Raw genomic sequence first — 72,089 nt, 5'->3', positions numbered from 1 at the left:
ACTCAAGTTAGAGCAAGAAAATTGGACATTATTATAAGGATTCAGCAGGCTTCCTGGAATCCACGAATATGACACAGAGCATTGCTTGATCTCATGGGAACCAGGAAGCTGGCGGAAACTAGGTCCGCCTTTGCCACCGTTTCTCAACATTGTTTGCCTCTGCTTCATTTGCTTCATTTTCTTGCCTTCGCTATGGGTTGTTTTCCTCTGGCATTCCTCAAATTATCAGCAATCCAACTACTGGACTAAGGGCAGGAGTTGACATGACTTCCCCTTAACTTCACACATTTACTGGCCCAGAGGCCCAAAGCCAAATTTCTAGAAGAATCTGATTGGCTCATCCTGAGTTATGCGTCCATTCTTCATCCTATCAGCTCTGGCTACCTGGGCCAACTCCTTCTCCCATGTTGTGGATGGGCAAGTGTCGCACACCAGGTCTGGTAGACTTTCATTTTAAAGATAAGAGAACCGAACACCTGCGGGGGGAAGTGATTTGTCCTTGGTTATGTAGCCAGTTATTGACTGATGGATAGTAATAGAACCCAGGGTTCCTTATTCCTCTACAGTCCACACCACATTGCTCGCTCCACATTTTTTTAATCATCAAAGGTGTATTATGTCTGTCACACCTTTCTAGCCTTTCTTCCTAGTTAGAGGGAAGAAGACCACTCTTGGGTTGGGCAACTGGAGCAAAAGGGTGACTGGCAAGTTGGAGATGCATCCAGGTTTTCTGCGTAACTATTCCATAATTAGTAGGTTGTCTTTTAATTGCTTTGTAAATTCATTTGCTTTATTGAGGTATAATTTACATATTATAAAATTCATTCATTTTAAGTGTACAAGTTAATAAACTGTAGTATAGTCATAGTTATACAACCATCACCACAATCTAGTTTCAGAAGATTTCCATCACCTAATGCCCATGTACAATCATACATTACATTAATGAATTTGTTGCATACACAACAACAATCTAATTCAATATGTTATATATATATATATTTCAGCTCTACTATAAACCAGGCATTGTGCTAAAAAAGTTACAAAATATTATCTTTGTTCTGTGTGTCTCGTACTTGAGCTGTGATGTATATCTAAATAATACATGAAAATTGCTGTAATAGATGTATGGACAAAGTGTGATGGTGATGCAGAGGAAAAACCAATTAATTCATCAGTACATAATATAAAATAATCATTTATAATAATAATTTATAACTATAATGACATTAAAACGGTTGTCAGTTATGAAACTTACTGTGAGACTGACACTGTGGTACATATTTTATAATTTAATACTAGTTTTACAGAAAATCTATCTCTCCCTTTTTTACATTCAAAGATTATGATATTTGAAATTACATTTAACTTTAAACCAATTTGAGAATATATATTAGCTATCTACGTACCAATCACCATTGATAACACTAAAAAAGGAATGTTGTCCTGGCCTTTACAAGTCTAGCAGTGGAAGGATATATTCACAAATTACTATTTTATGAAGGTAGAATATTATCATATCCCTTCAAATAGCTACGAAGTCATAGAAAAGGGAGAGATTATAACTTATGAAATTAGGGAGTTCTCCTTGTAAGAGGTAGTAATTATGCTCTACCTTGAAGAAAGGGGAAAATCTTAAAGCTAAAAATGGACTTGGTAAGTTGACAATTTATTGTTCATAGTTGGACAATAAGAGAGATAATTGCACTGATTATACTGATGCAATAGGAATAAACTGGGATTTTCCTGGGAAAACTGGGATGTGTGATCACCCCAGTCATTGGAGGGAAGCTATGACAGGTGGAGAAGACATGAGCAAGAGCTCACAGTTGGGAAAGGGGAATGCCATTTATGGAGACAGCATATGAAATGATGTTGCCGTGCTTACCAGTATTCTCCTGTATAGGGGCCATATCTAATGGATTCTGTCCTCTCCAGTTGTGGTGGGTCATGAGTTCAATTTCCCACTAATTCCCCACCCTCTGTTTGGGAACAACAAGGGATGAGGATCCTGGGATTCATGGGAAGATGGAGACTTTGGATATTCAGTGGCCAGCAGGTTGGACTGTGGAGTTCATCACTCAGCTCCCAATCCATTTTCTTTCTCCAGGTAGAACGTTTTTTTCCTCACTCTCGCTTCAAGTACACTGGTTTCTCTATGCCTACAGTCTGAGTTATATTTCTAATCTCACCTCCCCGTTTCTAGCCCCGTTTTATCTATTTTTATAGAAAAGCAAATTCTTCAAACTTTTCTGTCTCTAATTCTGTCAGCTAATTATTTAAGTTTTTGTTTCTGGTTGAGTGTAGGCTAAGGGAAAATGGTGAGTTATAACACTGCCATACAATTAATCTATTATGGTTGTTACCCAGTTGTAACTAGGGCAGTGGTGGTGGGAATGGAAAAATTCGTGAATGAGGGACACATTTGTCTTGAGTGCAATTCCTCTGGTCCAGTTTCAAAATGCAGAACCTCACGGAAGTAGAGAGACTAATTTTCAACATGGAACATAGATGATGTCATGTATAGCAAAGGAATTGGATATTTATTAGGGAGATTGAATTAAGACTCTGGAATGAGAGGACAACCAGAAGGATTGGTGATGGATAAAAAATGATACTGAAAAAATTTTAATACAGTTTTGTTTAGAAAAGGTCCTATGAACAAATGATCAGTACTAAAAACTTGGGCCTAATTTAAAGAGTATTTAATTTGGGAGATCTTGAACTGTATCTTTCATAGAAGCTGCCCATGTACCTACCTAGATATCTACTACTTGACCTTAAACTTGAGAAGAGTCGTATTTCATTAGCTCTTTTGCTGTAAGGATTACATAGGCCCTTCCCATGAAGCATCAAGAGAAAAACTGTATGTGAGACACTAGCATGGGATATGTATGTGTGGGATTTGTTTCAAGATATTGCCTGGAACTTAAAAGTCTCCCAAAATGAAGACCTAAAGGACCTTCAGCTAGTTTACTATCTGTAAACATTTCACTGTGCATAATAAAATATAATATTCTAAGAGTTCCAGAGCCTATATAACTCTCTAATTTCCATATAAAATATTAACATTAAGTAGCTTTAAAGTAAAATAGGACCCTGGTTTCTTGTGCTTCTAGAGCAATTCAATAAAGACGCCATTGTAATAAACTGGTAACATTTCAACCACTGAAGAGCTGCAAGATGAAAGGAACTGGTCTTTATGTACACTAGGCTAATTAGAAAAGAACTTAGTAGTTTAGGATTTTCATTTTCATTGTAAGTCAGAAAGTAATCAAGATAGTTAAAACAATATAATGAGATACTGATATTTTTATTCCAATGATGCTCCTGTGAAGTGGGGATCAACCCATTGGAACCATTATTCTGTTAAAAATGAGTCGGCATTGAGTGTCTCTGAAAATTTGTCATGGCCCAATTATGAAACCACATTAGCTATAGTTTATTTAAGCTGCCAGCACACAAATAAGCTCTAGAGAGATTATTATTAAGAGCATAAATCCAGGAAGAAATGAATAAATCCATAGCATTACCTCAATAAACAGAGAAAGCTTTTTCTTTGTATCTGAAAGACTGTAGAATTTTACCCAAATGAAGAGTACTGGATTTCATCTTGTCCAACCTAATACTTTATAAATGAAGAAATTGAGAATCAGTAAGCTAAGTGATTTATCCAAAATCACACAGCTAATCAGCAATTGATCTAGAACTAGAATCCACGTGATTCTAGAATAAAAGTGAGCTATATTAACAGGCAGTAGTGTTTTTCACAGAGTACTGCTATGCTTACTTGCTGGTAAAACCTCTTTCGATAAAGATGTTTGTTTTAATTAGGGATGAATGGACAAATCTCTCTCTCTGCCACCTTGAAGCTATGGCCAAGTCACTTAATCTCAGTGTCATGATTTAGTTGTTGGCTAGTGGAAATAATCTCTGCCATGCTTCCTTCTTAGGTTTGTTGTGAAAAACAAAGAACAAATTCCTTTATTTATTCTATATTTTAGTGGACACTTGCATGTTTTTACTGTCATGTTGGGTATTAGCTCAAAAGTGAATCAGATTGAAAACTGCATTTGAAGGCTTGCAGGATAATCAAGGAGCTAAGGCTTGTCTGTCTCCTCCACCAGATTGCAAAATTGTGTCCAGTGCTATTTCCCTAGGATCTAGTATAATGTATGGCATGCAGTCAATGTTCAATAACTACTAATTGAATAAATGAATAAAGGACCAATTGAGTATATAGAAATAACTCTAACATAAGGTAAGAAGTAGTAAGAGCCATAGGGAACAGCAGATTGAATGTTCCGGATATTTATAGATCTTTGTTAGATTCCAAAGAACCGGTGAAACTGATGTCAACACTCTCAGCTCAAACTCCAGAAGTCTAGGGTCCTAGAGCCAGTCCTAACATGGTAACTATTTCTGTGATCTTGATCCAACCACACAGACTTTCTAGGTTTGATTTGTAAAATGAAAAGATGTCGGAGACCACGGAGACCAGACCGACAGTATAAATGAATGAAGTAGAATGAGGGCAAGATAATGGGAGCCGGTAGGGATGGTATAATCTAGAAAGCTTCCCAATCTGGAAGAGGTTACCTCTTCTCAATCCAGCAGATTATTTCCATTCAGGAATAAAAACCTAATGTTGCAGATCTTTCACATTTTCAAGAGAAATCCAGATTTTTCAACTTTAATAAGAGTTTTCTGGTTTTTAAATGTTAGCTACTAATTCAAAAAAAAAAAAAAAAAAAACAAGTCAAGCAAATCTGTCTCTGGACCAAATCGGGCCCACAGGTCACTAGCATTTTACTTCTAGACTAGATGATCTTCAATATTTTAATAATCTCCAATTCTTTGTTTTGCTGAATGCCTTAAACTTATATTGCTAAGATTAGGAAACTGCGGTTAATTTTGGAGTGATCTGATCTTTCCCAAAATATCTCTCAGTCAACTTTTACTTATGAAGTTTGTGCTGCCAATTTTCCATGCAGGTATGGTCTATGACATCAAACATAAAGATTGCTTCCTGGGATTTTTGAAGGATAATTAATATTTGAAAATCATGCAAACATCTGTAATTGCTGCTAACCACGTATAGAAGGACAAAAGCAAAGAGTTTATCATTATTAGGATTTCTCTATTCAGTTTATCATGCAATCTTTTTGCAAACTCTTTTTCCAGAGATATGCTCTTAATTGAATGTTGACAGCTTAGAACTAACTGGAAGAGGTTCTTGGCTTTCCCATCATACATTTCTCTCTCTGGTCTGGGTATCCATTTACAATGAGCTGACTGTTATAGAACAGTAGATGCCTTTTATTATTGCTGACACAGATCTTGGGTTTTTTTCCCCCACATTTGCACCATGTAGCTTGATTTCTTTTATGTTTATTCAGCTAAAACTTGCATGCCTGAGAGAAAATGAAATGGTAAGCTGTTTGTCATTTTACCTGGCCATGTCTTTAAATATCACCTGTTTTTTTAATTAAATCTTTGCAAAATAATTTATTTCTAGAATTTATGTGAAAGCAGCCTGGTAACATATTACAATATCTTCTATCTGTAGACCTTATACTGTACTTCTCCCTGTTTCCTTTTGTAAGATGCAGTTTTTAGTAGGGGGAGTTCATAGGCCTCCTTTTACCTTCCTGTGACACAGTTGTGCTTTCAGTCATTTATCTCCATGGCAGGTTTCCCCTAATACTTTTTGAACTAAAAATTAAAATAAAAATTAGCATGGAATAGCATGGCTCTGAGTTAGATTATCTGGGGGTGACTTTCATCTATTTCTGCCACTTACTGTGTGATTTTGGTCAAGTTACTTAACCATGCTGAACCTCAGTTTCATCATCTGTAAAAGGGAGATAATAATAGTACCACCTCATACAACTGTTTTAAAATTTAACTATGAAAATTAATAGTACCTGGTACATAATAGTTATTATGCGATCGATAATTATTAGCTATTATTTTCATTATTATTATTTTAAACTTTCTCTTGGGAAGTATAGCATTAGGCTACAGGTAGCCTTAGACTACAGTTCAGGGAGTAGCATTTACACTGCCCTGTCCCCTTTTCTAAAAATCTCACCTTTCTGCCTTCCTTTCTTTCTGTATTCCATTGTCCTCTCTCCCTGTTTCCTTACCTCTCTCAACTCATTCTTAAATATTTGAGTACCCAGTAAGTGCATGACATGGGCAAAAACTCATGAAGACAAAAGAGATTCAAAAGTGATCAAAAGAGACTCTGTCCCAGCTCTCAGGGAATTTACAGGATGTCAGAGGTAGGAGGCAGGAGGCAGTCATTAATCCAACAATGGCATGAATATACAATTGCAACTGTGACAGCTAACCAAAATTAGTGCACACACTCCATTTACCCTTGCTCAAGGAACTGTGAAGCATAACAACATTAGCAAGTAATATTTTTACCTCTTGCAAAGCCCTTGTACTTATTTGTTTTATTGGAACCTTATAATGGTGATGTGATACAGATATTACTAATTCCCACTTCAGAGATCAAGAAACTGAAAAGTTAAATGACTTGCTTAGGGTCACACAGTAATGTTGTTAAAAGACTTAAGGCAGGATCTTCTGTCTCCAGACTCTGCATGCTTTCTAATAACCTGCAGAATAAGAATTTTTAAATTACCAACCTCGCCTAGTAGCTTCCAGAAATAGATGTGTCTCTCAAAGGACTTGTATACAAATGGTATTTTGGAGCCCAAGCTCTAGGCTTTAATTCCTGGATAGATCAGGTGACCAGCGTACCTCTAGGCTGTGGTTCTAATCGCAGCCAGTTCCTCCCAAAGCAGATTGTAAATACCAAGGAAAGCTGTTGAGATTTTAGCCCTGCTTTATTAGGACCCAACACTGCTTTTGGGAAAGCCCATTTAAGGTCCAGGTAAATATGGAGGTTCTTTCCCACCCACCTTGGTTGCCAGGCTCCGTACCACAGTTCCTGTTGTTGCCACCCTCCCCAGTCTGATTTTTCTCTCAGTTTATAAAGACAAAGAGACAATAGTAGAAAATATCAACATCTTTCCAGCAGAGTTAGAACTCTTAGAATATGTAAGAACTGAGTTGTAAAGCCACCAACCATGGCTTGACCAAATGGGAATTCCACTCTTCCAGGTATGTGTGCTTTCCCGGGCACAGTGAAGCCTGTGATGGCCTCACATTTCAGGAAATGACATGATACCAGGTCACCACACCTGGGATACACGCTCAGAGGAATCTCTGGGGAAGCTTTGCCCATATTTTCTTTGTAGCTGCACCTTTAAACAGTCCATCACATTGACTTGCACGCTTGCTAGTAAAATCTGGCTCCAACAGGTGATTCTATTTTAGTAGGTTCAGAAGGGTCACAAGCAGTCATGGAACACAGGGCGGCCTCAAAAACTAGTTTAAGGAATCAACCCTGAGCATGCTCCCCACTCCATCTTTGAGGCTGCCCAGTGGTTATAGCCACAACACCAAAACTTACTCTCTATCAATGCTCCTAGATGAGCACCCTCTTCAAACTTTTTCATGAGTTGTTATGGAAAGGAAACATGAATTCTAGTTTGGCCAAAATATGTTTCTCATCAGTGCCTTCATTTACCGAAAAGGGAACTGGGGCATTATGGTTGGCAAAATAACGGCTCCTCAGAGATGCACATGTCCTAATCCTCAGAATCAGTGAAAATGTTACCCTGCATGGCAAAGGGACTTTGCGGATGTGATTAAGGTTGAGGCCCTTGAGAGATTATCCTGGATTATCCTGGTGGGCCAATCTAATCATGAGTCCCTACAAATACAAGAGGAAAGCAAAAGAGTAGATCAGAGAGATGCAGTGTGAGAAGGACTCTACCAGTGGTTGCTGGCTTTGAAGATGTAGGAGAGGGACCTCCAGCCAAAGAATATAAGTCCCGTAGGAGCTGGAAGTGACCCTCCCCTTACAGATAGCAGGGCAGCAGGAGCCTTGGTCCCACAACTGCAAGGAACTAAATTTTGCCACCAACCTGAAAGAGCACAAAATGAATTCTCTCCTAGAGCCTCCAGAAGGAAACACAGCCCTGCCTACATTTTGATTTTAACCCAACGAGAGCCGTATTGGATTCCTGACCTAAATGTAAATACTAGGTTTATACTGTATTAAGCTGCTAAATTCATGGCAGTGTGTTCTGGCAGCAATAGGAAATGGACACAGAGGGAAAGAGATTTGGCTGATGTCACATACCTAGTTTATAGCCCAGCTGGGAGCTGTGCCCAGGACCTTTGACCGCCTGTTGCTCTAGTCTTCGCAATCTTCTCAGCTTCATTTACTCTCTAACACGTAACCTGGGTTCTGTCGCTTATCCTGGTGATACTCCCTCAAACAAGTCTGATATTATCTTGCTTCCATATTTGGTTTTGTATCATCTGTCTCACTGTCCCGAATGGAAGCTCCATGAGGACAGGGACTTTGTTTTCATTGCTCACTTCTTTACACTTAGTTATCAGCACAATGCTTAGTTACACATGAAGTAGATAGAGCTCAATAAAATCTGTTAAATGAATAAAAAAAATATAAATGAATGCATGAATGAATAGCCACTATGTCAAAATCAGTGAAAACGGAACTATCAAGCTAAAAGAAATTTCATAAATTTATGCTCAGATCTTTCATTTTACATATGAGGAAACATGAGGCTGAGGAGGTCACAGGTTCAGTTCTTAGCAGACCCAGAGCAGAGCCTAGGCCTCCTGACCACCTGGACAGCACATTCCTGTTTTTCATTTGTCTTGTACCAAAATGTCACATTTAAAAGCAGTGTGGTTGTTGACGGGTGCTGTGCAACCAAAGTGTAGTATTTGGAACTGATACTATCTGGGTGTATATATTTCTGAAAATACCCAGGGGCGATACTTGTCCTGAAATTGTTTGCCTTTTAAATTTTTCTCTATTAGTTCGGATAGACCACAGACAACTCCAGCAAGCACTTCCATTCATTCCTGAAAAAAGACTGTAAAGGTCTTTAGAAGGAACAGGCATGGCAGTTCCGTCCCGATTGTACTCTGGCCTAAAAGGAATTGACTGCCTGTCTGGGTGACAATATAAGTTTGGCTCTTAAAATCCATTTCTGAGTGGCTCATATGTTCCTACTTCTTTTTTGATGTTTACACACCCAGTGTCCAATGTTTTAATTACCATCTCCATGTGTTTTAGTCAAATCTTTTTGGTTTGTGTTTTTTTGTGCAAGGAAAAAATTTGGAATCAAGCGATTTCTTATTTCATCTATCAGTTTCATCTATTCAGAATACACCAGGATCAAGAGCAGAGATGCCAGCTTTGAGAGGACTTTTAGATCTAAACCAAGGGCATCCCTGCTGTGACTGTCAAGGACAGATGCTTGGAGGGGTCTCCCTGAGAGGGTCACAGGAAGGCCACTCACTCATTGTAGAGCCAGGCCACAGGCCAAATTGTAGTTTGCACTCCTGTATATACTTGGCACTATAGACTAAATGTTTGTGTCTCCCCACCATTCATATGTTGAGACCTAATCCCCAACATGAGGGTGTTTGGAGGTGAGGCCTTTGGGAGGTAATTAGGTCATGAAGGTGGATCCCTCAAGATCTCTTATGAAAGAGACCCAGAGAGCTCCCTCTCCCCTTCCTCTATGTGAGGACATAGTGATAAAATGGCCTGCAACCCAGAAGAGGTTCCTCACCGGAATCGGATCACACTGACACCCTGAACTTGGACTTCCGGCCTCCAGAACTGTGAGAAACACATTTATATTGTTATGTAAGCCATGCAGTCCATAGCTCTTTGTTATAACAGACTGGACAGATTAAGATACTTGATTTTTCTGTTGTAACATTTTCCTTTGATTTACAAATCCTTCCTCACTCTTCTCACACTGGCTTCATCTTCTTCTCTTCCCTGAAAAAAAAACAACGCTTTATCCGTCTGGGCCAAGAATGCAAAAACCAGGACACTTTAAAAATGGAAAATAAAGGGAAAGACAGGTAAAACATCAATATGTAGCTGTGAGTGACCTGAATCGTATTGGATTTCTCTCCTTTCTTGTCTTGTACTGCCATTTCCACTTCTGCCAGGCAGTATCTTCTGCTGGGCCGGGTGGCCAAGTCAGATATGTCTTCTGGGCTGTATGGAAGCACAGCCTGTGCCCAGGCTGGTTGCGTCCATCAACGCGGCTGCCTCTGTGCTTTACCTCTGTGTCCCTGGGCCTCCTGCCTGCAAAGAGGAAACAGCAGACACAGCTGGGCTCCCACGGGTGAGTGCCACAAATCAAACTGTCATTCCTTTTATAAACTGACCCAGGCAGTCACTCCCGTGAGACACCCATTTTCTAGGAGAGCTTTTTCTATTCTGACAAAACCCAGGAGGCAGCTGTTTTGTGAAGAGATTGAATCTAGCTTTCCCATCAGGAAGAAAACTTTAAAAATTATACTCTAGGCAGTGCTGATGCCAGAGCCAATTCACAGGAGACTCGCAGGGAGTCTAGTCACATTTCTTTGGCTGACCAGCTGGGCCCCCTTGGAAAAACATTTTGACCTCTCTGGGCCTTGGCTTTCTCATCTGTAAAGTGAGAGTTGATCTCGTATCAGATATGACGACATGGAGGCCTGGGGTCTGAATTCTGTCTACACGTGTATTTTATTTATTCTGAACAGTTTTTCTTTCTTTTTGTTAAAGCGAGGTTTTTAATGCCTTCATTTGAGACAGTTGCCTATGAGTCTCTCACAGTCTCCCAACCCATCTTGGCTTAAATTCAGTTTTACTCATTAACCTTACCTATCTGGTCCCTGGAGGCATTAAAGTGTGCAACCCCTGGACTAGATGACCTTAAGTTTATTCCTGGTTTTAATAGTTTATGACTCCCCAATGCTAAGTCATCTGCAAATGAATGAAACAAAGAGAGGTGAATTAGACATGTTATGCATTTGATTCTAGAGAACTAATGACTATTCCCATTTCACATGCCCTCACATTTCCATGCATGGTGAATATTTTCAGCAATAACCCTGTCTTTGGTAAATGTGTGTGACTCGATGCCCTGTGAAAGAGGAGAACATGAGGGCTGGTGGCTGAGTTAGGCAAGTGAGTGTTTTCAATAGTTTTGGACTTGCAGAAAGGAGAGACTGCGGTAGATGGCAGAGCGGCCAGAACTCCACATCCACCCCTTTGTGCAGAGCTTTGGTAACGTGTCTTTGCAGCTTGTCCCACTGAGGTAGGGTTCATTTTCCCACCCCTTGAATCTAGGCTGCCTTGTGACTTTCTTTGGGCGATAGAATGTGGCAGAAGTGACCTTATGTCAATTCCAAGTCTAGACCTCAAGGGCCCTGGTGTACTTCCATTCATTGTCTCAGAAGCCTAGCCTGACAGCTGTTGTATGAACAAGGCCCGGTTAGCTTCATGGAAAATGAGAGATGTGTTGCCCACATTACCCCAGCCAACAGCCTGCCAACCCTACAGGCAGAGTTGCCTACCTGACCAGCAGGTGACTGCACTTGCACGAGGGGGCTGGCAGATGCTAGAAGAACCTCTCCAGCTGAGGAGAAATGGGGGCTGTGTTAACCACTAAGTTTTGGGGTGGTTTGTCATGCAGCAGAAGCTGGCACAGACTCATGTGCTCAATTCAATGCATCAAACTCTGGACGAGTAGCACGTGAGAATACATATGAGTAAGATATATTGCTACCCCCAAGGAATGTACAGTTTAGCTGAAAACAAGAAAACTGGACAGGTATTGAGAGGTGAAATGAGGTATGACAGATGTCATAGTGAAGGTGCAATCGAAACTTTGGAGTCTAAATTGGAAGAACGGAGAAGACCTAGTAAAGAAGGACCATTTGAAGTGGATATTAGATAATCTACACAGGTGAAGATACGAGATGGACTTGTCATTTATGGGGAGAGGTAGCTGAATAATGGCAATAATAAAGATTCACAGAAATGAGAAGCAAGAGCAGTTTCAACAAGTATTTACTGCATTCTTGTTTTCCTATGTGTGAAACCACAAAGACATACATGACATAAATCTGGACCTTAAATGGCTCACGATCCAATTGGAAAGACAAGACACAACTACATGAAACAAATTATGAAGTAAGACATGAGACTTCTCCCAGAGCTATCACACGGGAGGGTGGCTGTGATGGTAAATGAGTTCTCAAGGCTCAGGTTGCCCAGTCTGATGACAGTATGATCTTTGGGAAGATTACCTGCAAGGAAATTCCAGGCGAAATCATTTTTGAGGGTGACTGCTATCTTGCTTTGCATGATATTTCCTCTCAGGCACCAACACATTTTCTGGTGATACCTAAGAAACATATTTCTTAAATTTCTGTAGCAGAAGGTGATGACAGAAATTTTCTTGGCTATTTAATGATTGTTGGCAAGAAATGTGCTGCTGATCTGGGTCTGAAGAAGGATTACAGAACGGTGGTGAAGGAAGGCTCAGATGTGGGACAGTCTGTCTATCATTTTCATGCCCACATTCCTGGAGGTCAGCAGATGAATTGGCCTCCTGGCTTAACATGGCTTAAGGATAATTTCTCCTTCTCTAGGCAATAATCAGGTTTGCAAGTTCCAATATGTTAAACAGTATACTTATTTTTTGCTTGTATTTGTAGAGGTTGAAGAAATAATTTTAAAAACCCATTCATGATAAAATATATTGCTGCATGGTTTATAGTAACCCCCCCCCAAAACATGAATTAAATGACAACACAAAAGTAGCTGATCCCTCTATCAAGGTTATGAGACACCCTAGAAATAGGGTTCAGTATTTTCCAGAGAGTTTTCTGTAGGACCTCAATCATGTAAGATGCTTCATTGTCCAAGAAGTTTAGGAAATGTTACATACTCTAAACTGCTCTAGATTAATCTTTCATTTTAACATATGAAAGTTCTGAGAAAGTTCTGAGAAGTTCCTGCTTTAAAAAGACCAGTGTTTCTTGAGGGACAACTAAAACAACTCAGCAAAACTTTGATCTAATCTGGTCTTTTCCTTTCTCAGGAGAAGGAACCAGTTAGTGGCTAAGTGATTTACTCCAAGTCTCAACCCAGTTATTTCTAAAGGTGAATAGGACCCAGTTCTCCCCATGAGATTCTCAGTCAGGGGTGTTCTTTCTTGGACTTCTTTTTTGCCTCACACAAGGTAATCAGAGTACAGTGAATCCACAAGCAGGAGCAAAACAGAGCCTTGCAAGCAAGAATCATGGGGAAGCTCCCTGAGTGTGGTGGAACTTGGGATGGGTATTGAGCGACAGGGAGCATTCAGACAGGCTGAAAGAAGCAGAGGGCATTCCAGGGAGTGCAGAGAACATTCCTGATAGGACTCACTCTCACCACTGCATCTCCCTCCCCCTGCCTTTTTTTCCCTTTTTGCTTCAATAGACTTTATTTTTTAAAGGTTTAGGTTCCAGGCAAAATTGAGTGGAAGGTACAGAGATTTCCTGTAAGTCTCCTGACCCCACACACACACCTCTTCCCCGACTGTCAACATCCAGCCCCACAGTGGTACCTTGGTTACAACTGATGAACCTACACTGACACATCGTAATCACCCAGAGTCCATAGTTTACTTTTGGTGTCATACATTCTGTGGGTTTACACAAATTTATGATGACATATATCCACCATTATAGTATCATACAGAATGCATCCCTCTTTGTATTTGCCCTAAAGGATAAAATCAAAATAAAAAAGCAGAATACCTCCATTCTATATATAAAGCAAAATCCAGTTGGGGAAAGCCAAATTGTATTAGAAATGCAGTTTTATAAATCATTTGAGTTCATGGTCTTTTGTAGCAGTGCATTTGTGCTGTGATATTATGAATCATATCCAATAATATGATAGGTTAGGGTTCCCTCCCTTCTGTTCTCATTTTTTTAAAGTTAGTATTTTTAAAAATTAATTAATTAATTAAGTTTTGGCTGCGTTGGGTTTTTGTGGCTGGGCGCAGGCTTGCTCTAGTTGCAGAGAGTGGGGGCTACTCTTCGTTGCGGTGCATGGGCTTCTCATTGTGGTGGCTTCTCTTGTTGTGGAGCACAGGCTCTAGGCATGCAGGCTCAGTAGTTGTGGCACACGGACTTAGTTGCTCGGTGGTATGTGGGATCTTCCCGGACCAGGGCTCGAACCCGTATCCCCTGCATTGGCAGGCGGATTTTAACCACTGCGCCACCAGGGAAGTCCCTGTTCTCTCTCGTTCTTGAGTATGCTATGAGTAATTATTCTTGTCCTCTGCATATGACTTTGCTTTCACAGTGTATTAATTCAGCCAAGATTGAGGAATAAGGCAGAAGCTTTTTAGGAAATTACTAGGGCATAGTAGTGAAGAAAGATTTGTTTAAAAGTTTTAATTACACAATGTTGTGAAGATGCAGTGTAGGGGTCATATAGATTAGAAGTAGAAGAATTGCACAGAACATCAGGATAAAGTGATTAGATGTCAGAACAAATGATGGAGTTGCCCAGGCTGGAATCCCATTAGACCTGATGTGTTCTCAGTCTCCAGCATGACAAATGGGCCTTTTGTTCCTCCCTGAGTACTCACACAAACCCAGGAGAACTCATTTAGGAATGAAGGAGGAAAGAGGAGTAATGAAAGAAGAAAAGTTAGCTTAGGTTTGAGGGCAAAAGGCCCTTCTACAAAACATTTTATTGTTTTTTAACACATTTATTAGAATATAATTGCTTTACAATGGTGTGTTAGTTTCTGCTTTATAACATAGTGAATCAGCTATACATATACATATATCCCCATATCCCCTCCCTCTTGCGTCTCCCTCCCAACTTCCCTATCCCACCTGTCTAGGTGGTCACAAAGCACCGAGCTGATCTCCCTGTGCTATGCAGCTGCTTCCCACTAGCTATCTATTTTACATTTGGTAGTGTATATATGTCAGTGCCACTCTCTCAATTTGTCCCAGCTTACCCTTCCCCCTCCCCATGTCCCCAAGTCCATTCTCAACGTCTGAGTCTTTATTCCTGTCCTGCCCCTAGGTTCCTCAGAACCATTTTTGTTTTCTTTAGATTCCATATATATGTGTTAGCATACAGTATTTGTTTTTCTCTTTCTGACTTACTTCACTCTGTAGGACAGACTCTAGGTCCATCCACCTCACTACAAATAACTCAATTTCATTTCCTTTTATTGTATATATGTGCCACATCTTCTTTATCCATTCATCTGTGCATGGACACTTAGGTTACTTCCATATCTTGGCTATTGTAAATAGAGCTGCAATGAACATTGTGGTACATGACACTGTTTTGAATGATGGTTTTCTCAGGGTATATGCCCAGTAGTGGGATTACTGGGTCGCATGGTAATTCTATTTTTAGTTTTTTAAGTAACCTCTATACTGTTCTCCATAGTGGCTGTATCAATTTACATTCCCACCAACAGTGCAAGAGGTTTCGATTTTCTCCACACCCTCTCCAGCATTTATTGTTTCTAGATTTTTTGATGATGGCCATTCTGACTGGTGTGAGGTGATACCTCATTGTAGTTTTGATATGCATTTCTCTAATGATTAGTGATGTTGAGCATCCTTTCATGTGTTTGTTGGCAATCTGTATATCTTCTTTGGAGAAATGTCTATTTAGGTCTTCTGCCCATTTTTGGATTGGGCTGTTTGTTTTTTTGATATTAAGCTGCATGAGCTGCTTGTAAATTTTGGAGATTAATCCTTTGTCAGTTGCTTCGTTTTCAAATATTTTCTCCCAATTTGAGGGTTGTCTTTTCATCTTGTTTATGGTTTCCTTTGCTGTGCAAAAGCTTTGAAGTTTCATTAGGTCCCATTTGTTTATTTTTGTTTTTATTTCCATTTCTCTAGGAGGTGGGTCAAAAAGGATCTTGCTGTGATTTATGTCATAGAGTGTTCTGCCTATGTTTTCCTCTAAGAGTTTGATAGTGTCTGGCCTTACATTTAGGCCTTTAATCCATTTTGAGCTTATTTTTGTGTATGGTGTTAGGGAGTATTCTAATTTCATTCTTTTACATGTAGCTGTCCAGTTTTCCCAGCACCACTGATTGAAGAGGCTGTCTTTTCTCCATTGTATATTCTTGCCTCCTTTATCAAAGATAAGGTGACAATATGTGTGTGGGTTTATCTCTGGGCTTTCTATCCTGTTCCATTGATCTATATATCTCTTTTTGTGCCAGTACCATACTGTCTTAATTATTGTCGCTTTGTAGTATAGTCTGAAGTCCAGAAGTCTGATTCCTCTAGCTCCATTTTTCTTTCTCAGGATTGCTTTGGCTATTTGGGGTCTTTTGTGTTTCCATACAAATTGTGAAACTTTTTGTTCTAGTTCTGTGAAAAATGCCACTGGTAGTTTGATAGGGATTTCATTGAATCTGGAGATTGCTTTGGGTAGTAGAGTCATTATCACAATGTTGATTCTTCCAATCCAAGAACATGGTATATCCCTCCATCTGTTTGTATCATCTTTCATTTCTTTCATCAGTGTCTTACAGTTTTCTGCATACAGGTCTTTTGTCTCCTTAGGTAGGTTTATTCCTAGGTATTTTATTCTTTTTGTTGCAACGGTAAATGGGATTGTTTCCTTGATTTCTCTTTCAGATTTTTCATCATTAGTGGATAGGAATGCAAGAGATTTCTGTGCATTAATTTTGTATCCTGCTACTTTACCAAATTCATTGATTAGCTCTAGTAGATTTCTGGTAGAGTCTTTAGGATTCTCTATGTATAGTATCATGTCATCTGCAAACAGTGACAGCTTTACTTCTTTTCCGATTTGGATTCCTTTTAGTTCTTCTTCTTCTCTGATTGCTGTGGCTAAAACTTCCAAAACTATGTTGAATATAGTGGTGAGAGTGGGCAACCTTGTCTTGTTCCTGATCTTAGAGGAAATGGTTTCATTTTCTCACCATTGAGAATGATGTTGACTGTGGGTTTGTCATATATGGCCTTTATTATGTTGAGGTAAGTTCCCTCTTTGCATACTCTCTGCAGAGTTTTTATCATAAATGGGTATTGAATTTTGTCAAAAGCTTTTTCTGCATCTACTGAGATGATCATATGGTTTTTCTCCTTCAATTTGTTAATATGGTGTATCACATTGATTGATTTGCATATATTGAAGAATACTTGCATTCCTGGAATAAACCCCACTTGATCATGGTGTATGATCCTTTTAATGTGCTGTTGGATTCTGTTTGCTAGTATTTTGTTGAGGATTTTTGCATCTATGTTCATCAGTGATATTGGCCTGTAGTTTTCTTTCTTTGTGACATCTTTCTCTGGTTTTGGTATCAGGATGATGGTGACCTCGTAGAATGAGTTTAGAAGTATTCCTCCCTCTGCTGTATTTTGGAAGAGTTTGAGAAGGATAGGTGTTAGCTCTTTTCTAAATGTTCGAAGGAATTCGTCTGTGAAGCCCTCTGGTCCTGGGCTTTTGTTTGTTGGAAGATTTTTAATCACAGTCTCAATTTCAGTGCTTGTGATTGGTCAGTTTATATTTTCTATTTCTTCCTGATTCAGTCTCGGAAGGTTGTGCTTCTCTAAGAATTTGTCCATTTCTTCCAGGTTGTCCATTTTATTGGCATGTAGTTGCTTGTAGTAATCTCTCATGATCCTTTGTATTTCTGCAGTGTCAGTTGTTACTTTTCCTTTTTCATTTCTAATTCTATTGATTTGAGTCTTCTCCCTTTTTTTCTTGATGAGTCTGGCTAATGGTTTATCAATTTTGTTTATCTTCCCAAAGAACCAACTTTTAGTTTTATTTATCTCTGCTATTGTTTCCTCCATTTCTTTTGCTTTTATTTCTGATCTGATTTTTATGTTTTCTTTCCTTCTGCTAACTCTGGGGTTTTTTTGTTCTTCTTTCTCTAATTGCTTTAGGTATAAGGTTAGGTTGTTTATTTGAGATGTTTCTTGTTTCTTGAGGTAGGATTGTATTGCTATAAACTTCCCTCTTAGAACTCCTTTGCTGCACCCATTAGGTTTTGAGTCGTCATGTTTTCATTGTCATGTGTTTCTAGGTATTTTTGATTTCCTCTTTGATTTCTTCAGTGATCACTTGGATATTAAGTAGTGCATTGTTTAGCCTCCATGTGTTTGTATTTTTTACAGATTTTTTCCTGTAATTGATATCTAGTCTCGTAGCGTTGTGCTCAGAAATGATACTTGATACAATTTCAGTTTTCTTAAATTTACCAAGGCTTGATTTGTGACCCAAGATATGATCTATCCTGGAGAATGTTCCATGAGCACTTGACAAGGAAGTGTATTCTGTTGTTTTTGCATGGAATGTCCTATAAATATCAGTAAAGTCCATCTTGTTTAATGTATCATTTAAAGCTTGTGTTTCCTTATCTATTTCCATTTTGGATGATCTGTCCATTGGTGAAAGTGGAGTGTTAAAGTCCCCTACTATGATTGTGTTACTGTCGATTTCCCCACTTATGGCTGTTAGCATTTGCCTTATGTATTGAGGTGCTCCTATGTTGGGTGCATAAATATTTATAATTGTTATATCTTCTTCTCGGATTGATCCCTTGATCATTATGTAGTGCCCTTCTTCGTCTCTTGTCATAGTCTTTATTTTAAAGTCTATTTTGTCTGATATGAGAGTTGCTACTCCAGATTTCTTTTGATTTCCATTTGCATGAAATATCTTTTTCCATCCCCTCAGTTTCAGTTTGTATGTGTCCCTAGGTCTGAAGTGGGTCTCTTGTAGACAGCATATATATGGGTCTTGTTTTTGTATCCATTCAGCCAGTCTATGTCTTTTGGTTGGAGCATTTAATCCATTTACATTTAAGGTAGTTTTCGATACGTATTTTTCTATTACCATTTCCTTAATTGTTTTGGGTTTGTTATTGTAGGTCTTTTCCTTCTCTTGTGTTTCCTCCCTAGAGAAGTTCCTTTAGCATTTGTTGTAAAGGTGCTTTTGTGGTGCTGAATTCTCTTAGTTTTTGCTTGTCTGTAAAGGTTTTAATTTCTCCTTCAAATCTGAATGAGATGCTTGCTGGGTACAGTAATCTTGGTTGTAGGTTTTTCCCTTTCATCACTTTAAATATGTCCTGCCATTGCCTTCTGGCTTGCAGAGTTTCTGCTGAGAAATCAACTGTTAACCTTATGGGGGTTCCCTTGGATGTTATTTGTTGTTTTTCCCTAGCTGCTTTTAATATTTTTTCTTTGTATTTAATGTTTGATAGTTTGATTAATATGTGTCTTGGCATGTTTCTCCTTGTATTTATCCTGTATGGGACTCTCTGCGCTTCCTGAACTTGGTTAACTATCTCCTTTCCCATATTGGGGAAGTTTTCAACTATAAGCTCTTCAAATATTTTCTCAGTCCCTTTCTTTCTCTCTCCTTCTTGTGCGACCCCTATAATTCAAATGTTGGTGCATTTAGTGTTGTCCTAGAGGTCTCTAAGACTGTCCTCAATTCTTTTCATTCTTTGTTTCTTTAGTCTGCTCTGCAGTAGTTATTTCCACTATTTTATCTTCCAGGTCACTTATCCATTCTTCTGCCTCAGTTATTCTACTATCGATTCCTTCTAGAGAATTTTAAATTTCATTTATCATGTTGTTCATCATTGTTTGTTTGCTCTTTAGTTCTCCTAGGTTCTTTTTAAATGTTTCTTGTGTTGTCTCCATTCTATTTCCAAGATTTTGGATCATCTTTACTATCATTACTCTGAATTCTTTTTCAGGTAGACTGCCTATTTCCTCTTCATTTGTCTGGTCTGGTGGGTTTTTACCTTGCTTCTTCATCTGCTGTGTGTTTCTCTGTCTTCTCATTTTGCTTAACTTACTGTGTTTGGTGTCTCCTTTTTGCAGGCTGCAGGTTTGTAGTTCCCATTGTTTTTGGTGTCTGTCCTCAGTGGCTAAGGTTTGTTCAGTGGGTTGTGTAGGCTTCCTGGTGGAGGGGACTGGTGCCTGTGTTCTGGTGGATGAGGCTGCATCTTGTCTTTCTGGTGGGCAGGACTATGTCTGAGGGTGTGTTTTGGGGTGTCTCTGACCTTATTATGATTTTTTGCAGGCTTTCCGCTAATGGGTGGGGTTGTGTTCCTGTCTTGCTAGTTTGGCATAGGGTGTCCAGCACTGTAGCTTGCTGGTCGTTGAGTGGAGCTGGGTCTTAGTGTTGAGATGGAGATCTTTGGGAGAGCTTTCACCATTTGATATTACGTAGAGCTGGGAGGTCTCTGGTGGACCAATATCCTGAACTCAGCTCTCCCACCTCAGAGGCTCAGGCCTGACACCCGGCCAGAGCACCAAGACCCTCTTATGGCTTCTTTTCTTCATAAACCAGGAATCCGAGCTCCTTCTCCACTTGGAAAAATCCTACTTATTCTTCAAAAGTTTTACAGCCTCTGAGCAACCTCCCATGACTTTCCCTCCATGAAAAGGCACCACACCTGCTCTGTCTTGGTTCCAGTACAATGGTTACAAAGCATTTTGAATATTATTTCCTGGCTGCTTCATTTATTCCCAATAAATAGATGTGAATTCAGTGCTGGCTCGACTACTCTGGAAGAGAGATTTTTCCCCTTGGCTTCTGAACAGGCATAATGCAGAGTTTCTCAGAGATCTTCTCTCTCCATAGCACTCTTCCATTCTCTTCTAACTTCAGATTCAAGAGCTGTAGTTTCTCTGCCTTGGCCTTCCTTCCCTGTGATTTGACAGATGCACATTTTTAGAGGCAAGATTATCTTCCTCTCTGATTTAAATGTGTCAGCCCTGCTTCTAGATCTCTGCCTACCCGTGGGAGAGATGCTTTGGTGTAGCAGGTATAAGCAATGTCCTTTTATGGCCAATATTTCTTCTCTCTAAATTTTGTATGTGATCATAAAAAACAGATGTTTTCAAAGGTCTCTGAGACTTCAGTTCCATCTTCTGAAGCCTCACGTTTAACTTGCAGAACTTTGTTAGTCTAAGTCTTACAATTGGCATCCACCTAAACGTGGTAGTGTATTTCTCCAACCAGATTTCATCTCGCCTGTAAAAACACCTGCTGCTCTGTCTCTGGGCTACATCCTGTTCCTTCCCCTCCCCACTTAAAAAAGCAAACTGCTTCTTGCTTCTGGGCACCACAGAAACATAAGTGAACTGCAGCGGGGTTGGTGTTCAACCTCCACGCCACACAGCTCGGGCTGACTGATTTACAGAGACTCTGCTCACAATGGCCGTCCTGGGGCCAATAAAGACTTTTAAAGGAGGGGATTATGGAGAAGGAATGGCCCAGCCATTTCCATGAGAATTTCTCTGTACTCCAGAGAGGGTCTGAGTTTCACAGGATGGCAGGATCAGCTGCAAACTGCAGCTTGCTGGATTATGGAGTGTAAGGTTCCCCAGGCAGGGCTGGAAGGGGCTGGGTGGGGGCAGTTTGACAGAGAGGTTATAAGGCATTGGGGGAGACCCTCAAACATATGCCTCTCTTCCAGGAACAGAGTCTATTCGAGATAAGCAGTTAGGACACAAGAGAGGGGGTAGAAAGAACTTCAAGTCACTAAAATGGTATATGATAAATGAGTGTCGTGAGCAACAATTGTGAATGAATTTAGAGAGGAAAAATTATTTCTTTCCAGCAGGTTCTGGAAAGGTTTCCAAAGGAAAGTGGAATATGATTTGGAGTCCAAAAAAATCGGCATCACATCAACTTAAAAATTATAATAAACATAATTTTTAATGTAAAAATCCCCCAATAAAACAAAACTATCACCCTATCATGGAACCAGAATAACTACTCTTATGTTCCCTTTCAATCTGGGATTATGTATTTTAGAGTTATAATATAGTGTGCAAACAATTATCTGTTGTGCTTTTTCTCACATTTTTTCCTGTACATATTTTGAACAAAGTTTGTAGACATTGAAGTAGGTGTCCCAAAAACAGCAGTGTATAACAGAATGATTATGTTGTCCTGTTTTAGTTTCTGTGACTTTCCCAGTTTTAGCACTGAAATTCCCGCATCCAGCAACCCCCTACTCCATCCATCCAGCCTCATCAAACCAGGACTGTTGGTCATCCTATAAAAAGACCCTGACTTCGTGGAAATTACAGCGTCATGGAGACAGGACTGTAAGCCTGTAATTTTATGTGCACTGAATGTTACAAGGGAAGGGCAGCGACTAATATAATGACTGGGGCCTGGTTAGGCACCCTGAGGAAGTTATATTTCATGAAGTCCAAAGAAGAGTTAGTTAGGGGAAGAACCCCCTTAAATAATGCTGCACCTGGAGTCACACCCACTGTGGGAAGTGAAATTACGTTATCAAAGTTGCTTTTGACCCTTAAAGCAAAATCCTAGGAGAGCACGGGGTTGATCATAATGTTTAGATATGCTAGGGGAGGTCTGTCCACACATGCCTCTGCATATTAGTAGAACTGCATACAGTATTAGTTTTATTCTTCTGTGATGATAAGGTTTGTTCATTTGTTTGTCTTCCATGTGGGTAACAAATTTTGCAATTTTTCAATTATTGAACTTCAGATAGAATCATGACTTATGATCACAGTTTATTCAGATAGTTTTATACATTTCTGATCTTTTTCTCATGTTCTTTATAGTGACACATACTATTTATTTCCTCTCTGAAAAATTTGAAGCACATGACCTCTATCTTCCCTTTGCTTTGCCATGCTTAAGAAATGATGGCAGTCTTAAAGAATGCCCCTCCTGACCTTAAAATGACTCTCTAAGGGCTGACTGGTGGAGGTCACTGCATCTCCACAGGCCTGAATGAATACTTTTTTTAATATTCCAAGCAGACCACCCCTATTTATATAGATGTGCTCTTTCTTCAGATATGCTAATACTGTTGATTAAGCTACTGCTTTCTTTTTTACTCAAACTTTGATTAGATTTTCCCAGTTTTTTGTTTTGTTTTTGCTTTTGTCCTGGGAAATATTCTACAAGGAAGGTTGCTTTCTGAAACAGTCAAAAGTCAGCCAGTACAATATTACTGGTGAAGCCGTCAGAGATTGTGGGGCCTCTTACTGGTTCCCCTGTGTTTTAAACATATTTCTCTGTTGATATTCCCGTCGCCTACCTTGCTCCTCAAAGAGAATTTTATGTGGTCAGTGCCTCCCTAGGCTTCCAGTAAGGTGCAAACCCCTGCACAGGAATAATGCAATCAGCCCCAATGGGAAGCTTAGAAGTAGAGGTCACCCCTGACCCCAGGAACGGTCATAATGCACTGTTTATTTCCAGATGAAGAATAAAAAGAAAATAGACTTTTTAGTTCAGGGGAGAGAAAAATTTTTGTGTAGTCCAAGAATGCTCAATGGAGGAAGAGACTTGCTCTGGGTTTTGAAAACTAGGGAGAGTGGAGCTCCCACTAGAAACTGCTGTTTCCCTCATCAGCATATCCTCATGAATAATGATAAAGTGCGGTGGTATTTTATTTTGCTAATGTGTTTCATATACTGCTTGGGGCTTCACATCAAGCCCACTGACGCTTTAAAAGAAGCCTTCAGAATTTCTTCAAACAAGGAACTCCTAACCTGGATAATAGTAACCTGGGGTGAAAGGTTTGCTTCTTCATTTCTGTACAAGCTCAGAAGTCTGTGGTCAGCCTGGCCACTGTGCCATTCACACATCTGCCTCTTCTAAGGAGGGGAGGATATACAATGTCCTCTCAGGCAGGCAAATGTTGGGGCATGGGACTGTAGCAGGGAGCTGAGGAACAAGAAGAAGTCTCCTCATGATGGAGAATACCTGACCAGGTTACAGATCTCCTTGCAGAATACCCAGTCAAGAACAAATACAGCTTTACTACTGCATAAAATATTACATCATAAAGAAGAATGTGCTAATTTTCCCCCAAATTAAATTTTCATCAATGCCCATAGCTTCTGAAGAATAAAGTACAGCTAAGACAGGCATTTGGTTTGTAAAGGCTTAAAATAAAATTTCAACTGAGGAAAAATAGTAATAATAAAAAAAATGCAAGTTTAATGTCTAACAAGACATACAGGATGTAATTAAACTCAGCTTTATCAGCTCCGGCATTCATTAATGGATCCTAGGCCTGAGGAGCTATGAAGTTCTTTAAGAAGCAATCAGTAATCCATTACAATTGTGACACAAACTCTGAACCTAATTACCAGCAACAGGATGGTTGTGGCCCATTTGGAAAGACTGTCGTATTAGTAGAGGTGAGCAAAGTTATGTGGAGGTTAATTGACATTGGCTTATATTTCACCAAACCTATACCTCAATTTTTCCTTTAGAATACTATTGAGGAAAAATTATAATTAGAGCTGTTCATTAGTTTTTCCTATTCTTTCTAACTTTGAACTCCACATTTGTTCTTTCTGAAAACTTTACTTTTCAAGTGCTCTGAAGAATGGATCATTTAATTTTATGGTATCTTACAAGATTTCCACGGAATGTTTCTCGTTCTCAGCAGCCTTGTGAATTGCCTTCACCATTCTTTCTTTTAATGCTCTTTAATTTACTCTGATGGAAACCCATTCTTCCACAGCCATTTTCACTTGGATCTTTGGAGTGTCGTTGTCATTGAACACTATGCTGACTCTTCTATGTGCCTGCTCCGCTAGAACAGATTTGAAAGAACCGAATGATGTACACACTACCAATGTATGTCACTAATGTTACCTACTTTCTTACTATGAGTTCCACTGAAACAAACCCTGAGATAGGATTTGTTGTAAGTAATTTATTTGGATGATACAGAGAACACCAGTAAGGACTGGGGAGGACAGTGAAAGAAAGGCAGCCCATAAAGAATGGCATTCATCAAGCCAGATTTACTATGGGCGATGGAGTTTAATCCTGAGGAAGTTCTGGAGGCCAGGAAAGAATACACATCCCAGAGTTCTCTACCCAACAGGCTGAGGAGCTGGGTATTTACACACCAACTCTTGTCAGTCTTTGTTTGAGGACTGCTCCAAGGGTGCATTAATTCCCTGGTCTGCCACTGGGACGGCAAAGGGTGCTCAAGAGGTAGGAGAATGCCCTCGGTGTTGGCAGGTGGAAGTCAGGCAGTGTGCACTGACACGGAGAGGGCAGAGGATGTGGAGAAGGTACCCAAAGCTTCTGCTTCCTCCACCACTGGTGGGGCTTCTGCCCATACCTCCTTAAGTACTTGAGGTCTGGAGGGCTTTGATTAGACTCTTATATTCCTAGCAATCCTTCTTGTCCCAGCAGACATTTTAGATTTACACTGAGAGTTAGGGGCTGGAGAAATGGGCTTGGGGGTCTAGCTATAGAAATACAACAGCAAAGATCTTGCCATGAGAGGAAGCTAAATGTCTCAAGATGAGAAAGAGAGGGAAGAAGAAACACAGTGGCTGTTACTGAAGATTTTCCAGACAGTTATCACCAGATACAGAAAGAATCACATGAACAGATCATTTGCCAACTTCTTGTAGCCCCCAAAGGGTCAAAATTAGGTAATAGCCTAGGATCAGACTGGGTGAGACATGCAAAATTCTGTGTGTGTGAGTGTGTGTGTGTGCGCATGTATGAGCCAGGGAGTGTGTGATACATGTACATATGCTGGGAGATGCACCCACAAGACTGCAAATCAGGGATACTTTGTCTTGTTTAGGTTTTGCATTAGGCTCAACACCCTAATGCAACCCATGGATCCCCACTTGTCCCTTGTCTTAAAACACTTTTCTTCAGACTTATTTTCAAAACCACGACTTGTCTCTAAAGACCAAAAGACTGAGTAAATAGTATTAATTTAATGAAGAAGCAGGACATCTTACAGAATTCAGCTGTTTATCTTGAACATAACCCACGAGGCTTTTCTGCGATCTCAGTTTTCTCTTGAAGAATGTTATTTTGGGGAGCAAAATCAGCATGTGTGACGTTATACTTCCAGACTGAGTAAGAGTGAGGCAAATCAGACTTAGCTCTTCAGCAAGGGTTGTTCAGGTGTCTGTCAGTGCTTATGGTGGCAAAGGCTGCAATTATGTATGTTCACTGGTGTGACCCAGATATGGCCATCTGCGGATTACATTCTGCATATGCATACAAATGGAATCCCATGAACAGTTTAGAATCTGAAAGTTTCTTTTGCTTTGATTGAACTCTTCATCCAAAGCAGTTTTCTATTTATTCTGTACTTCTCAAGGACCATTAGTATACCTTAAAACGATTTTTTGTACAGTAGTCCTGTGGATGCTAATTAGAAAATCATCGGCCCTTGTAGTCTTTTGGAATCTCCCAGAAAATTAACATAATTGGCTATTTCTTGCATCCTGAAGTTTCACATACTTGATGAAGGACACATTCATCTTGCATTGATCCTTCCTCAATTCCCCATCCCCCTGTTCTTTGCACCTAATGGGTATTCAGTAAATCTTGGTTGAAATAAATGTGTCTTCTAAATCTTTCAAAGTCAGTCCTTAAGTCCTCTGTCCAGTTAACACTCTAGAATATTTCAAAACAGTTGAGCTGTGTGTTCACCAGTCCCTTTCAACTGCAATGCCCTATGAGTCCCACTGTAAACTCAGATTACTGAGTCCCTGTGGGAGTAGGTAGAATATTGACCCAAGCCAAGAGTGGGCTTTGCGATTAGATTTGTTGCTTTGACTTTGGAATCTGTTGTACCTGAGGGTACATGTCTACTAAGCCTTAGCATGCTCCTTTTGTGGGCGCCTAGGATGTATGGTTGTGACTCTGCCTTGATTTTCTTCCCTAATTAGCACTTATTTCTTCACTAGAACTGCAACTTGTTTAGGATTCAACTTAGCTGGGGTCTTGGTACCTTGCTTAAGTCATGCTACTTCCTTCTCCAAGGCACTGAATCATATGCAAAAAATTTAAGCCACTGTCTGTATTTCTCCTGTGAATGTATTTAGGACCAAGACCATTCTTCCACCACACACTTGACCTAAGGAATTTGATGTCACTTACATCTATGACATTGAATCACGCTGACTGAATTTGCTCACCTCAGTTTTCTATTTTCCTTAGCCATTCAAACATCTAACTATCCAGTTATTTATTCATTGATCCTCTTACCCTTCTATGAGGACTACTCTGCCCCAGGCACAATTTCAAAAGAGATTCTGTCTTTTGGACCTGCATTTTGGATTGTCAACTACTATACCAAGATCTGGTTCTACACCTGGTCACTTTCCCTCATCCCTTGATTTTCACCCATACCCAGCTTCTCCTCCTTATCAGTCCAGGCACAGAAGTGCTTACTTGTCCCGTATCCAAGCCTACCCTTTTCACAAGGGCTCAACTAACTTTAGTCTTTATATAGTCCATCTACTCTTGCCAAGTACATCCTATTGTTTATTTACAGTTTATATGGCAGTTAGGGTTAAGAATTGATTTTATAACCTTAAAGGAAGAATCAAATCATATAAGTTAATTAATTGGACACATATTTATTGATTACCTAGCATGTCTCAGGCACAGTGAGATACAGCGAACAAGACAGACAAGATCCCTACCAGGAAGGTTATGATCTAGCAAGGGAAGCATTCATTTTTCTAGGACAGTCAATCCCTCATTATTCCCAGATTCCATATTTGCAAATTCACTGACTCACTATAATTTATTGTGACCCCCAAATCAGCACTTTCATGGTCATTTGCAGACAGGCACTGAACAGCAAAGAATTTGAGTTGCCCAACCCCCGTGATCCCAGTAGAGATTAAACAAAAAACACACTGCCTTCTTATTTCAGTTTACATGCTGTAAACAAGTATCCTTTTCGTGGCAGATTGAGTGCAAGGTGTTTTGTATTTTTGTTGGTGAGTTTGCTGTTTAAAATGCCCCGCCTCCAATTTACTGCTGTCTAGTGTTTCTAAGCACAGGAAGGCTGTGCTGTGCCTTACAGAGAAAATCCCTGTGTTAGATCAGCGTCATTCAGCCATAATTATAGTGCTGCTGGCTCTGATTTCAATGCTAATGAATCAACTGTATATATTTTAAAAGGTGCTTTAAACAGATATACACATAAACAATGTTTTGGATTGAGTAGTTGACAAAAATGTAATGGCCAAAGATTCACAGGAACATAACCCTGTTACAACATTTCCCCAGGAGCAGTGCTTCAGTATTCACTAATTTAGTTTTCATGATGACTTTATAGAACATAAGTGCTTGAATAATCCCCTATAAATTAATGAAAACCTCTTTAATTGCTTTTATGATAAGTATTACAAATTAATGGTACTCCATACCATGAGAGTATATAATAGAGGAACTTCATCAGAGAGGGTAGGAAAGGCTTTCCTGAAGAAGTTATATTTCAGCTGTGACATGAAAGAGATGTGGGGATTAGCTGAGTCCAGAGTGTGAGGAAGAGCCCTTCAGATAGAAGAGACAGCCTGGGCAAGCCCATGAGGCAGGAAGGAGTGTGCTTTGTTTGAGGAATAAAAGAAGGCCACTGTGAGAGGATGATTTTGTATATGCGGGAGAGAGTGATGAAAAGTAAAGTTGTGAACATGGACAGGGCCTTGTGGGCTAGGTTAAGGATTTGAAATTTACTGAACAGCAAGAAAAAGATGCTGATTTACTTTCATTGGAGGACTGATTAGTCTTTCTGCTCTAGGAAGAATGGATTAAAGACAAAGTGGCAATGGGGTGACCATTAAGAGTCTGTTTCAGGAGCCCAGACAGAGGATGATGATGGTTTGAACTAAGTTGTGAGACTGGGTATAGGGAGAAGATATATAGAAGGACACATAGAGATAGATTTATAAGAAATATCAGAGGTAAAAATGACAACATTCAGTGACTGAGGGGACATGGAGGATGAAGTTAAAGGAGGGTCATCATGGGAGGATCATCTCGGTAGAGCATTTCTGAAAGGGGGGAACTCTGCAGGAAGAACACAGAGACAATGTCGTAAATTTTGTTTCCAATAATGGCTACAGTGAGATCTCCCATCTTGTCTGCTTTCCTGCAGTCTGACCTTACCACTACTGAAGAGGTAGGATTTATTTCCCCAATCCTTGAATCTGGGCTGCTTTCATGACCCTCTTTGTCTAGTAGAATTAAATGAAAGTGATGCTGTATTGCTTCTGAGACTAGACCTTAAGAGAATTCCAGCTTCTGCCTTCATCTCTTGGAATACTTCTTCTTGGAATCCAGTTGCCATCTGTGAAGAAGCCCAAGCAGCTACACGGAGAAGCTTACACGAAGGAGAAATAGGACCATGGCTGATCACCCCAGCTGACTTCTAGCAAGTGGCCAGCATCAGCTGCTAGCCATGTGAGTTTTAGACCTTCCAGCAGTTGCCCCACATGGAGCAGAATAATATCCAGATAAGCTTCAGAATCATGAGAGAAAAAATTTGATCTTCTAAACCTTTCAATTTTGGAGTGATTCTTTATACAGCATAGGTATCCAAAACAGAGATAGATAGGGATTCAGTTTGGGGAATGTCTATGAAATGCTGTGGAACATTCAGGTAAAGATGGCTCTCAGGCAGCTGGTTATAAAGCCTGGAGCTGAGAAGTGACATCTGGGTTAGAGATATAACTTTGGGAGTTGCTAGCATATAAATCGTGTTTTTAGCCCTAGAAGTTGATAAAACAAACAAACAAAAAAAACTAGTGAGAATGTAGAGTGGAAAAAAAAAAAAGCACAAAATGGAATTAGGACTAGGCTTTGAAGAAATCTCACATTTAATGGTCATGAATGGAGAATGTGCCCTCAATGGAGATTAAGAAAGAGAAGCAAGAGAGTTTTCTTGGTATCACAGAAGCCAAGACAAGAAAGAGACAATTTCCAAAAAGAGAGTGTGCTCAATAGTAGTTTCAAAAGCTAATGAGAAGTTACATTAAATGAGTTCAAAAAGTATCCTTTATTGATTTGGAAGCAAGGTGGTCATTGCTGAGTCATCTAAGTAAATTTCCAGAGCCCTATGATTGACTTTTCACACTGCTGATATTTTTATTTTAACCATTTTAGGTAGAATAGCTGACACTGCACCATTAAGTGTATGCAAGGCATTGTATTGGGTTCTTCATATATTATGTCACCTCTAATTTAACCATTATAACAACGATATTTATTTTTGAAGCAACTAAAGCTTAAGGAAAGTGAATGAGCTCCCCAAATTATTCAGCTAGTAGGTAGGCTACATGGCCTCTGTTCACTTCTCCATGACCCCTGTCTCTATCCCCACCCCCAGCCCCATCATATTTACTGCTCTGAGAGTCTATTGAAGAAAAGAAAGCCACATATGCAAGTCTGATACAATTGTGTCCATAATGAGTAGAAAAGGACCTAATACTGAGATATTATTGTTAATTATCTTAGGTATAATAATGGTCATTTTCATGGGTTTTTTAGAGCCTCTATCTTTTAGAGGTAAAAAATAAAGTACTTACGGATGAAAGTTTGTATCTTGCATGTGTCTCAAAATAATCTGGTTGAGAGGGGAAGTAGATAGGTGTAGATGAAATTAGATTGGACATGGGTTGATACTTGTTGAGGCTGTGTGATGAGTAAAAAGGGAGCCATTATACCATACTCTCTGTTTTTCTGTACTTTGAACATTTTTAACAGTAAGTTGAAAAAATAAGTGTCTCAGTGAGATTCTGAGGTCTTCACAGTGAATAAAAGCGCATGGGCTTTATAATAGCTATTTTGGTACTTAGAGTTTTATTTCTGGTGTTTTTCTCTGGTGTCATGGGTAGCTAGAGGTGCTGGATAGATGGCCCTGGACATAGAAAGAACTATTTATTAAGAACTCTATAAAATCTGCAAAAAGAAAAAATGAACCCCAAATTTTAAGTTACTGAATAAATGCTAAATGTGACATTCATTATGACTCTATAAGCGTAGTAGCATTTGAGAGCTGACAATTGATTAGCCAGATAGCTTTATAAAATGCACGTTGCTTTTAATTGCTATGGCCCATTTTCCTTGTTTAATACGAAATTGGAAGCTCTTAAATGCATCAGAAATCTTTCTGGATTTGCTGTTGCATGGTTCCACAGGAATTTCCCCCCTGGAGACATGGTAATTTTGCAACTTTTAAATATTCAACACAACTCTAATTATAAATAGTTCTCTTTCAAAAGCGACAGGCAGACTCTTGGCACAAACCACCTCTTATTATATGGGTAAGGATGACAGCATGATGACTGATGATATGTGTTAGATTCCCTCATTTCTCTTAATTAGAATTTTCTCTGCATTATCATGCTTTGTAACTAATCAGCTCATTCCTGACAATGGTTAATGTGATGGGGAATGGTTTATTGGGAATAACTTTGTATTTCATCGGGAGAAACAAGCCCAGACAGTCTGTGTGGTAACCTTTGTGGGCAGAGGAAGAAACCTCGCCCAACTCCTTCTAATTTTTCTGTTCTACTTGGGCTGGTCAGGATATGAGGACAGATAGGGAAAGAGTTCATTGCTCTTAGAATTGGAGGAACAGATATAGAGGGAAAAGGATGCAGCCTTGGGATAGAAGGCAATGAGAAGGGTAGAGAAGGTGACCATATGGGGCCATAAATCAGTAGCTACCCGGGCAACAAAGCTGACCCTGGACATCTGGTTCATGACACACCAGTTATTTCTTGAGCACCTGCTGTGAGCACGGTCCTGCCGTGGCCACTGTGGGGAAACACAAAAGACTCCAGAGACCTTTTCCTTGCCTTCAATTCTAGTTAGAGGCAGGCCATCTACAATTTGATATCCTCCTTGAAGGCAAAGACTCGGGTCTCTTTGGTTCGCCCCTATATCCCATTGCCTAGTACCAGGTATAGCTCACAGTCATTAACTTTAATAAATGATTTGCTAAGAAATGGATGGATGAATTAATGAATAGTTATGGGACCACTTACACAATGTCAAAATAACCCACTTCAAACTAAATATGTAAACACTGGCAGGGTGGTAACAGAATATAGGAATGATCAGAGCAGGATGAGGCTCTGTAAGAAGATGTCAGACTTCTGGAAAGCCTCCCTTGGAGCCCATTCCTCCTGCATCCCAAGACAGGATCAAGTAAGATAAAGACTATGGGGATTAAACTGCCCAGACCCACCCCCGCCAAACACTCATGGAACATTTGTGACAGCAGGACTCCTAGGAACTGTCCTTCAGGTAGGTGAGAGACTGTCTGGTGGTTATAAGGTGAGAGACTTTCAGCTCTCAAAGCTTGTGCAGAAACTCATGGGAGAAGAGACCATGTAGCTTTATCAGAGTCCCAGGTGAGCTGGATGCAGGATGCTGGTGGATGTCAAGATTTTTTTGACTCTGTGTTGTGGCCAGTCCTGTGTCCCTTGAAGCATAAGGAGACAATGTCACAGAGGTCAGTTTTTATGGTGCTGTGCAAAAAGGGATTTCTGAGCCTTATACACATGACCTGATGGGAGACCCATGGCACTGTTACTGCAACATTCCAGAAGACTCAAAAAAGATACTCTACTTTGCCTTCAACCCATAGATTGCTCCCTGCCAACAAAATGAGGACTATGTGATAGGTTTGAAAATGTAATTTTTGTTTGTGAATCCTTCTGTGGATTCAGCAAAATACCTGATCTGAAACAAGTATTTGGATCATTTTGTGGAGTTGCTTTATCTATAAATTCGCATCATATTTGTCCTTCAAAGTAGGGCCATATATGAAATAAAGTAATTCAACTAGAGAATTTATGATGAACACTCTCCCATCACCCTTCCCACATGCAGACATTCGGGAACTTCTTTTTTCTTTTTCTTCCAGTGAACCTGTGAAGGTTTTGCTAAGTGGAACATATTGATTAATTATCATCGCATGACCAGACCTCTGCTTAGGAGAAAATATCATTGTTATAGATAGAATTATGTCCCCCAAAATTCATATGGTGAAGCCCTAATCCCCAATGTGTCTGTTTTTGGAAATAAGGCTTTTATGGAGATAATTACGTTAAATGAGATCATAAGGGTGGAAACATAATCCAAAAGAACTGGTGTCTTTATAAGAAGAGGAAGTGATACCAGGGATGCACATGAAATGAAGAAAGACCATGTGAAGATACATCAAGATGGCAGCCATCTGCAGTCCAAAGAGAAAAGTTTCACCAGAAACTGACCCTTCTGGCACCTAGATCTTAGACTTTCAGCCTCCAGCAATGTGAGAAAATATATTTCTGTTGTATAAGCCACTCAGTCTGTGGTATTATGTAATGGCAACCCTAGCAGACTAATACAATCATCTAAAAGTAAATAACTAAAACATGGCTTCAGTTCTCAATGAAGCTAAGTTCAGTTGAGGAGAAAAAACTAATGTACATGAAATAGAGAAGATACACTGCTATATTGAGTAATTCTGCCCATAATATAATAAAAATAATAGCCTATGTTCATGGTCAACTTTCTGTGTGATCATGTCAACTTTATGTTTGATCCTTGTTATGGGTTCAATTGTGTCCCCTCCCCAAAAAAGGATATGTTAAATTCTTAATTCCTAGTACCTCAGAATGTGACCTCATTTGGAAATAGGGTCTTACAGAGGTAACTGTGTTCAAATGAGGTCATTAGGGTGGGCCCTAATCCCTTGTAACTTATGTCCTTATAAAAAAGGGAAATTTGGACATAAACACAGATATGCACAGAGGGAAGACGATGTGAAGACAGACATGCACAGAGGGAAAACGACATGAAGACACATAGGAAGAAGGAGCCATGTAGCTGGAGTGTTGCATCTACAAGCCCAATAAGACCAAGCGTTGCAGGCACACAGCAGAAGCTGGAAGAGGCAAGGAAGGATTCTCTTTCACAGCCAGCAGAGAAAGCATGGTTCTGTTGACACATGGATTTCAGATGTCTATCCTCCAGAACTGTGAGACAATACATTGCTGCCAGTTTTTGGTTCTGGCAGCCCTAGGAAGCCAACACCGCCCTGTTCTCAGAGCTGGAGAGAGGGCAGTTTAACAGGACAGCTTCTCAGTCACTAATCCATAGGTGGTTTTAAACTATGACTGGAATCATTTAGAAATTATAGGACCAGCTACCTCAGGTTTCCTCACATGAGGTGAAATGACCCTGCTGGAGTCGTAAGGTGTCACTAGTGGAAAGAAGAAAATAATAATAATTTAAAACATCACTTACTATCACCCAAGTAATGCTGTTGAGTATTTTTGTGATGTACACACGATTTCCATGGTGACTTCCTGTAAAACAGATACTGTTATTATCTCATTTTACAGCTGAGGAAATGAGAGTCAGAGAAATTAAATGATTTGCTTCACTTGTCCTTAGTCACACAGCTGGTAAATCACAGAGCTGGCATTCAAACGAAGGTTTCCTAGAGCTAGATATTGAAAGGTGAAAGGATTTGGTAAATAAAGAAGAGAGTAGGAAGTGCTTCTGAGCTGGGAGAGTAAACACGGTTATTTGCACTAGAGATATTTTCAGGCATACATAAAGGAGAGAGGGGAAAGTGTGACTGGGGAATTAGGAGCCTAACATAACAGGATTGGAGTGGGCAAAAATTCAAGGTGGCTATTCAGTTCCATATAAGGTCAAATTTTCCCCATCCTTAGGGTTTCCCCATCCTTAGAATAGATTAAGAAAAGCTAAATGAACAATAGAACTTGACCTAAATTCATTTAGTGTATCCTCTTAAAGTGAAATTCTCTGTCCTCTTCTTGCTTCTTCTCTACCTCCTTATCTCTTGAGATTCTACCTGGTGTGGAGAACTATAGAGATCGTTGATCATATCGATCACATGGAAAATCCACATGTCCCTTCTGAGATTTACATAGAAGAATCTAAGCAAATAATGGGCATTTTCTCCAGAGTTACATTGTAGTTTACAAACAAGTAGTAATATCCATTATCCTTCATTCTCCATTCATGAATCAATGTGCTGTAGTAAAAATAGTAACAGAACATGGTAAAACAAAACAATAACTGCAAACTTAATGCAGATGTTTGGATGGAAAGACCATCTGCTTTCCTGAAATTCCAAATTGTAGAGTAGTTAACAAGAAACAGCTTTGTAGGAAAAGTCGGCAGCCAGATATGGCCAAATACAAACATAAGGATTTACTTAAGAGATAAGAGCAAGTCGTCATTAATAAAACAGGGAGAGGGTGCAGCACTGTGCAGAAAAAACTCTCATTTGTGACTGGAAGATCTGATTTTGGTTTGCTGCTGTGTGTCTTTGGGGTGTCTCTTCACCTCCCAGGGCCTCACTGTTCTCATCTGCAAAATGAGTAGCTTTCATTAAAAATCACAAATTCCTCTTAAGCTCTCGGTCCTGCCTTGTTATGTATAGAACTCAGTGCTTCTCACTATAGAACTTAGTGCCTAAATGTACTTCCAATTATCTTTAATATTTGAACCTCATTAAGATGGGGAATATCTTCTCGAAGCATTATGCTCTGGCTGGGAAATCTCTATCCTGATACAATTAGAATGACAATAAATGCAAATCATTGGTGTCTAAATGAGGAAGATGTTATCATAGTTGAGCATATAAGCAGGCCCAGGTGGTTACACTAACAATCTTTCTCTCCTCAGGACCTTTTTGTGCCATATTGATAATTTATTCCCTGACAAATGACTCTGTATCTTAGATTCTGAACCTAGCTGCTTATAGTTGTACCAATATACAAGCAATAGCCAATTGCTTGAATTATCACCCCAAATATAGAATAGTTATTAAAGTCACTGCAATCTTCTGGATTTCACGTATTGTTTACATGGAGTTCCTTCAGTATATCATTTAGGTGTAAAGCAGATAATGACACCATGCATAATTTTTTGGGAAAAGTGTAGTGTTTCTCTCTCCTAATTAATCTATTTAGAAGTTCTGTCCCCATGCTTTCCCTCCTTATTATTCTTCCCCAAATTAAAAGGAATAACTTGATTGATCAAAACTGGGGACATTCGTTGAGCCACATTTTCTAGGGGACAGGATGACCAATTTAAAAAGGCAACCCCGGACCTTCTGTTGTGGTGTTGTGTGCCGCATCCTGCTGGTGACGATGTTTGGGCCAGGCCCTTGTCTTCCATTCCTCTGGCTGGGTGGGAGAATACATCCCTTCTGCAGATCTAGCTATCCTCACCCAGGTTGACCCCAGGATTCAGCTTTCTGAAGGAAATAAGAGGTGCTTACCTCAAATCCAAGCTACATTCACCAAAACCACTTACCAGAACCCCCGCATTTGAGAGTCATTGGGTGCTTGCCCAGCCATGGGTAAAGCTGATGGGTTTTATCAGTTTCTTACATCCATTAGTTAGGACCCAGGTTAGGAGGGGGGAGTCTTGGCCCCCTCCCAACTTCCAGCGTTGTTGTATGTCAGCGTTGTCGACAAGAGCTTGCAAACTCCTGACTCTTCATCTGATTCAATCTGCCTCTTCAGAAATCCTCTCTATCCCAGTTTTCAAGACACATCTGTGTGTACATATATGCTTGTATTTTAAAGTAATCCTGTTTTAACTAGCATAGCTGTTACTTTTATGTGTTATTATAAAACAGTGCTTCAGATGTCAGCATGTCTCCCTCCATATGTTTTCCCTGTGTCTTCTGACACTGCCTTTCCCAGAGCCCAGAGGAAGCAGAGGGAGTCTGTGGCTTGCCTGGAGGGCTGCCTCTGGGTCATAATACAATTCTGAAGGGCTATGTCTTCTCACTTAGTGCTTCTCAACTCCCTTTTGCTGAGTCAGGAAGATCCTCCCCTATCTCCAGCACCCTGTGCTTTTGGGCATGGAGCCTAGTTCTTAAACCCCAGTCTAACCCAATGCTGAAATTGCTGTTGCTGCCATTTTATTGTGGCAGATGGGAACTTAGACAGTGTTTTGGATTTTATATCTTCTAATGGCAAAAACTAACATGTTCCTTTGGGCTCGTAAAAATCCCTTGCATTTATAGATGCTTTATGGTTCACAAGGTATTTTCATATCTATTTTCTCCATTGAGGTTTACAACATTAAATACTTGCACAATACTTATTAGACATACACAAATTAGAATGGTGACACATCAGCCAGGTGTTATTTTAATGCTTACTGTCTGTTGGGCATTAGGAATTGGAAGGTGAGCTTATTATTATTGCTATGAATATTGATATTTTTTTGTCTATTTATTTATTACTTTGTTCCATTTTATAGAAGAAGTTACAGTCTAAGAGAAATTAAGTGAATTATCTTAGCTCACCCAGATAGTAAACATTGGTGTGAAATTCTCAAACCTAGACTTTTTCTTTTCAATTTTAGTATGGTCCTTTTATACACCATTATAACTTATCCCTCAGTTAGGTTCTTCTAACTTAGCACTTTTCTTTGGAAAGATTTTTTTTTTTCTGTTTTAGCTCAAAGGCTAACAGAATAAGCAACTATTTACTGAATGTCTGATGGCCCCTCGGTATTTATCATTAATGCTAAGCTAATGTCAGAAGTGAGAAGGAATGTCCTGAAAAATATAGATTTAGAGAATTCAGGGTAAAGAGACACAAAAAACAGGAAGGTAGCCCTTGCCGTGAAAACATAGATATTAAAATGACCTTTTTTATACTTTCTTCACTGATAGGTAGATTGTCTAATGTTTTTCTGGACTGGCAGTTTCACTTCTTGGGCGCATTGAGAGTTGGACTTCATTTTTTAAAAAAATATGTTTTATATCATAATATAGGTTTTAACTTATATAAATGTTAACTAGAAACTAGAAAATTATTGTGAATGATTAGAAAGGAACTTAACTGAAAAGCTATTAGAGATAACAACAAAACTCCAAAATTAAGTGAGGCATGAAATAAATATTTTAAAAATTACTTTGCCTCTGTACCAGTAATATGCTAGACAACTTATTAAAATAAGAGATGATATTCAAAATAGCAAGAAAAATACTAAAGACTTTGGAATAAACTTAGAAAGTAATATATTGTTCCTAGAGAAAAAACTTAATCAAGGGATCAAATATTGCACTTTAACACATGGATAGAAAAACTGAATATTAGAATTAATTAATACTCATAACACTAATTTCTCATAAAAATATACAAGTTAAATGCAATTTCCGTTAAAATCTTTGAAGGACATTCTCTAGATTTTGCCATAGTTATTCAGAAGTTAACATTAAAAAATGTTGCAATAAACCAAGAAAATTTTGAGCAAGAAGAGTAGGGAAGGGCACATTTGACTTCTGAGATATTAAAATATACTAGAAGGTTCCTAAAATCAAAATATGATGTTATGGTTCAGGATTGGACAGATAGCACAGAAGTAGGTTTTGGTGCAAGTAAGCAATACACATACAAATGGCAAATAAATATATAAAAGAGTTCAATTTCTAATAAAATATCTTAATAAAATATCTTATTTTTCATCTATGAGGGTGAAAATTATTTGGCAGAACTTTTAAAATGATAATGTTTAGTGGCATCATGTTCAAGACATGATCACAAAAGTAGGCATGGGAATTGTGGGTGGAAAAACAGGATAAGCTATTACACTTTTTTACTGCTACACAAGAAGGAGTATGAGTTAATATGACCGTTCTAGAGGGAGTCAAGAGCAATCAAAAGTCTTAAAAATATCCAAGACCTTTGGCCCAATCACTTGATTTCTAGAAGTGCAAGGAAATAGAGATGTATAGAAATCATAACCTATAGGTATATTTATTACATTATTATTTATTTTTAACAAAAATCAGAAACCTTCTAATGTTTAATAATGACTAATTAAACTGTGATATATATACATATATACACATATATGCAAATGATCAACTGCTTTGTAACCATCAATGCATTTTCAAAGAATATTACATAAAGTGGGGAAGTGATCAAAATATGTTAGATGAGAAAAAAACAGAATCCATGATCATATATATGAATGAAATATGGAGTTAAAAAACCTACCACACTGTTAATAATGACTATGTGTGGGAGATAGAACTTAAGGTCATTTCAATGTTACTATTTATATTTTTTCATATTTTCAAAATTGCCTACAAAGATCATGTCTCATAGTTACACTTTTAAAAATGAATGATATTTATTATTTTTAATAATATTTCATTATTTAATTAAAAGTAATATTTTATGTATCCAAATCCAGAAGCTAGTTAATTACAAAGTCAGCTAGTCAATAATTTCATTTCCCTGAGTGCTTTCCTTGGTTAATAATATAATTTTACAAATTTCTTCTTAAGATATGCCATTTGATAGTTGTAAGTAGTATTTTTGATGTTTTAATTGATATTTCTTTAATATTAATAACATTAAACATAGTTTCTGACATTTATTGGTCATTAATATTTGTACTAATGTTTTTGTATACTAAACTATGATTGTTACACATCCTATTCCATTTGTTTATTTGGCTGTTCTTGTGCCACTACCATGTATTAATTACTTAATTTTATAATATGTCTTAATATCTAGTAGGGTAGGTCAGTTTTTAAAATTGAAGTATAACTAAATAACTAACACAATATTATCAGTAGTTTCAGGTATACAGCATGATTTGATACTTGTATATATTGTGAAATGATCACAGTAAATCTAGTTATCATCTGTCATCTTACATAGTTACAAAAATTTTTTTCTCATGATGAGAAAGTTAAGATTTACTCTCTTAAAAACTTTCAAATATGCAACATGTTTTTAACTATAGTCACCATGCTGTACCTCACATCCTCATAACTTACTTATTTTATAACTGGAAGTTTGTACCTTTTGATCCCTGTCAGCCATTTTACCCATCCTCCACCTCTGCCTCTGGCAACTACATACAAATGTGTTCTCTATATCTATGAGCTTGGGTTTTTTTGTGGATTTCGTATGTAAGTGAGATCATATGGTATTTGTCTGTTTCTGACTTTTTTCACTTAGCATAATGCCCTGAAGGTCCATCCCTATTGTCACAAATGATAAGATTTCATTCATTTTTTATGGCTGAATAACATTCCATTGTATATGTATACCACAGTTTCTTTATCCATTCATCCATTGATGAATTCTTGGGTTGTTTCCAGATCTTGGCTATTGTAAATAACAATGCAATGAACATGGGGGTTGCTTATATGTTTTCTAAATAGTGTTTTCATTCTCTTCAGATAAATACCCAGAACTGGAGTGGCTGGATCATGTGGTAGTTCTGTTTTTAATTTTTTTGAGGAAACTCCATGCTGTTTCATATAGTAGCTGCACCATTTTACATTCCCACCAATAGTGCACAAGCTTTCCCTTTCACCAGCACTTGTTATTTCTAGTCTTTTTATTAATAGCTACTCTAACAGGTATGAGGTTGTATCTCCTGTGGGTTTGATTTGCATTTCCCTGATGATTAGTGATGTTGAGCATATTTCCCTGTGCCTATTTGTTATCTCTATGTCTTCTTTGGAAAAAATGTCTATTCAGATCCTCTTCCCATGTTTAGTTGGTTTGCTTTTTTGCTATTGAATTGTACAAGTTCTTTGTATATCTTGGATATTAAAGTGTTATCAGATATATGACTTGCAAATATTTTCTCCCCTTTTATAGGTTAACTTTTCATTTTGTTGATGGTTTCCTTTGCTGTGCAGAATCCTTTTAGTTTAATGCAATCCTACTTGTTTATTTTGCCAAGACCAAGGCCAATGGCAAGGAGCTTACTGTCTGTTTTCTTCTAGGAGCTTTATGGTTTCAGGTCTTCGGTTCAAGTCTTTAATCCATTCTGAGTTAATATTTGTGTAAGATGTAACAGAGTGGTCCAGTTTCATTCTTTTGCATATGGCTATCTAGTTTTCCAAACATCATGTATCAAAGAGACTGACCTTGCCCCATTGTATATTCTTGGTTCCTTTGTTGTAATTTAATTGACCATGTAGGCACGGGTTTGTTTCTGAGATTTCTGTTCTTTTCCATGTGATCTATGATCTATGTGTCTGTTTTTATGCCAATACTATACTGTTTTGATTTCTATAGCTTTGTAATAGACTTTGAAATCAGGGAGCATGACTCCTCCAGCTTTGTTCTTCTTTCTCAAGACTTTTTTTGGCTATTCAGGGTATTTTTGTTGTTCCATACAAATTTTAGGATTGTTTGTTCTATTTCTGTAAAAAATGCCATTTAAATTTTGGTAGAGATTGCATTGAATCTGTAGATTGCCTTGAGTAGTATGTACATTGTAATTATCTTAATTCTTCTAATCCATAAGCATGGAATATATTTTCATTTACTTGTTTCTCCTTCAATTTCTTTCGTCAACATATTATAGTTTTGCATACGGGTCTCTCACATCCTTGGTTAAACTTATTCCTAGGTATTTTATTCTTTTTGATGCAATTGTAAATGGGGTTTTTCCAGATTTCTCTTTCTGATAGTTCGTTATTAGTGTATAGAAACACAGCAGAGTTTTGTATAGTGCTATTGTATCCTACAATTTACTGAATTTATTAGTTCTAACAGTTTATGTTGAAGTCTTTAGGGTTTCCTACTTCTTATATCATGCCATCTGCAAATGGTGACAGTTTTACTTCTTCCTTTACAATTTGGATGCCTTTTATTTCTTTTCATTACCTAATTGCTCTGGCTAGGATTCCAATACTTTGTTGAATAAATGTGGCAAGAGTAGGCATCCTTATCTAAACTTAGAGGAAAAAATTTCAGCTTTTCACCACTGAGTATGATGTTAGCTGTAGGTTTGTCATATATAGCCTTTATTATGTTGAGGTTCACTCCCTCTGTATCAACTTTGTTGAAAGTTTTTATCATAAATTCATGTTAATTTTGTCAAGTGCTTTTTCTGCATCTATTGAGATGATCATGTGATGTTTATCCTTCATTTTGTTAGTGTTGTGTATCACACTGACTGATTTGCAGATGTTGAGCAATTCCTGCATTCCTGGAATAAATCCCATTTGATCATGTTGTATGATCCTTTTAATGTATTGTTGATTTGGTTTACTAATGTTAATATTTTGTTGAGGAATTTTGCATCTATATTCATCAGTGATATTGGAATGTAATTTTTTTCTAGTGGTGTCCTTTTCTGACTTTGGTATCAGGTAAATGTTGGCCTCATAAAATGAGTTTGGAAGTGTTCCCTCTTCTATTTTTTGGAAGAGTTTGAGAAAGATTTGTATTAATTCCTCTTCAAATGTTAGGTAGAATTTACCAGTGAAGCCATCTGGTCCTGAACTTTTGTTTGTTGGGAGGTTTTTCATTACTGATTCAATCTCCTCACTAGTAATTGGCCTATTCAGATTTTCTGTTTCTTCGTGATTCAGTCTTTAAAGGTTGTATGTTTCTAGGAATGTATCCATTTCTTCTAGGTTGTCCCATTTGTTGGCATATAATTGTTTGTAGTTGTCTCTTATGATCCTTTACATTTTTGTGGAATCTATTGTAATGTGTCCTCTTTCATTTCTGATTTTATTTATTTGAGCCCTGTCTCTTTTCTTCTTGGTGAGTCTAGCTAAAGTTTTGTCAATATTGTTGATTGTTTCAAAGAAGCTTATCTTAGTTTTATTCATCATTCTATGGTCATTTTAGTCTCTATGTCATTTGTTTTTGCTCTCATCTTTGTTATTTCCTTCATTCTACTAACTTTGGACGTTTTTAGTTCTTTTTTTTAGTTCATTTAGATGTAAAGTTAGGTTGTTTATTTGAAATTTTGTTTGAAATTTATCTCTATGAATGTCCCCCTTAGAACTGCTTTTGTTGCATCCCATAAATTTTGGTTTGTTGTATTTCCATTTTCATTTGTCTCAAGGTATTGTTTGATTTCTCTTTTTAGTTCTTCATTAACTCATTGCTTGTTCAGTAGCATGTTGGTTAATATCCACGTATTTGTAAATTTTCCAGTTTTTCTTCTCATAGTGATTTCTAGTTTTATACCTTTGTAGTCAGAAAGGATGCTTGGTATGATTTCAGTTCTCTTAAATTTATTAAGCCCTGTTTTGTGGCCTAACATATAGTCCCTTCAGGAGAATGTTCCATGTGCACTTGAGAAGAAAGTGTATTTAGCTGCTTTTGGATGGAATGTTCTGTATATATACATCTGTTAAGTCCATCTGGTCTAACATGTCATTAGACCAGGCTGATGTTTCCTTATTAATTTTCTGTCTGGATTATCTATCCGTTGATGTAAGTGGGATATTAAAGTCCCTTACTATTATTGTGTTGCTGTCTGTTTCTCCATTTTGGTCCGTTAATATTTGTTTTATATATTTAAGTGCTTCTATGTTGGGTGCATAAATATTTACAAACGTTATATTCTCTTCTTGGATTGACTCATTTATCATTATGTAATGACCTTCTTTGTGTCTTAGTACAATCTTTGTTTTAAAGTATATTTTGTCTAATGTATAGCTACTTCAGCTTTTTTTGTTGTTTCCATTTGAATGGAACATCTGTTTCCTCCCTTTACTTTCAGTCTGTGTCCTTACATCTGTGGTGAGTCTCTTGCAGGCAGCATATAGATGTGTCTTGTTCTTATCCATTTGGCCAGTCTGTCTTTTGCTTGGAGAATTTAGTCCCTTTACATTTAAAGTAATTATCAATAGGTATATACTTATGACCACTTTGTTCATCGTTTTCTGCCTTCCTTTATGATTTGATGACTTCTTTTAGTGGTATGCTTATACTCTTTCTCATTCATTTTGTCTATCCAGTGTACGTTTTGCTTTGTGGTTACCAAGAGGCTTACAAATAAAAACATATATTTATAACATTCTCTCTCTCTCTCTCTCTCTCTCTTTTTTTTTTTTTTTTGGTCAAAGCTGTTTGGGTAGCAACGATTTTCTATGAGTGAAGCCAAAAGTGAAGTGCCAGCACATAGTGGGTCCTCAGTGAAGGAGCAGGAAATGAACATCTCATGCATATGGAAGTTATCTACTCCTCAGTGAGAACAAAACTGTCTTCCCAATGTTCAGTTCATTTGATGAAAAATGCAGTTGAAATCAGGTATTATTTACAGCTCATGTTTTTTTATTAAGTGTTATGAGCCCATAAAGTCTTGAGAAGCAGCTGACAGGAAGTAGCTTGTTGAGTTTTGCTGTGTTTTAATGCTCCTGTCCACATTCTCTTTTAAGTTGAATGCAAGTTAAGTTTGAATGCAATCTAAAGCTCTACATTTTTTCTCCCCCTCATGTTTTTATGTTCCTGATGTCACATTTTACATCTTTTTATCTTGTGTATCCCTTAATTAATTATTGTAATTATAATTATTTTTACTATTTTGTTTTTTTCTTTATATTAGCTTTATAAGTAATTAATCCACTACCCTTCCGATATATTTACCTTTACCAGTGAGATTTATATTTTCATATGTTCACTTGTTACTAGTTAGCACCCTTAATGTGTCTTATAAGTCTGGTTTACTGGTAATGAAGTTCTTTATCTTTTTCTTGTCTGGAAAAATCTTTATCCCTCCTTCTATTCTGAATGATAACTTTGTAAGGTATAGTTTTCTGGGTTGGAATTTTTTTTTCTTTTATTACTTCGAATGTATCAGGACACTCACTTCTGCCCTGCAAATTTTCTGCTAAAAAAATCTGCTGATAGTTTCATGGGAGTTCCCTTGTATGTAACAAGATGTTTTTCTGTTGCTGCTTTTTGTATTCTATCTATATCTTTACCTTTGAACTTTTAATTATAATATATCTTGGTCTGGGCCTCTTTGAGACTCTCTGGACTTTCTGGATCTGGATGTCTGTTTTCTTCCCAAGGTTAGGAACGTTTTCAGCCATTATTCATTCAGATAAATTTTTTTAGCCCTTTCTCTCTTCTCTTCCTGGGACCCCTATAATATGTTAGTCCACTTGATGTTGTCCTGTACATAGTGTAAGTCATTCTTGCAAGGGCAAATTATTCTCCCTTTCCTCTATAGCTTTGCCTTTCTCTTCTTTTTAAAATATTCTCAGTTGCTGATTCTTTAAAATGGTGAATTGTTTTACAATAGAACTTATTTTCTGAGATAAACACACTATGATACTTAGGGCTAAGAACTTGGTGCCACACTTTTATTTTTTTAATTTTTTTAATAGATCTTTATTAGAGTATAATTTCTTCACAATACTGTGTTAGTTTCTGTTGCACAACAAAGCGAATCATCCGTATGCATACACATATCTCAATATCCCCTCCCTTTTGAGCCTCCCTTCCATCCTCCAAATGGATTAAAGACTTAAATGTAAGACCAGACAGTATAAAACTTTTAGAGGAAAACATAGGAAAAACACTCTTTGACATAAACCACAGCAAGATCTTTTTGGACCCACCTTCTAGAGTAACAGAAATAAAAACAAAAATAAACAAATGGGACTTAATTAAACTTAAAACTTTTGCACAGCAAAGGAAACCATAAACAAGACAAAAAGACAACCCTCAGAATGAGAGAAGATATTTGCAAATGGAACAACAGACAAAGGGTTAATCTCTAAAATATACAAACAGCTCATGGAGCTCAATATCAAAAAATCAAACAATCCAGTTAAAAAATGGGCAGAAGACCTAAATAGACTTTTCACCAAGGAAGACATACAGATGGCCAAGAGGCACATGAAAAGATGCTCAGCATCACTAATTATTAGAGAAATCCAAATCAAAACTGCAGTTAGGGGCTTCCCTGGTGGCACAGTGGTTGAGAGTCCGCCTGCCAATGCAGGGGACACGGGTTCGTGCCCTGGTACGGGAAGATCCCACATGCCACGGAGCGGCTGGACCCGTGAGCCATGGCCTCTGGGCCTGCACGTCCAGAGCCTGTGCTCCGCAACGGGAGAGGCCACAACATTGAGAGGCCCCAACATTGAGAGGCCCGCGTACCACACAAAAAAAAAAAAAAAAAAAAAAACTGCAGTGAGGTATCACCTCACACCAGTCAGAATGGCAGTTATCAAAAAAGCTAGAAATAATAAATGCTGGAAAGGGTGAGGTGAAAAGGGAACCCTCCTACACTGTTGGTGGGAATGTAAATTGATACAGCCACTATGGAAAACAGTATGCAGGTTCATTAAAAAACTAAAAATAGAACTACCATATGACCCAGCAATCCCACTACTGGGCATATACCCTGAGAAAATCATAATTCAAAGAGAGACATGTACCACAATGTTCATTGCAGCACTATTTACAATAGCTAGGGCATGGAAGCAACCTAAGTATCCATCAACAGATGAATGGATAAAGAAGATGCGGCACATATGTACAATGGAATATTACTCAGCCATAAAAAGAAACGAAGTTGAGTTATTTGTAGTGAGATGGATGGACCTAGAGTCTGTCATACAGAGTGAAGTAAGTCAGAAAGAGAAAAACAAATACCATATGGTAACACATATATATGGAATCTAAAAAAAAAAATGGTTCTGATGAACCTAGTCACAGGGCAAGAATAAAGAGCTGGACATAGAGAATGATGGACTTAAGGACATGGGGTGGGAGGGCAAAGCTGGGGTGAAGTGAGAGTAGCATCGACATATATACACTACCGAATGTAAAATAGTTGACTGATGGGAAGCAGTGGCATAGCACAGGGAGATCTGCTCGGTGCTTTGCAATGACCTAGCTGATATAAGCCCCACTGCTAAGTGATTTTCAATAAAAAATTCAAATTATCTTTTGTTAATGAGTCAAAATTAGTATCACAAATTCAAGAGTGGTAGGCACTTAAGAAATTAACAGATCCAAAAGGCCATTATTTCTCATTTTGTAAGTGAGGCAACTGGGCATGTAGATGTTAAGTGTTTGATTATGAAGCCACTTGCTCCATTTGGTGGTTATTAGAGAAGAATGAGTAGAATACTGTACCTAAGTTGAGATATAAATATGCTGGTTAGGTTGGTTTATAAGAGTATACACTAATAATATATACTTTTTAAAGACTTGCAGGCCTTTCCTCTTTTGACTTAGAATAGTGATTCCTAATCAGCGGTGGTTTTGGGTGTGAGGGGTCATTTAGCAATTTAGGTCATTTAGGTCATTTACCTGGATGTTGGGGGTTGTCACAACTAGAGGGGAAAGGGCGGTGTCCTATTGACATCTAGTAGGTAGAAGCCAAGGATTCTGATAAACATTCTACAATGCACAGGACAATTCCCAAAAGAAAAGAATTATCCAGCCCTAAATGTCAATAGTGCTGAGCTTGAGAAATCTTGGCCTAGAATGCCAATATAATTCTTTCCAAAAAATGTTCATATATGAAATAATGTCTCCTATTTGGAGACATTACTCATCTGCCATCGTAGCTGTAAGCTTCCAACTGTCCTGGCCATTAAAAAATTTTCTCCATCTGAAAACCAGTTCTCAGAAAAATGAATGCTAGTACTTATTGAGTTATTGAGTCCTACTAGGATTCCAGAGACTAGTATTCTTACCTGTTTCGCCATGTGATGTGAAATAAGTTACCTCATCTCTCTGGGCATCTTTGTATTCTAATCTGTAACATGGTGTGAAGATAGAAATAGACAATTCATATGAAAGTGATTGAACTGTGAAGAGCTCTGTAGAAAAATGAGATGTTGTTGACTATAAGATGGTTTTATATTCAGTATGACCAACTGGTGACCAGCTTTCTTTAGTTCTGACCGCAAAATCATCTTCATGAAGGGTCTTAGCCTTTCCACTAATTGACACTTTTTTTTGCAGTGGATATGAAAGAATAGGTAATTGAACAAAACAAGCTTAAAAAAAATATGCTAAATTTGAAGAATAACATTCCATCCAGAATATTCCAGAACCACTTCCCTTACCTAAGAGGTGGTGGAAATTTTTATTTTTGCTAGAGAGCTATAATTTCTGTACTGGACATGTTATGGCCCAAGTTGTGTCCCCCCACCCCAAAGTAATATGATGAAGACCTAACCCCTAGTACTTCAGGATGTGACTATATTTGAGGTAAGGCATTTGAAGAGGTAATCAAGTTAAAATGAGGTCATTAGAGCTGCCCCAATCCAGTATGACTGGTGTCCTTATAAGCAGAGATTAGGATACAGGTACAGTGGGAAAACCATTTGAAGATGCAGTTTCTTGCCACTACCTGCTAGGCAAGACGAGAACCCTCAGAAGAAACCAACCCTGTTGAAACCTTGATTTCAACTTTCTGGCCTCCCAAATTGTGGGAAAATAAATTTCAGTTGTTCAAATCACCAGTCTGTGGTACTTTGTTATGGCAAAGTACTAAGAAACTAATGTAGATGGGTCATTCTAAATGTTTCTCTTGGGAAAGCCATAGCACATAAAATGCACATCTGGTCTTCTGACTCCAAGATCCTAGAGTATTTTCAGCAAATAAAACTTGGCTCTAGAAAAAGCTTTGTGCTTTCATTACCTGCCACACTAGGGCTTTTCATGGAGAGCAGGAATAAGGGCCGAACCCACATAAACTCAGGTGAAATCAGTTCAAGGGGACTGTTATAAATCCATCACTCTGGGTTCCAGAGGAATTCTTAATCACTCCATCTCTCTGGCAGCCTTGGAGAGGAAGGGCGTTTGTGGGCAGCATCTGTCACTCCTGTGTGTGCTCAGCCTCAAGGCAGTGTGCCCTGTTTGTTTTTAAGTGTCTAGCTAAGACCAAGTGTGTTGGTCTATTGACGATGGCACTGCAAAACGATGTCTCTAGGTCGCAAATATTTTTTATCCATCTTGCCCAAGTTAGCAGATGAGACCTGAAAGCATTTTGTTACTCTCCTGGGATAATGGGTAATTTGACCCTGGGGCATCTTGAGAGCAAGATGTTTCTTCCTCTACTTCTGCTTTCCCTTCCAAGATAGTCCTGGGAAGTTCTCAAACACACTCTGTTTTTTGTCCTTGTTTGTGTAAGAATGTGAGTCTAGCACAGGGCTCAGGCTGGGGCTGGGTTGCATGAGTTCAAGTACTGATCTATCATCTCCTGACTTTATGACTTTGGACAATTTATTTAACCTGTGCTTTAATTTCCTTACCTGTGAAAAAGGATCGTCCTATTACCTACCTCCCATGATAGTTGTAAGGATTAAATGAGTTAATGCACGTAAAGCTGTTAGACGAGTACTTGGCACATAGTAAGCATTAAACAAATGTTACCAATGGGGGTGAAATATATCAGCTGTTGAATACAAGAGTTCATTTTTTTTCCCAGTACAATAGAATGAGAATGAACCTCACAAAAGTTTTGCTGTGTAAATGCTGCAACATATCTGCTCCTTTAGGCAGAATAAAAACAGTACTATTGAGGCTTCCGATGTTTCAGGCCCCAGAATGAACACTGTATGAGCTTCATCTCATTTAAACCTCTCAACAGTCCCTTGAGGTCAACACTATGTATCTTTCAGAATAGGGTAGGTCATACTGTAGTAGCAAATAACACCAAAGTCTCAATGTCTTAATGAAACAAAGATTTCTTTCTTGTTCACAATATGTTTCCAATGCAGATAGATAGGAATGTTTGCTAATCACTGTCATTCAGGAAGATAGGTTGATGGAGGAGGATGCTGTCCCTCAACACGAATCTGTAGAAGCAGCCATGGCAGGGGAGAGAGCCAGGAGAATGGAGTGCTAACTCTTCAGTACTTCTACAGCAGAGTGACACACGCCATGTCTGCTTGAATTAGCCATAGTCAAATGACCATGTATAACACCAAGGAGTAGTATGCCTGAAAGAAGAGGAGAGACAGAAATCTGGATGAGCACACACTGATGTTGTTCCTATTTCACACACAGGATAAGACTTCGAGAGGAAAAGTAACTTGTTCAGTGTCATGTAGTAAGTGGAAAACCATAGTTCCAATATTAGACTCTCTGACTCTAAAAGCATTGCTTCTCCTATTGTGCTTATTGCCTGCCTAGGCCAGTGACATTCTTGTTGAAGCCTATTGTGGGATGAATTGTGTGCACCAAAAAGTCTAACCCCCAGGACCTCAGAATGTGATCTGATTTGGAAATAGAGTCTTTGCAGATGTAATCATATTAAGATGAGGTCATACTCCTTTAGGGTGCGTCCTATTCCAATATGACTGGTATCCTCATAAGAATAGAAAACAGAGACACAGACTAACACACAGGGAGAATACCACGGGATGATGGCGGCATAGTTAAAAACGTCAAGGACTGCCAACAACACCAGAAGCTAGGAGGAAGCGAGGACAGATGCTTTCCTAGAGCCTTCAGAGGAGGCTGTTGACACCTTGATTTTGGACTTCTAGCCTCCAGAATTGTGAAAGAGTAAATTTCCGTTGTTTAAAGCTACTCAGTGCCTGGTACTTTGTTACAGCGGCCCTAGGAAACAAATACAGAGCCCATTCTATAATCGTGTGATTTGGATCTTCATTTTCACATTGTTTGGCTCATGTGTCCTTTGTAACCAACCTGGGTCATCTCAGGGGCTATCTCCAAGAAGCCTTCCAAGTGAGCCCTGTGTCATGTCTCACTGTGTCTCCAATGTCTCAGATAGTATCTGACACTGAATAGGCATTCAGTAAATGCCTATTGAATGAATACAATAGAGGTGATTATTTTCCTTACTTTGTTTTCCCAGGATATTTATTTCAGACTTGAGAGATATTGAGAGTTTATCAGAGAACAGTTCATACATTGGTTCCCCTTTTGAAACTCTTAAGCACAGGGACCAGCCTTAGCTTCATATACAAAGCCTCTTGTGGTTTGATCCACACTGGCCTCTAAGACTGTTCTCCAGGAAGCAGACGTGAGATGGAATTTGGGGCTCAAGATATTTAGTGGAGAGCAATGTCCGTGAAAAAAAGGAGGGGGAGCAGTATTTAACTAAAGAAGTGAAAGGTCAGTGCAGGCCTTGACAGATCTTCAGCCAGCCTACCTATCAGGGGTGTCTGGAGGAGTCCTGCCAATCAGAGTATCTCCTGTCGGGCCAGAGTGACTGGACCTTTAGACCCTGCAGGCTGCCTCCGGAATAAAACCTCAGACAAAGCAACTCTCTGCAGCTAGGCTGACCCTGGAGTGCTGACAGTCGGAGGCCGGCTACAGACTACACTCCTGCCGCTGAAGAGCAAGTCCTTTCTTACAAAGGGAACCCTCTTGCACTGCTGGTGGGAATGTGAATTGGTACAGCCACTATGGAGAACAGTATGGAGGTTCCTTAAAACACTACAAATAGAACTACCATACGACCCAGCAATCCCACTACTGGGCATATAGCCGGAGAAAACCATAATTCAAAAAGAGTCATGTACCACAATGTTCACTGCAGCTCTATTTACAATAGCCAGGACACGGAAGCAACCTACATGTCCATCAACAGATGAATGGATAAAGAAGATGTGGCACATATATACAGTGGAATATTACTCAGCCATAAAAAGAAACGAAATTGAGTTATTTGTGGTGAGGTGGATGGACCTAGAGTCTGTTATACAGAGCAAAGTAAGTCAGAAAGAGAAAGACAAATACCGTATGCTAACACATATATACGGAATCTAAGAAAAAAAAATGTCATGAAGAACCTAGGGGTAAGACAGGAATAAAGAGACAGACCTACTAGAGAATGGACTTGAGGATATGGGGAGGGGGAAGGGTAAGCTGTGACAAAGTGAGAGAGTGGCATGGACATATATACACTACCAAACGTAAAATAGATAGCTAGTGGGAAGCAGCCGCATAGCACAGGGAGATCAGCTAGGTGCTTTGTGACCACCTAGAGGGGTGGGATAGGGAGGGTGGGAGGGAGGGAGACGCAAGAGGGAAGAGATATGGGAACATATGTATATGTATAGGTGATTCACTTCGTTATACAGCAAAAACTAACACACCATTGTAAAGCAATTATACTCCAATAAAGATGTTTAAAAAAAAAAGCAATTTGAGCGGCCCATCTCCTACATCCACCTCTCTGGCTTCATCTCACACCACTTCTCTTTTCCCACCATCACCTCCAAACCACGTCTCTTCTCCCAACTCCCCCACCTCAGAGTAACCACTTGCAGATTTTAAAAAACTCCTGTTTTCCACCTCCATGCCTTCACATCACCTTCCCCTCACCCTGGATTGCCACTCCTGCATCTCTCTTCCAGCAAACTCTATCTTAGTCCCCAACACTCCAGATCCTATCTTTTTTAGGAAGGCTTTGCTGACCTCACCTCTTTTTCTTCTTTATACTCCTTAATATTTTGTAACCCCATCATAACAGTGCTTATGACATACCAGCACATCAGCTACTCACTGAACAGTAAACTATCCCCAAAGAAGGACTTTGAATGCCAATTCCAATGTGCTTGCGCCTAGTCTGGTGCCTGGCATATATAGGCAATTAATAAATATTAATTGGTGATGGACTGACTGAAGCATACAGGATGAAACACAAGTGTCCTTGTGATATCAAGAGAGGGATCATTTGGCTTTACTGTAATAGAACTCAAACTAAAATGAAGTATTTATTATCCTCTTCCACTTGGCTTCAGACCAGCCAGTGCCAGCCTCCTATGAAATCCAGTTTTAACAGATCAGCTCCTCACAGACCTGAGAACCCACACAAGAATACTATGAGACGAACAGGGAAGATGTGTAACGTATAGAGGATCAACTTACCCAAAGGATGTGTAGTGGAAACCAGAATCTTACTGCAGAGGGGAATGTGCCCAAATGACTCTTCACTGGAATAGACTGGCTCTTTAAGCTGCTAAAAGGCTCCAAATGTAGCTGCATATCGAAAGTCAGGGTTTAGAGAGACTTCGTTGGTCTTAGACATCTTCTGCCTTTGTCTATATAGTGCCAATTTATCCTCTATCTGAAACAGCCCGGTTCTCCTTTTTCTTTCTTCCTTCCTTCCTTCCTTCCTTCCTTCCTTCCTTCCTTCCTTCCTTCCTTCCTTCCTTCCTTTCCTCCCTCCCTCCCTTCCTCCCTCCCTTTCTTTCTTTCTTTCTTTTTTTCTTTCTTTCTTTCTTTCTCTCTCTCTCTCTCTCTTTCTTTCTCTTTCTTTCATTGAAGTATGGTTGATTTACACTATCATGTTAGTTTCAGGTGTACAGTAAAGTGATTCAATTACACACACACATATACATACAGATTCTTTTCTCATATAGCTTATTACAAAATATTGAGTATAGTTCCCTGTGCTATACAGTAAGTCCTTGTTGATTATCTATTTTATTTTTATATGTAGTAGTACGTATATGTTACTCCTCAATTCCTAATTTATCCCTCCTCCCCACCTTTCCTCTTTGGTAACCATAAGTTTGTTTTCTATGTCTGTGAGTCTATTTCTGTTTTGTAAATAAGTTCATTTGTATCACTTTTTTAGATTTCATGTATAATTGATATCATATGATATTTGTCTTTCTCTGTCTGACTTATTTCACTTAGTATGATAATCGCCAGGTCCATCAATGTTGTGGCAAATGGCATTATTTCATTCCTTTTTATGGCTGAGTAATATTCCATTGAATACATGTACCACATCTTCTTTATCCATCCATCAGTGGATATTTGGGTTGTGTCCATGTCTTGGCTATTGTAAATAGTGTTGCAATGAACGCTGGGGTGCATGTATATTTTTGAATTACGGTTTTCTCCATATATATGCCCAGTAGTGGGATTGCTGGGTCGTATGGTAGTTCTATTTTTAGTTTTGTAAGGAACCTCCGTACTGTTCTCCATAGTGGCTGTATCAATTTACATTCGCACCAACAATGAAAGAGGGTTCCCTTTTCTCCACACCCTCTCCAGCATCTATTATTTGTAGACTTTTTGATGATAGTCATTCTGACTGGTGTGAAGTGATACCTCATTGTAATTTGGAGTTGCATTTCTCTAATGATTAGTGATGTTGAGCATCTTTTCATGTGCCTTTTGGCTATCTGTATGTCTTCTTTGGAGAAATGTCTATTTAGATCTTCTGCCCATTTTTTGATTGGGGTTGTTTGTCTTTTTTGATATTGAGCTGTACAAGTTGTTTGTATGTTTGGAGATTGATCCCTTGTCAGTTGAATCATTTGCAAATATTTTCTCCCGTTCTGTAGGTTGCCTTTTAGGGAACTATTCTTCTTTCATTTGCATCCAATCCTCAGGAGACTACCAACCAAGGACTCTGCCCTCCCCCAAATACAATGAACAGTTTTGCAGAATCTAGTCAAAGCAGTGGGCATCAGTTCTGGGAAGGAGAACTTGTATCCTGCTAGTCGTTAGGAGGATAGAAGGTAAGATGGGGGCTGCTGGAGGTCATCAGGACACCAGGCAAGTAGAGCTGCTTGAGAGGAAGGCAACAGAAAGAGCATCAAAGACAAAGGATGGAAAGAGAGAAGTTCTCAATGACATCATTAAGAGCATCGGGACTTAGACTTGCTTGAATGTAGCATAATCATCAAATTTTTAATTAGCAAGACAGTAAGTCCCTATTTTTGGTTACAGCCAGTTTGAATCAGGTTCCTGTTCTTGAAGTTGAAAGTTTCCTCATCAGACACAATCTTGTCTTTTCACTTAAATTTTCAGGTGAAGTGAATGGGAATCTAGAGTGAGAATCAGTGTTTGGTCTACTATATCTTTGACTAAGCTCTGTACTTCAGAACGAGAACAAAACAACTATTTTATGTCATATGCAAAGTGAATTTTGTCCCTGAAAGTGACAAAAAAATATATGAGAGGTTTTTTCTGTCCTCAAGCAATTCACAGTTTAGCTGGGGAGATAGGCTTAGAATACGAAATGCGGAAATATGAAAACAGGACAATATAAAGGTTTAAGTCTCAGTAGTCAGGGCAAAAATTCCGACCTCTGGTAATCTTGGCACTTACCCTTTGGTAGGGCTAGCAGCAGACTCAGAAGGTTTGTATTTCTACCAACATGGTTGCCAGGCAGCTTCATCTGGAGTGATGAGTGGTGACTCCTTCAGCCTGGTAATTAGGTTTTTCCAGCCTGGGGTTTAATGGAAATTAATAAAGAGGTATATTGGGGTGCCTTGCCTTGCCTTGTCAACAGGAGCACAGTTCCTGGGGGATAGATTGCTCAGAACTTCAGGGTTTTCAGGATTGGACTGAATCATTCATTGGTTATATTGTTTAAGAAACAAATAATAAAAACTTGGAAAACATGGGAAATGGTTTAGTTTTTGGAGGATTTTGCAGTACAATCAAGGAACTCTAGGCTTGTTCAATAGATAACATAGCTTTTTACAGCTACCATTTAGTGTACATTTACGGTATGCTAGACACTGTGCTATGTACCTTACATGGATTATTTCTTTTAATTCTCATAATAACCTTATGAGGTATGCAATTCATCCTCCTTTTGCAGATTTGCAAACTGTGGCTCAGAAAGATAAATTCACCTTCCCGAAGTTACAGAACAAATGACCATGGGAGTCAAGGTCTGAAATCATATTCACAGCCTGAATTTTAACACTACCTGTCCTGCCTCCCTAGCTAGAGTAAAGATCCGGGGGCCCCAGGGACTGGTGAAGAACATCAGTACACAGAAAGGGGTGCTACACAGTGATGGAACCCTGGATTCCGAGAGACCAGCTCAGAGTTTGCTTCCGCTATCCCAGAACAAAGTAAAGAAGGTCTGGACTGGTGTGGTTGCAAGAGGAGAGACGAGGAGGATGACAGTGAGAGATTTTGCAAAGGAACATTGCAGGATTTTGTTACTGGGTGGAGAAAAAAAAAAAGAAAGAACAGGGAGTCAAAATGTATCAGAGTATCAGAGTCCATTTTAAATGCAGGTATAAAATGTCAGCATCCAAAATCGTAGCTGTCAAGAGATTACTTGTAACGTATTCCGGGAATGCGTTTAGCTTTCGTGGTAGAAAGCTGTGTTGAGGATAAAATGCTATTCACATACACGTTTATTGGAGGCTCTTTAGTCCATTTAATGTATTTTAAAATTTTTATAAGACCATTTGCCGCAATTGTGTCTGGGCACATATACAAGGAGGGGGGAAATCAATGTTGAATTTTACAAATAGATGCCCGTCTCTGCCCTCAGTTTATCATTCCCATTAGGCAAATGACAAGTCAACATTGTACAGTGTGGAGTTGTTAACAGGCTTGAAGAAAGTCCCTAAAATCGAGTTCATTTTTTTAATATAATTGCTTTATCCTAGTTTTTCTTCAGTTTTATTTTCATAGTGATTCACACTGTGTTTAGTTTTTTAAGGTTCAAGTTGAGATAGATGAATAGGAAGGATAGCAACTGTGTTTTCTCATACCTGCAGGCTGGGGTCAGGGTATAGCATGGAAATGTCCATTAAACACCAGAGAAGAAATAGCACTCAGGACCTGAATGGCAATAAACCGGCTATTAGTGACCACAAAGCCAGATTACAAAGCCGGGTTTAATTTGCTTCGTGGTTCAGAAAGCTGGTCAGCCCAACTCAACATCCTCAGCACGTGACACACTGCATACTCCTTACAATGCCATCAGCATTTAGTACCAAAAGAAGCATGTCAGCCTTTCCCTTACCTCCTCCCTTACAGTCACGCCTCTGAGCCATTCCACACTGACCAAGGAGCTTGCTGAAAGTAGTAAAAGGAGGTATGCACTTCATCCTCCTTTTGCAGATATGCAAACTGTGGCTCAGAAAGATAAATTCACCTTCCCAAAGTTACAGAACTAATGACCATGGGAGTCAGGGTCTGAAATCAGTTTCACAGCCTGAGTCTTAACACTACCTGTCCTAGCTCCCTAGCTAGAGTAAAGATCTGGGGACCCCAGGGACTGGTGAAGAACATCAGTACACAGAGAGGGGTGCTACACAGTGATGGGACCCTGGATTCTGACAGACTAGCTCAGAGTTTGCTTACGCTATCCCAGAACAAAGTAAAGAAGGTCTGGACTGGTGTGGTTGCAAGAGGAGAGACGAGGAGGATGACGGTGAGAGATTTTGCACAGGAACATTGCAGGATTTTGTTACTGGGTGGAAGAAAAAGGAAAGAACAGGGAGTCAAAATGTATCAGAGTATCAGAGTCCATTTTAAATGCAGGTATAGAATATCAGCATGTATTCCAGGAGGCCAAAAGACTGAGATGGAGTCCTAGCTGTGTGGACTTGGATGTGTCACTTCCCTGGGCCGGGCCTCAGTTACCTCATCTATAAAACGAGCAGATGGGACAGTGTGACTCTGACAGTTCCTTGGAGCTCACACAATCTGATTGTACTCACATGGAACACTTCTAAGACACATAAAGTAAAAGAACATGGAGTTTGGGGGGAAATAATGTAATAAACTTAACTCTTAAAATGAATGAGTATATGGTGACCTGAGTTGATTTTGGGTGATATGCAGATAAACATTTTAAATTTTGAGTCACTCATCTTTCTTAATGTGTATTAGAAAAGGTATGTCTAGCATATCAAACCTGTGATTACCTTATGTTATTGCTTATAATAATAGTAAACTTATTTAAGGTCAAAAGTGAGTTGATTTAAAAGTGTTGTATAAATAATTTGACTGGCCTTTGTCCCTGGTTCCTGGGAAGTAACCTCTTAATCCTTGGAATTGCCAAGTGTGATAGAAGTGTTTCTGTTCTTCATATTGGGCTTTTCCTGAGTTTATACTACAAGGTAACTCGTGGTGGACCCCTAGATCATTTCAGGATAGAGGCCAGCCATGCTGGAAACACCCACCATGTGATTCAAGGGTTGGGGCTTTGAGCCAAGGGACATCAACCCGACCTCTGGGGAGATTAGAGATTGAGTGTAATCAAGTATTGAAACCGCAAGAAAAATACTGAGCTCTGATTGAGTTTCCTGGTTGGTGATCAACATTAACATGCTGGGTGGGTAATGCATCCTGAGAACATGGAAATTTTGTGTTTGGGACCCTCTCAGATCTCACCCTATGTGTCTCTGCATTTGGCTAGTCCTGACTGTATCCTTTATAATGGAACTATAATCATAAATACAGAAATCTCCTGAGTTCTGTGAGTTATTCCAGGAAATTATTCAACCTGAGGAGATAGTGGGAACCCCTGAATTTGTGAGTGGTCTGAGAGTCCTGGAACTTGGTTCTGGTGTCTGAAGTGAGGTTAATCTTGTGGAGAATTGTTCCCTTCACATTTGAACTTCGACCTAACTCCAGGCAGTAAGTGTCAGAATTGCACTGCACAAAGGCAATATTAAGTAAATAGCAGTATTAATTATTTAATACTAAACTGGTACACAGGTATATAGCCCAAGTCCTATACAAGGTATAAAAATGACCAGAGTTTGAGAAACTCTAGTATCATGTTCTCTGTAGTGAGATTAACTATTGTAAGCCTGTTATATATAGTTTATAATTGATTTCTCACAAAATGCTATGAGGTAGGTAACTACTAATATTCCCAATTTGCAGATTAAGAAACTGAGCCCTGGAGGGATTAAATAACTTGCTCAAGGTCCTGTCACAAGCAAGTGGCAGTGTTGGGGTACAGACTCAGGCAGTCTGTCTCTAGAATGCCTTGTTTTTAGTGTGTTCATCATCATACTATTAAAATGTCTACCTTGTGAGATCACTGGGAAGATTAAAGGGAGTATTATACATAAAGTTTATTGAAAAACTCAGTGAATATTAGCTTTTACTATTCTTGTTGTAATTAGAAATGTGTTTCTGTATTAAGTAATATCAGTCCTTAAAATAAATTAGAGGACTTTTAATTTCATCATACCCTATAACATTGTCTAGAATCAACTGAAAGTCATATGCTTTGTTATATATGAAAAAGAGAAGTTTTATGATTATAAGATAGAGAAAGTACAAGACTTGCATCATACACTTTTCTAGGCATGAAGCAATCCCTTTTCCGGTGAAGGAATATCATTAAGTCCAAAGGTAGAGTCAGAATGATAATAAACCTGGCTTTTACAACTTTTTCTTGGTGTAATGTAATTCTTAGTCACATAGTAGAAGACAATGAGAAATTTTCGCTAACACAGCAAAATGTGGGTTTTGAGATTCATTTAAGTGACTACAGTGGCTTAGTTAGTTAGAATGCTCTAGACTGGTAATTTATCTTTATTTGTCAGCTCCCAAGGGTTAAGTTCTTATCAAGGGCAAAAAGTGAGTAGGAAACAAAAATAACTGCTGGTTTCTGACTAGTGAGTGACCTCAGATATGAGGTTGATACATCTAAAACGCTTTTGTTGGAAGAAAACTTAAATCCTCCCTTCATATGTTAAATGTATAACTTGTCAGGAATTGGGAAACATATTAGTAGTTTGCATATTTTCTTTCACATAAACACTTGATGATAATAATATTGGCTGGGAATATAATACCTAGATATATTAATTTAAGAAAAAACACAATTTGTTAGAATGAAGGGGCCTTGGCATTATGTAGGAAACATTTTGACATGAGCATTTTTTCTGGCTGTGTCACTCAGTGAGACAGTTATGAGCTTTATGAGAAGTGATTCTGTGAGTTTCCGTGAAGGGGAAAAGCTTTGTCTTTTACCCTAAGGGAACAACAAAGGGAGGGAGATCCCATCTCCTTTGCAAATTTGTTAATTCCCCACAAGAAAGAAACAGTGAAGGACACTATTTTAGCACAGAACTCAAAGGAAAGTGTAAGTGGGTTTCTAACAGCCAGCTCTATCCTGCATGGTCCATTTCCAGTGGACATAAATTACATGTGTTTTTCTTGCTTTCTATATAGGCCTGATCAGTTGGGCACTTAATGATTCCATTAAGGCAGCTGTAATGCTGATCAGTGTATTAGAAATTCTGTTTTTTCATATGTCCAGGAAGGGCTACACTATTTTGGTTAGCTAAATATTCTGATTAATAGAGGTTATCATATATGTTGTGGCAGTTGGCAGCTGTGGTCCTCATTCATTCACTCACCCACCCAGGAAATGTTTACCTAGTGTTTTCCGTGTACTCGATACCATTTTAGGTACTGTGGATATAAGATGCTTGTGAATATGACAGATGAGATCCCTGCTGTTTTGGGATCTCATAGTGGGAGAAGACAACCTGTACCTTCATAAATGAATATTATGATTTCAAATAGTGAAAAGTCCCAGGGTTCTGGGATTAGAAAGTGGCTGTGGGAGGGTAGGCCTGATTTAGACTGCGTGGTCAGGGCAGTCTTCTCTGAGGAAGTGTCATTAGAGTTGAGATCGAAACAAGAAAGAACCAACATTGTAAAGTTCTAAGAGATCTTCAACATACAGAGGACATCAAATGTAAAGGCCCTGAAGTCGAAGCAGGGTAAATGGGTTTAATGAGCAGAAAGAAGGCCCGTGTGAGGCGGAGTGAATGCTGTGAGCCAGGAAAGTAGGGTGGAGCGGTCACAGTGGTTGGCCGGAGCCAGATAATGCAGAGCCTTGAAGCTTTGAGGTTTAAAAAGCCTGGGATTTTACTTCGTATGTGACGGGAAACCATTAGAGGGCTGAAGCAGAGAAGTGACGTGATATGATGCATATTTTAAAACATTACTCTAGCAGCTATTTGTACAACGGATTGTTGGAGGAGATCGTTGAGAGGACGTGATGGCTAGTTGACGTGCCAGCTGGACTTGTGTGAGTGGAGGCTCCTTAGCCCTCCCCTGTCCTTGGAATGTATGTCCTGCCTATTATTCCCATAGTAGCAGTTGTTTCAAGGAAGTAGCCTTGAAAGAGTAAGGTGTTGTTGAGATCATCTGGATGGTATGCGTGACTGAACCCAGTTAAGGCCTCTATATAAACTTTTAAGATTTCAGCGGGTGGGTGCAGAGATCTGATTGTCTCATGGCCACCCAAGACCAACCTCTTTTGCGAGTTCCTTGCTTCATTTTTTTTTTTTTTTTTTTTTTTTTTTTTGCGGTATGCGGGCCTCTCCCGTTACGGAGCACAGGCTCCGGACGCGCAGGCTCAGCGGCCATGGCTTACGGGCCCAGCCACTCTGAGGCATGTGGGATCTTCCCAGACCGGGGCACGAACCCTTGTCCCCTGAATCGGCAGGTGGACTCTCAACCACTGCGCCACCAGGGAAGCCCAACGAGTTCCTTGCTTCTTAAACCTGCCCCCTACCAATCTGGAGTGCTCTGCCTCTTTCTTCAGTTTCTCCCTGCCCTCCGTGTAGGGTTTCAGATTTCAGATTTTACCCAGGGAACTCCCTGGTTGTGAACCAACATAAATTGTATGGGGTGGGGTGGGGTGGATAAAAGAGTGGACCCATCAGTGTTCCTAAAAGTCAGAGAAAATTGGAAAGAAGACGTGCCATTACCTAGCAAATGGAACAAACAGAGTCTGAGTCAGGCCTGGCTCTGTCACTCGCTTGCCCTGTCGTCTAGAAAAGTCCCTTCCCTCTCTGAGCCTCAGTCACATTAGTGGAGAGAGAAAAAAATGGTCTTTAATACTAGATTCCCTCCTAAGTGCTCTTGCACACTAACATTATATGGTTGAGTGATCTAGGCCTCTCTGAGTGTAGTACAATTTCCAAGACTGGAATCATAAGGTATAACCAACACCAAACTTGAATGATGGAAACCAACAGGGTGAAATGGATTCCTGGGCTGCCATCAGTTCACATGGTCTGGTGTTTCTCTCTTTCTCTGCATGAGTTCAGCACACATTAACTGGCTTTCATTTGGTGGCTCCACATCGTCCTCATTTACGTGGAAAAGATGAATTCTTGGGAGAATTCAATTCCTTGTGGTTCTAAGACAGAGGACCCTGCTTCCTTGTTGGCTGTCAGCTCTCAGTTCCTAGAGGCAGCCTGTGTTCCTTGCCACATGGCCCCCTCCATCTTCAAGACAGTAAAGGTGCATGTGCTAAATCATTTTCTTGCATCGAATCTCTCTGACTTCCTCTTGTGCAATGAGCCAGAGAAAGCTCTCAGCTGGTCTCATGTGATTAGGTCAGGGCTGCTGGGTAGTCCTATTATTGAACCTGGACTTGCATCCACTCTCCCATGCAGTCAAGCCAATCTACTGACACCAGGTTGTGGTGAAGGAAGGTACAGCATTTATTGCAGGGTGGCAAGCAAGGAGAACAGGCAGCTCATCAAACGACCCAAACTTCTCAATGACTTTCAGGGAAAGGTTTTTAAAGGCAGTGTGAGGGAGGAGGCTTCAGGCTGCATGATCAGCTCGTACACAATTCTCAGGTTGGTTGGTATCAAGGTGAACTTTCAAGCATCACCAATTTTCAGGTTTTAACTGGTCTGGGGTCTACGTGCTTGTGGTCTGCAGTTTTGACTTGTCTGTGGTCTGTTTCCTTTAAAAACAACTTAGGAATGTGTGCTGGACCTTTATCTATATCCTTCACAAAACTAGGAGTTTGGTGACTCTGCTATGTGGCTAGTTTACAGTCTAAATTGTTACCTGTTTCCTGGCTCATCAGCTGTTCTTTGCTTCTACATCTTCACATTTCCTAATCATTAACTCCTGAGTCTTTTGAGACTCAGCAGAGGTCTGGGAGACTAAAGCAAAAGCCTTTTACTTCAAAGGACAGGGACACAGGGGCTTATATGCAGTTTCAATCCCCCCTTTTCTTTGATACTGCTCAATCTTAAGGGGAACAGGTTCCGGACAAGAAAGGGAATAAAATTTTGGATAGAGAAGTTAATCATAAACTTGGCAGAGGAACTCAGTTTTAGGGGGACTTGGTTTTAATGACCCTATGTGAAGGTCAACTGTGTCCTAAAATATAACCTAATCATGAAAGTAAAAGCCATCATATTCAGACTTGGGGATTGTTCAGGGCATGTATTCCATGGGGTGCGAAAATCTTGGGGTCCATCTTATATTCCACCTACCACAGTTGGTTACTTACAAAATTTAGTTAGGATTTTGTTTTAGTTTGAGTTATCCCAAAAGTGTGTGCAAATTTGGGCACAAGTAGTTTGTTTAGGAGGTTGTCCTATTTAGCACAGTGAAAGAGTAGGAAGTAAGTCCCAGAAGGGCAGAAAGGCAGGAAAGGATGCCTGAAGGAGTCGGTTACTACTGCAAACAATGAGTGCTCAGTCCTTATGGGACCCTCTAAGAGTGAGTAGCACATCCCTCAGAACTGCTCATATCTACCCACCACCGTAGGTTGATAAAAGGTTGTTTCAAGGGACAGTGATACTCCAACATTTCTGGTTTGTGCTACATGAGGGCAAAACTTGGTTCAGAGGCCAGAGAACACTTGCAGCTGAGACTCAGGACCTTAATGGTGTGTCAGCTCACTGCCAGCAGCCACTGAGGGCTGGTACCAGCTGGAAACTTCACGCTTATGATCTTTTAGTTCCTCAGTTTAGTCCAGGGAGTGGGAATGATTGTTGTCATTTTTTCATTAGGAGACTGGAACTTACGTTAAAGTGGTTTGTCTAAAATTATTCTACTAGTAGGTAGTGGCCTATATTTAATCGACGTCATCCAACTCACCCATAGCATGTACAGGCTAAAGTGGAGGAGAGAGGCCACAAGCCATTCCCCTGCCTTCAGGTGATGTTCATTGTCTCTTTGAGTCCAGTTTTTAAACAACCTGGGAATAAATAAGTGCCAAGGAGATTTTGAATAAGCGTTATCAGAATGATGATAATCCAGGAAGGCTGAATGGAGAAAGTTGCCACTAGTTCTGAGGGGAAAATACAAGGCTCCCTCACATTTGTATACCTCTATCGTAGACTATTAGAAACCTATGCTTACTAAAGTCCCCTATGATGAATGTGCTTTAATTTTCGAAGTGCTTTCCTGTTCAGGTTGCCATTTCCTCCTCCTATCCACCTTTGAGGTCCATAAGAGAGGTGTTATACTGCTGTTACTATGAATTTGGGTTTTCGAGTCAGACCCGCCTGAGTTTAAGGCCAGGCTTGGCCACTTTCTGTGTGATCTTATATAAACTATAGGAATTCTTCTGGCCTCAGTGCCTTCTTCAAAGAATTACTTTAAAGGCCAAATCAGATGGCATACTCAAAGGTTTAGCATTATAAAGTTCTCAGTATATGGTAGCTTTTCTTATTATTATTATCACTGACATATGAAAAAACTAATGCTCAGAGAGAAATGACTTGCCCAAGATGATCTGCTTGGGTGGTAGGATTAGGGTTAGAACCCCGATCTCAGGGCTGTAAGTAAGATCTGTCCTCTCCTTGATGGAGAGAAGATAAAAATCTTCCTTTCTCTTCTCTGAGATGCAGGGTAACATCCAAGTGAATCATCTGGTCTCTTTTAAGACCCACTTTGGGTGTCCCAGGACAGCCAGTTCTCAGGTACAGGGCTCTGTGTCCAGGGAATGGAATGAATGTGGTATCTTCTTCCCTTGGGAAATCCTTTCCACAGTCCCTCTAGACACCTGGTTCTCAGTGTACTGTTCTAGGACTCCATTAGAGGCAGAGAATTGGTTTCCAATAGGTGCTGGGTGGGGGTAGGGGTGGACCTGCCCATTTCCTTGGTGGACCTGAAGGGGTTTTAAGGCTCACTTCTGTGTATTGCAGGCAACACAGGCATCTGATCTTATGGTGGTGCATCCTGCTAATCAATTTTTATATGAAGAGTTACTTTTTTATTGAAGAATTATTTGTGAGCAAATAATCATGGCTGTTTTTCCTTGTCTACCCTAATAGGCAAATTGAAACCTTCTATATTTTTCTATAACTATTTCCCATTCAGTCATTCCTTTACAATTCTATCACTTCAATTCTTTATTTCAATATTCAGTATGGAATGTCTCCCATATACCAGGTGCTCTTCTAGTCCTTGGGGTTAGAGTGGTCAGCAAAATATACAGAGCCCTTGCCTAATGGAGATTATATTGTACTGGGGGAGGGGGAAATTGGCAACGAACAAAATCAAGTAAAGTAGGTAGTATGTCAAGAAGATAAGATAGGGAAAGGAGGATAGGGAGCCCTGGAGGTTTATATGAAGACGATCAGGGAAGGGCAGTCTCAGGAGGCGATAGGCAAAGAGGGCTGGAAGAAATGATGTAGAGAATCATGCAGATATAAACATGGAGGGAAGGGCTAGTTGGAAGCATGTTTGGTGTGTGATTTGAGCAATAGTAAGGAGGCCAGTGTGGCTGGGACAGAATGAGCAAGGTAGAGAATTGTAGTAGATGAGGTTATAGAGAAATAGTCAGGAGCCATGGTATGGAGAGACTGGTATGCCATGATGAGGACTTCAGTTCTAACTCTGCTGGCTCACTCGGGCTGTGTGTGTGTGTCTGGCCTCAAAGTTTGCTTCAAAATATAAAATAGCATATCTAAAAGAAATGTTGAACTAATGATGTTTAGGTATAATGATGTTCAGATACAACAAAACAGGCATTTCAAGCAAGGGGGTGTTTGTGGAAAACATTTCAAGTCCCAGTACTAAGAACGGGAAGAAAGATCTTTGGGCTAGTCCTTTGATAACTCCATGGGGCTTTAACAGTGGAATCCAGCTAAACTGTGTTTATTCTGGAACTTTGAGTTTTGGCTTTCTTTCTTTTTTATTCTTTCACATGTTTTGATGTTTTGAGGTAAAAATCTTTCTTTAAAAAGAAAATTTTACAAAGGGACATCGAATGTACTAGCAACATTTTAACCTTCTATCATCAATCCCTCACTTGGAGATCAAATAATTAAAATCAATTCTTATGCTTTTTGCTACTACCATGACAGGATATTCCTGTCAGAAAGCTCCTCTGGGCTCCAGAGTACACTTGCTAATGGGATCTGGCCCATCTACAGCTAAAGCATTTTCAGCAAAAGAAAACGAAACCATAAAGCTCCAATTACAAAGGCTATCCTTCTAAAAATTCTCCATGGTGATTCTATTGAGTCAAATTACAAGAAGCTAAATTGTATTATTAAAATAACCATTTGATTATTATTATTTTTTCTTTTAACTGTTTGGGGAAAAGAATCTCATTTAAGACATCCTCAGGATTTTTTCCTTCCAAGAATTTTCTCTAAAATAGTGGATGGCAGGACAGCTACAGGACTCTTTGCAAATAATAATGGAGCAGTTTACTGTGTTAAGCAGTATACAAATGCTAAATATGTGAGCTTGAAAGGAATGTACTGAGATTGTGGTGTAACTGTCATAAAGTGCAGAACTTGTAAAACACACATTTCTGTGCCCCACCCCCAGAGTTTCTGAATCAGTAGGTCTAAGTGGGCCTGAGAATTCACATTTCTCACAAGTTCCCAGGTGATGATCATGCTGCTGGTCTGGGGACCTCATTTTAGGAAGAACTGTTCTAGGGCCATGCCTTGCCATTACTGCATTAGCTCCTGGATTTTATTACGATGGTTAGTGTTTGTTCTCATATGAGTGAATCCTGATATTAGAGATTTCAGAACTTTGCTTTAATTCAGTCTCAACTGTAACAAGTGTCTAAAACATGATCTTTAGTACAGCAAGACTTCAGAATTGATTTGAATAAGGTTTAAATCTTCAAAAAGAACATGATCAATTTTAGAATGTTTCTCAATCAGCTGCAACTAATTATTTCAAAACCCATTCTCTACATCAACTGGTTTACTCTTTGCTTTGGGCACCCTCTTGATACATCATGGTTTTACTTATTCTGTTTTCCCACCCAGAAAGGCTTTCTACCTTGTTCTCTGTCCAAACAAACCTGGCCTAAGGCCTGGGTCAAATCCCAGCTCTGATGAAACCTTCCGTAATGCAGTTTCTTCTGAGACCCTATAGCTTTCATTATTCAGACAATTAATATGGACTGACATGTTTTTCCCCTAAATTATTAGATAAACCTTGTATGGTTACCTAAGTTTTTGTAGGAGTATTTTGACCTCTTCAACTACGCTGTAAGCCCCCTGTGAGCAGAGGTTGAGGCTATCATGCAGTTGATATACTGATATAAATTTGATTGAAGGCACAGATTCTACCACACTGTGTACTATCTAGAATATAAGGAAAATAGTTATCATGTATGTAGCACTTGTTATGTATCAGAAATTTGTATTCCCTATAATAACTGTATGATATTGATACCATTATTATCCTTGTTATACCAATGAGGAAATTCAGAGTTAAAGAAGTGAAGTGACTTGCTTAAGGTCGCACATCCAAGAAAGATAGAGCTGGGATTGGAAGCCAGTCAGACTTCAAAGCCTACGCCTTATCTTTTGCAATATTACTGAGCCATAATCCTTTTCCTACCCTCCCATCCTCAGCAGCCCATACCTTCAGTTCCATGGACTGCACAGTACAAAGCTAGCTTCTCTTCTTTCTGCCCCAAATTCACTTGAAACCACAGAAACCACATGAAAAATGGAGTCAGGCCACCTCCAATCTATGGATCCCAGACCTCTCGTTCTCTAATGATTCACCATCAAGTGCTATAGAAGCCACGGAGGCAATAAAGGACTCTTGTATCAATCTACTTTGAAATTACAGAGGAAAACAAATTATCCTGGGCTTTGTTATTGGCATTGAGTGCTAAGTCCAGACAGATTCTAGAAAAATTTAGCTTTTAAGGTTTAATTTAAAAGTCCCTTGCAAGCTACAGATGCTGGAAAATGAATCATTATATATTAGGAAATAGGGAGCTAATGATGATAAATGCCTTTTGAAAGTTTTGGGTTCTGACATAAGCCCTTCTCTAATAGTTCATCAGAGGTGATTAGAAGCTCTAAAAATCTCATTGTGTACCAAACTGGTAACTCCTAGTTTCCCTTTGGTGGAAAGATTTGCTGTGATAATATCCAAATAATATTTATTGATTGAATAATATCTATCCTATGTTATTGTGTTGTGTACATGTTAATAATTGGATGCTGAATAATCATTTTTTGGCTATCATTATTCAGTAAAACAGGAATCCAATTTTGTTTTAGAGACTCAAAGATTACAGACATATGTCTAAAATAATTTGAAATTCTTCCTTCAACATTCTTTTCCCACTTGCCTCAGCCCACCCCTATTCCCAGCTGTAGCCACAGTCAGTAGATGAGCATAAATCTTTTATCTTCCTGCTACACACACATGCATGTACATATGCATGTACAGAAACAAATGTAACTTTTTTCCATAAATAGAATCATACTATACAATTTGTTCTGTGACTTCTTTTCCAGTTGAAATGTTGAGGAGATCGTTCCATTTTAATTTAATACAATGCTTCTATTTCTTTCTTTTTAAAGATTTTTGAAGTATTTCCAAAGACCCTGGTGCTATTTGATTTAACATTGTTTTAAAATGTACCTGGGATATTGTTTTTATTCAGATGTGGTGAGGTCAACAGATCAGGAGACAAATGCCACTGAACAGATCGCTTGTTACTTACAGTTCCCAAGAAGAGGGGACACACTATGCCATGCCATGCAGGGCCACATGGGGAAGCACCAGTGTTGGTCAAGAAGCAGAGGGAGTGGAGGAAAATGTAGTTTTATTGTCACTTTTGTGGAAAGGAATGGACAAGGCAGGGTAGCTAAACTAAGCAAGCTTAAGATTGCATAGTTGAAGTAATGTCAGTGGACTCTGGGTTGTAGGATAGCTCCTAATTGTCTGGTCCCGGGCCTTGGAGTGATTTAGGGCAGAGAGATTATTGGCTCAGTGTGCGAGAGTTAGATAAAGGACGTGGTTGGAATATGGGCTTTGGATTGGTTGGTTTGCATATGAAAGGAATACTTGCAGGCAAGTTGTTTGTAATCTCCAAGCATTAGCTAACCCTGGGAGGAGCAGTCCATTCCTAGATTAACAAGGTCCCAAGATGTTAAAGCATTGTAAAATATTGAAAATAAAAATGTCATTACTATAAGTATCTCTCTGCTGGAAATTTTGCTGTGTCCACTTTGTAGCTGCTCTTATGCTTCTGCCTACCTCACAAAGTGTGAAGATAAAGCAAGACAACGGATGCAAAAAGAGTATCAATTGAAAAGTGATATGGGACTTCCCTGGTGGCACAGTGGTTAAGAATCCACCTGCCAATGTAGGGGACACAGGTTCAATCCCCGGTCCGGGAAGATCCCACATGCCGCGGAGCAACTAGGCCCATGCGCCACAACTACTGAGCCTGCGCTCTAGAGTCCGTGAGCCACAACTACTTAAGCCCGTGCACCTAGAGCCAGTGCTGTGCAACAAGAGAAGCCACCACAATGAGAAGCCTGCGCACCGCAATGAAGACCCAACGCAGCCAAAAAGAAAGAAAGGAAAGAAGGATGGATGGAAAGAAGGAAGGAAGAAAGAAGGAAAGAAAGAAAGAAAGGAAGGAAGAAAGAAAAAGAAAGGAAGAAAGAAAAGTGATATGCATATGTACAGGATGTTAATATTATCTATAGTAACCATCGTTGAATATACTATAGCTACAATGTTCTATATATTATCATATTTTATATGCCTTTATCTATATAGTTATTAAGATGTGTGTGAGAGTTTAAGTTAGCTTTGGATGAGGTTGTGAAGAAAAACAGCTTATGTTCATTTTATGTAGTCCCCACAATGATACTATTTGCTAGATTTTATTCTCATTTTACAGATGAACACTTGGAGGCTTTGAAAAGTTCATTTGTCCAAAGTGTCTCAGTTCCTGAGATAAAAAGTCAGCTATGGTTTTTACCTTAGGTTTCTCTGGTTCTGCTATTCTTACTATGCATGTCTGACCTTACCCGCTTCCAACACTCTTTCTTCTGTTTCTCCCACATCTAGGAGCTAACTGACCCCCATCTGTAAGTCAGCCCTGCCTTTGGCCTCTGAACTCTGTAGCTGAGATAACACCATAGGAACTAGTTTGTCACAAGAGCCCCTCTAGTACAGAGGTCCTTATGAGATTTCACAATGTCCCTGCCAAAGGCTGAGGTCACCCTGAACCCTGGTCTGTCCCTGGGATCCTACTGCCTGCCCAGAGATTCCCCAGATGCAGACTGCCTCCTGGATTCCCTTTGGTGATTCTGGCCAAGTTTCCTCCCCCTCCCCGAATCCCAGGTGCCTGTTGCTTGCTTATTCCATGACCCAATTTTTTGCTGAGCCCTTTGAATACTCTGCGGTGCCTGCCTGGCTGGGTTTTTCCTCAGTATCTGCAGTTGCTCTGGCTCCCGGTGTCACTCTAGCTCCAACTCCAGCACCCGTAGCCAAACAGGCTGTGTTCAGCCTCGTCTGTGGCTGTGATCATTGTCCTGCTCTCACCCTGACCTTTTGCATTTTCCTCTGTCCCAGTTGCCCACCACCTCAGAGGTCAGATAAAGCCCCTTGCTCTTAATTTTCATTTTAATATATCATTTACCTATATCCTACTCCCTCGGGGATCCTTTTGTCTTCAGCAGTCCTGGTAAACTCACAATTATGATATGGATAGCCACCATTTATTTGTCTCCTACCATGACCATTTAGTCAACAGATGACACACTTTATAGGTAGTATCTCATTTGATTTCAGAGGCTTTCTAGGTGGGTGATATTAGCCCTGTCTCGTAGAAAGCCACTGTGCCTCAGAGAGGTCACCCTGTCTGTGCAGGGGAAACTATGATTGCCACTCATCTTTAGCTGACTCTGAAGTCCTTATTCTTCGCAGAACTCTCTGTCTCCTTAAGTAAGTACACTGACTTCTGGTCATGACAGGCTGATATGTCGGCATTGTACTGAAGCTGGGGGATGTGGACGAGGGCAGTCAGCACTCACAGAGGCGAGCCTGCCAGAGTCTATCCTCTTAGGGCAAGCAGACCTTGGTGAGCCTCCCATATCATCAGTCTTACTTCCACCCAGAAGACTAGCTCTGGCCGTCCTGTGAATTGAACCCACATCTGGGAAATGTGGAATTTCAAAGGATATTGCATTATTAGAGCAGCTGGGGGTCCTCATCAGTGCAGGAGAGAGGAGGGGAGGCAGAATTAAGGTATAAAGGCACTGAGCTGGGTGTCGCAGAACTTGGATCTTAATCTTACTTCTGCATCTAACTCATATTTAAAAACTGGGGAGTAGCTGGAAAGAGCATCTCTTGTTTCACATCCTGTTGCCTGGGTAGCATTGCCTGGAGTGTGGTGCTAGGAAGGTTGCTCAGGCCGTATCTAGGCTCAGTGGTGCGTCTGTGGGTTTGGGTGCTGTGACAGTGGTATGAACACCAGGGACTTCCTTCCCTGGAAAGTGTAACATGTGAACTTCAGAAACTATCGTTCTTCACTTCATCTCTATGGGGCCCTAACATAGGAGACTCCAGGACATGTCAAAATTGAGAAATAACATGTGTTCCTTGTACACTGATCTCTTCCAGGACTCTGAGCAAGCGTCATACAGGTTAGCTGGTTAGCTGTGCTGAAGGCTGCTAAGAGGTCACTTAAAAGGAGGACTTTTGCTTGAAGACCTAAGAGGCTTGACATCCCTTAAATTGTTGAGGCACAGTCCATGTTCCAATTTTCTCTGTCCCTAGTCATTGCTAGAGCCATATTACGCACATACTACATAGGCTGGAGAGACATTCATCTCCTTCATGGGAGAGACGAAAACAGTGGAGGTGAGGAGGGTGGTTTCCTTCCTGTTGTCAGTATTGTTAGTTGAAAGCTGAAGCCCATTTTGTGGCCCTAGAAAGTGTTTGCTTAGTCTTCCCTTTAGCCTTTGGTCAGGCAAAGGGCAAATGTATCCTGGGATACATTTTTCCATTTTTCACCTTTTAACTTTGAAATAACTTTCGATTTGCAAAAAAAAGGAAAGTGAGAAAAATAGCACAAAGAATTCCCGAATACCCATCCCCTAGTTTACCCAAATGTTATCATTTTTCATGCCACAGAGAAATGATTAAGTAAGAAAGTTAACATTAGCAAAAATGGTTATCTGATCCACAGTCCTTAAGTTCATCAATTCTCTGACTAATGTTCTTTTTCTGGTCTAGAATCCAGTCCAGGTCCACATGCTGCATGTAGTTGTTTTGTCTCCCTTAATATGGAACAGATTTTCAACCTCTTTGTCTTCCATGACCTTGACATATTTGAAGAGTACTGCCCATTTCCATTTTATGCAGGTTCTTTCTGCTATGGGTAGACAATTCATGCTCCATGACCTTGCATGACCTATGAAGCCCATATAGCAAAGCACAGAGGAGTAGTTACACTCTAACTGGCTTGGGCACCCCAGGGACCCCTCCATGAAAATAGACACAGCAGGAGCCAAATATGGAAGCCAAAGTACAAGTTATAAAGCCCTTGGTAATCTTCCATTTAATCTGCGTCTTCTTTACAGACAAGTTATTCTCCATTCCAGTCCCTTCCGCTGTGTTTTGTGTCTGTGCCTTTACATTCTAGCCAAATGTTCCTTTCATGATAAGAAGACCACAAGTTAGCCCTAGCATCCCTTCATGACACTGGGTTGGCAGTTCTGTTTTGGGCTTCCCACTTTTGGCCTTGTCTAAGACTTACTACCCCATTGCTGTCACTGGTGGCTTTCTACCCTGTCAGTGCTGGGTCATCAGTGTCAAACCAT

Source organism: Stenella coeruleoalba (assembly GCF_951394435.1).
Source record: "Stenella coeruleoalba genome assembly, chromosome: 10".
NCBI classification, from domain to species: Eukaryota; Metazoa; Chordata; class Mammalia; order Artiodactyla; family Delphinidae; genus Stenella; species Stenella coeruleoalba.
The sequence above is the reverse complement of the archived record's forward strand: the minus strand, read 5'-3'. Positions refer to the sequence as shown.